Raw genomic sequence first — 69,323 nt, 5'->3', positions numbered from 1 at the left:
ATTTTATTTCTTTACTTCCTTGAGAGCAACAACTTCGGCCCATTTTGAGAAGTAATCTTTTGCGGCCAAGACGTATAATTGTCCACCAGAAGACTTTGGTAGTGGACCAACAACATCTATTCCCCATGCATTGAATGATCAAGACGCTACAGTTGGATGTAGTACCTCCGGAGGTTGATGTATGAAATTTGCATGGAATTGGAAAGCTTTACATCTTCTAGCATAGTCCAAGCAATCTTTCACCATCGTTGGCCAATAATATCCCATCCTTTTAATATGAAAATAGAGCTTCGGTCCAGACTGATGTGATCCATAAACTCCCAAGTGCACTTCTTACAAAGCTTGAATTGCTTCTTTCTCTCCCAAACACCGTAAGAGTACTCCTTCAAATAATCTTCTGTACAGTGTGTCTTTATAGTAAAGGAAGCGAGATGAACGACGACGAATGTCAGTCTTTCTCCTTGGATTTTCTGGAATTATCTCATAACATAAGTAATCAATGATAGGTTGTCGCCAATCTTCTTTTACAGCTTCAGATACGGCAATGAGGTATTCAACTTTGTTTTCTACATCCTCATTTGACGATGGCACTAGCCATTCTTGGTGGACAATAACTTGGGTCTGATTTGGAAGAGTCAGAGTTGAGGCTAGAGCAGCTAGGGCATTAACTTGCTTATTTTCTCTCCTTGGCACATGTTGGAGGGTTACTCCTCCAAGCCACCCCATCAACTTTTGTGTATAATCATGATATGATCGTAGCTCAGGATTTCTGACTTCATAGCTTCCCAAAAACTGGTTGATCACCAATTGAGAGTCACCAAAGACTCGTAATTGTAGTTTTTTCATGTTAAATGCTATCTCAGGTCCAAGTATTAAAGCTTGATATTCAGCAACATTATTAGAGCAACGATTTATTAGTGTAAAAGAGTATGGGATGACCTCTTCTTGTGGATTGACGAACACCACACCGGCACCAGCTTCATCTCGATGTGAGGCACCATCAAAGTACATCTTCCATGGGGGTCTAGATTCAATGACCATTGTATCTTTATCAGGAAGTTCATCGCTCAGTTCCCAATCATCAGGTATCGGGTGGTCTGCCTAAAATTCAGCCAATGCTTGTCCTTTTACAGCCTTTTGGGGAACATACACAATCTCAAACTATTAAAATTGAAGGTACCATCTTGTAAGTCGGTCACTAAGGACTGGTTTCGACATTACAAACTTGATGGGATTTGCCCTCGAGATAAGCCAAACAACATGAGCCTGAAAGTAGTGCTTCATCTTTTGAATCGAGAAGGCTAATGCCAAACATAACTTTTTAATTGGAGAATACTTTAGCTCATTCGGCGTTATCATTCTGCTCAAATAGTAAAGAGACTTTTCCTTGCCATCATTATTTTCTTGAGCCAGTAGTGCTTCAACTGACCTATCTTGTGCCGCGATGTAGAGTATCAATGGTTTTCCAGGTATGGGTGCCACAAGAACTGGTGGCTTCATTAAGTATGATTTGATACTCTCAAAGGCATTACTACAAGCTTGGTCCCATTTGAAGGGAACGTCCTTCTTCATGAGATGACTAAATGGTTGACATTTTCCTGCCAGGTTTGAGATGAAACCTCCTTAAATATGCTAAACTTCCTTGAAGGCTTTTTAACTCATGAATATCTTGAGGCTCGGGCATCTTCAAAATTGCATCAATCTTAGCTTGATCAATTTAAATTCCTCGGTCTCGCACAATGAATCCAAGAAATTTTCCCGAAGTAACTCCAAAGGCACACTTCAAAGGATTCATCCTAAGTTGATATCTTTAAAGTAACTCGAATACCATTCTTAGGTCTTTTAAGTGGTCACATCTCTTTCTTGACTTCACCACTAGATTATCTACATAGCATTCAACATTTTTATGGAGCAGGCCATTAAAGATATTCTGCATAGCACTTTGATAAGTGGCGCCATCGTTCTTCAAACCAAAAGGCATCACCTTATAGCAATAAATACCTTTGGGCGTATGAAATGCAGTGAGTTCTTCATCCCTTGGTGCCATGCGAATTTGATTATAGCCGGATGAACCATCCATAAAGGACATTGCCTTATAACCAGTTGTGGAATCAATCATCAACTCTGTTATGAAAATTGAAAATTCATCCTTAGGGCAGGCATTGTTGAGGTCTCGAAAGTCGACACAAACTCGAATTTGGCCATTCTTCTTTCTTACTGGAACAATACTTGAAATCCACGTGGGACATTTGACTTCACGTATAAAGCTAGCTTCAATGAGTTTGTTAAATTCATTTTTAATTAATGGAACCAACTCTGGCCTAAAGCATCTTTGGGATTGCTTAACAAGACGAACACTATTCTTGACCGCCAAGTGATGGACCACTACTTTTGTATCTAAGCCAGAAATTTCCTTATAGCTTCAGGCGAAGACATCCATATATTCTTTGAGTATATCCATGTAAGCAATTTCCTCATCTACTTCTAGAAACGCACTCAAGTAAGTTGGTCTTGGTTCTTTATTGATTTCAAGAGTAAATTCCTTCAAGGGATCTATTGTGGCCTTTACTTCCTCTTCAAGTTGCGATGGAGCATCTCCAATATCTTTCTCCTCTTGAGGATCATCGTCATTGACATCATATGATAACACCAGAAGGCATCTTTTATCTCTTTATCAATCTTTATTTGAGACGAGATATCTTTCTCGTTCTGGGTCGTAACATGATATGAGGAGCCAACACTCTCTTCATCTTCTTCTCATTACTTAGTATAAACCACAGTATGCGTCTTTGCTTTTAACACCTCGTTGTATGAAACTACCAGTTTCGTCTGTCACTTCATTCTAAAAGGAATCAAACTTTGGAAATCCTTATGAATTTTAAATGAAGAGTGCAACATCATGCTATAACGAATTCTTTGACGTTTGTTTTTTTTCTTATTTATAGGACCAAACCTTTCGAACACAGAAGTTCTTGCAGTTGATTCTCAAAGTCGATCGAATGCGGAGAGTCTTTTGTTAGCGGCAGTGGATTCTTCTTCCACGGTGATGTAATTACTGACTGCCCTTCTTATGGAGATGTGAATTGGAGGTGGCTGCGTGTATCCTAGTCCTTCACGTGCTTTCCTAGTGTTACCCTCCGATGGAAGTTTGCCCAACCTTGATGGCTCATTGGGATTGTATCCAACCTTTACAAATAGCTTGTATGCATTTGGATCAAAGCCCTCTTTTGTACGCTTCATAGGGAGTGCTATATCTGGTGGAAGATTTTGAGCCATAGATCCCCCAAGTGGCCTTGAGGATGGATTTATTGCGTCAATCTTCCTGACAGGTAAAGTTAGCCCCTTTAGCACATTATCTTGGGCATCAGGTGGGTGATCTTGCTCTTTCTTTACCTTTGACACGTAGCGAAGAACATGAGTTGCCTTCTTCTTCATAGGAGCGACGCTTTCTTTATTTAAAGTAAAGAAAGGCTTCCTGTTAATGAATTTTTTTATAGTCACCGCGACCTTCTTAGATGCAAGATCGTCACACTTGGTCTTGGTGACATCTTCAATCCTTTTCTCATCTACAATATGATTCTTAAAGTAGAATTTTGCATCGGCAAAATATGACTCAGCTTCAGTGGATGGCTTGTCATCGGCGACTATCATTTTTTCCACTCTATTTTTGAGATACTTCAAGCATTGATAGTAAGAGGACGAGATAATTTTGTTCCTGTGCACCCAAGGCCTACCAAGCAATACATTGTATGAAGTTTTGGCATCGATCACATGCATCAATGGGTTTGATTGAAAATCATCTATACTAATCCCAACTTGATACATCCCATGGCCCTTTGCCTCCCTTGGTTGAAGCCTTGGATCATTATACGACTTTCATCCAGTTCGTTAGTAGCGATGCCAAGCTCCTTCATCGTACGGATAGGCAGGATATTGACTCCAGATCCTTCATTTATCAAGATTCTATTGATCTTCTTTCCTAAAATTTGACCCACCATGTATAAGGGACGGTTATGTGGGGTCTCACCAAGCAGAAGATCGTTATTTGTGAATGTAATTTTTGTATCACACACATGTGCCTCTTTGCCAAGAGTTTTAGCCAACCTTTTTCGGAAGATGAAGGAACTTTCATGGGTAGATTCTCACCCTTTGCCCCCTCTTTGGCGGTATTAAAACAAGATGCTTCAAGATTGATTTGGACAGTCTTATTGCGAACTAACTAGGTAAGAATTACACTAAAGTTACCGGACGCCAAGGTTTCTGATGGTGAAACTCCGTCACCCTTGTTCTTTTTGGAAGTGGAACCAACTTTTGTTTTCTTAGTTTCTTCACCACTTTCCTTTCGGTTGGCTACTTGTACGTCTCCTTTCGCAGACTCATCTTGTTGTGTTTGTGTCTAGCCACTAGAGTCCAACCTTCATCATTGTTTTCATCTACCGAAGACCTATCAGGCTCTAATATCTCCTCATTATGCTCCTTGACACAAATTTTAACCGGGTCGAGCGAGCCAAAAGTGATAGAAATTTGATGAGAACTGCCTGTCTCATCGTCGAAGAAGATTTTCTTTTTGCATAACTTTATCTTTAAAGACAAAGCATTTCTCCAGAAGTTGACTTATGAGCCTATGATATTTGCAATAATTAGGGTCATTGGTCCTTCCGGCTTCATTGGGACGCTTCATCTCTGGGAGTTCAATGAGCTTATACTGAAGGAGTTCATTGAAAATCTCAGCAACATCAAAATCAAGGAAGGGATATTCCTTTTCTTGCATCTCCTTTAACATTTTCTAATTTGGACGTGCTCTAGAAGTCGTCTTTACACTTTGCATCTTGCTCACTTTGTGGTGACTTTCACAGGAGACACATCAACATTCATGGATTCTTTGTTATTATTTTTGGGGATAAACTTACCCATCTCTTGGGTTCTTGCTTATCATTTCCCCTTCGAGGGTCATGGATAGACGCTCCTTCATTTCCAACAAGAGACATGCTCAACTCCATGTCGTGAGCACGAGTAGCTAACTCTTCAAAGAATTTTGGCTTAATGCGTTGGAAGATGTAGAGAAGCCCCCAGTGCATTCCTTGGATGCACATTTCTATCGCAGAAACTTCCTTGAGCCTATCTTTATATTTTAGGCTAGCATGTCTCCATCGATTGATGAGGTCAATGACCGGTTCGTCCTTTCTTTGTCGAGTATTTGTGAGCTCTACCATGCTCACTATGCGCCTTGTGCTATAAAAGCGATTCAGGAACTCATATTCCAATTGCTCCCAACTATCGATGGAGTTAGGCTCGAGATCCGTATACCAATCAAAGGAGTTTCCCTTTAGGGAACGAACAAACTATTTGACAAGATAGTCACTGTAATTTCCAGCATTATTGTATGTCTCGACAAAGTGTGCGACATGTTGTTTTGGGTTACCTTTTCCCTCAAATTGTTGAAATTTGAGGGGGGGGAGGGGTGATAGTCAGCAGGCATTTTGAGGCTATCTATTCTTGCAGTGTAAGGCTTGGCATATGCAAGGGGAGACTTGGTGACAACATCATACTTTTCTTTGAGGGTCCCTTCAATAAATTCCCTCAATTGCCCAATCGGGATCATTCTCTTAGCAAAAACTTGCACCTCTTTAGTCGATGGTATTTGTTTCATAGGATTTTCTATCTCATGATCCTCTGGAGCTTTTCCCGACGCATGGCTAGATTCTCCGTCTATCAAGCCTTCCACCTTATCTACTATCTTATCAATCCTAACCTCTTGATTCTGAACATAGTTTCTCAGGCCTTCAATTGCCTTTGTCAGATTCGTAAGCTGCTCCTCCACAGACGAGGCATCAGTTACCATTGCTTGCATGATCACCGGAGATGTTGGAGAGTAATACGGATTATCACATAAGTTGATCTTTGAAGTAATTAGCTTATGTGATGTAAGTGGAAATGACATATTTTTTGAACGACCATCGCTCTTTGCACCAGAGTATTTGGAACCAGAATGCTCAAGTAGAGCAAGAGTCTTCTTAAGTGATTCCGCAACACTGCTTCCTCCTTCTGAAGCACTTGTTTGGGACTTCGTTCCTTTTGGGGTTGAAGATCCAAAAACTAGAGTTGGCGCGGACGACACTAGATGTGTTTGTTGTCCCAGCAAGCCTTCCTTGTTCCTTGAGACAACTCCTAAACTTCTAAAAGTAACACCAAGGATGCTTTTCACTTCGGCAGAGAACCTTGAATCAGCAGTCTTGGAAGCAGTTGATTGAGAATTGATCTTCTTGGAAGTTATTTCGTTATTCTTAAACTTTAAAGTATGAAAAGTTGAGATGAGAGGTAGAGATCGTCCCACTAGGCGTGCCAGAATTTGTTGGACAGTAAAATTTTGAGACCGAAAAATAAATAATTTGAGACAAGAAAATATTAAAACAATCGATTTTATTGATTTCAATAAGTGAGTGTTACAATCTCTATGGATCCTCTGATCCGCCTTTTAGAATATAAATTCAAGGGCTTAAAGCTTAGTCTTGAATTTGAATTTGATTTGATGGACTTGATCTTGACTTGTGTTTGAATTCAAGAGCTTTTAAGCTTGTTCTTGAATATTGCGGTCTTGATCTTGAACTTTGATGAACTTGATTTGAATGTTTGAGCTTTTTAGAAAAATTGTGGCGTTTGATCCACGAGCTTTCTCTTGCTACTTGTTAGAGTTCTGGGGTCTCTCTTCTGAATTATGAGACCCCTATTTATAGTTGTAGGAAAGGAAGAGTCATGATGAATATGGACTTCCTTTGACCAATCAGATTTAAGTGATGTGGTGCCTTTTATGGGCTTTTATTTCATGGGTCTGCTGCATCAGTTTGACATGTGGCACGGTCCTATTGGCTGCTTCACTTGACTTGTCATGCCACGTCATTTGACACGTGGTACTTATTTGGGCCTCTAGAATATGACAATATTCTTGGGCTTAGCAAAGTGGGCTCATTATTTATAGCCCAAATTAATGGGCTAGCCCAATAAAAATTGGACTTTAATTAAACTCATATATGTTTGGACTTAAATAATTAATCTAATTATATTAATCCACAATATTTATTTAGGACTAATATATTTTGAATTTAATATAATACAAATTTTGTATGGATTTAAATTTAATAAAATTGCATCGCCCACACTAATATTCATAGGTTTATTTCATATAAAAACAGGAACAAAAGATACTTCAATTAACAACAAAGTCTTGGATCATCTTCTCAAAGATGATTATGGTTGAATGAGCTGCAACAAACATGTCATAAATGCATATTTTTCTTGTTTTAAGTAAATACTATTAATTTTCTAATACATAAATGACTTATAATAATTAATTAGGGGTGATATAATAAAATCACGACGCAGCTCTTGAAGCAGCCATGTCGAAACCAATCTTCTAATTAAATATTATGAATTTTTTAATACATAAATGACTTATAATAATTAATTAGGGGTGATACAGTAAAATCACGATTGAAGGAGGTCAACTTAATTTAATACATCAAGAGTTAATTTATCATTTTATGTCTATTTTTTTAAAATATGATTAAATTTTTAACACTTAGATAACTCATAATAATTAATTATAAGTGATATTTAGCAAAATTATGGTCGAAACAGCTGCAGAGACATGTCATCTATTTTTTTAATTAAATATTATTAATTTTTTAATATATAAATGACTTATAATGATTAATTACGGATGATATAGTAAAATCACGGTTAAAGCAGCCGAAACAAACGTCATAAATATCTATTTTTTAATTAAATATTATTAATTCTAATATATAAATGACTTAAAATGATTAATTAAGGGTAATATAGTAAAAAAAATTATTAATTCTAATATATAAATGACTTATAATAATTAATTTAGGATAATATAGTAAATCACAGAGCAATTAGGGATAATATAGGCAGACATGTCATCTATTTTTTTAATTTAATATTATTAATTTTTTAATTCATAAATAACTTATAATAATTAATTAGAGATGATATAGTAAAATCACGGTTAAAGCAGCTGAAACAAACGTCATAAATATCTATTTTTTAATTAAATATTATTAATTCTAATATATAAATGACTTATAATAATTAATTAGGGGTAATATAATAAATCACTTAGAAATTAGGATAATATAGTAAACGATGAAGCAACTGGTTTTTTTAATTAAATATTATTAATTTTTAATACATAAATGACTAATAATAATTAATTAGGGATGATATAGTAAAATTACGGTTAAAGCACCTAAAACAAACGTCATAAATATCTATGTTTTAATTAAATAATATTAATTCTAATATATGAAAGACTTATAATAATTAATTTGGGGTAATATAGTAAAAAAATATTATTAATTCTAATAAATAAATGAATTATAATAATTAATTAGGGATAATATAGGCAGACATGTCATCCATTTTTTAATTAAATATTATTAAAAAGGGGCAGCCCGGTGCACTAAAGCTACCGCTATGCACGGTGTTCGGAGAACGGCCCCACCACAAGGGTGTATCGTACGCAACCTTACCTTGCATTTGTGCCAGAAGCTCTTTCTTTAATTAAATATTATTAATTTTTTAATAAATAAATGACTTATAATAATTAATCAGGGATAATATAGTAAAATCACGATTAAAGCAGCTGAATCAAACGTCATAAATATCTATTTTTTAATAAAATATTATTAATTATAATATATAATTGACCTATAATAATTAATTAGGGGTAATATAATAAAAAAAATATTATTAATTCTAATATATAAATAACTTATAATATTTAATTAGGGGTAATATAGTAAATTGTGGAGCAATTAGGGGTAATATAGACGAAGCACTGGTCGAAACTATAGACAGATATGTCATCTATTTTTTTAATTAAACATTATTATTTTTTAATAAATAAATGACTTATAATAATTAATTAGGGATGATATAGTAAATTCACATTTAAAGCAGCTGAAATAAACGTCATAAATATCTTTTTTTAAATTAAATAATATTCATTCTAATATATAAATGACTTATAATAATTAATTAGGTGTAATATAATAAAAAATATTATTAATACTAATATATAAGTGACTTATAATAATTAATTAGGGGTAATATAGTAAATCACATAGCAATTAGGGGTAATATAATAAATGATGAAGCAAGTGATATTTTAATTAAATATTACTAATTTTTTAATACATAAATGACTTATAACAATGAATTAGAGATGATATAGTAAAATTACGGTTAAAGCAACTAAAAAAAACGTTATAAATATTTATTTTTTAATTTAAATATTATTAATTCTAATATATAAATGACTTATAATAATTAATTAGGGTAATATAGTAAGAAAATATTATTAATTCTAATATATAAATGACATATAATAATTAATTAAGGGTGATATAATAAATTACAGAGCAATTAGGGGTAATATAGACAGACATCTCATCTATTTTTAATTAAATAGTATTAATTTTTTAATAAATAAATGAATTATAATAATTAATTAGGGATGATATAGTAAAATCACGATTAATGCAATTGAAACAAACGTTATAAATATCTTTTTTAAATTAAATATTATTAATTCTAATATATAAATGACTTATAATAATTAATTAATTCTAATATATAAATGACTTATAATAATTAATTAGGAATAATGTAATAAATCACGGAGCAATTAGGGTAATATAGACAGACATGTCATCTATTTTTTTATTAAATATTAATAATTTTTAATACATAAATGACTTATAATAATTAATTGGGGATGATATAGTAAAATCACGGTTAAAGCAACTGAAACAAACGTCATAAATATCTATTTTTTAATTAAATATTATTAATTTTAATATATAAATGAATTATAATAAATAATTAATTAAGAGTAATATAATAAAAATATTATTAATTCTAATTATAATAATTAATTAAGAATAATATAGTAAATTATGAAATAATTAGAAGTAATATAGTAATTAATGAAACACTGATCAAAATCAGTGCTTCTATTATATAGAAATATATAAGTATCAAATTCCTATCAAATAAAAAATTAATTAATATCACATTTAATACATATATTATTTATTTTTATACAGTGTACCAAACGATCCCTCGGCGTACTATTAGCCTACTACTAGCATGTAGGTTGATTAGAAGAGGGGCGGCATTAATTTTTTGGGGAAAGGGGATAAAGGATATAAAGTTTCCCCCCTCCAAAAAAAAAAAAAAGACGTAAAAGTCAAAAATATGGGATGGTCCATGTTTTTCTTTTAGTAATGTTTTGTTTCCCCTTCAAATCATATATTAGGAAAAAATTTCTTTACTTTACTAGATTTTTACTTCATTAATCCTCTTTTTTATTTCACTTCTACTGAAAATTACAAGAGCTCATCAAATCATGAGATGTATAAACTATTGACAAATTATCTTAATTCTAAGCTTTTATTTGGTCATAGTTTTAATGTTTGAAATTTTGAAATTTTGAAATTTTATTTTTTAAATAATTATGATGTTTAAAATTGCGTTTGAACTGCATTTTACTTTGAAAGAGAAATTAAAGTTCTATGAGTACAAGTCTCAAAAGTCAGTCTTAGCTGACTTTTTGAAATTTGAAAATATTTAAACATTAATTTTTTCTAATTAAGTAAATGTTTAAATAAAATTTTAAAATTTCATCCAAAATTTATGATGAAACGCTTGCTAAATAATACCCCTATTACATCCTCAACCTTCGTCAATTTACTTTTTCTAATTAAATAAATATTTATATATATTTTTTAATTTTAATCAAAATCTACTATCAAATGCTACCTAAATAATCTCAAGATTACACCCTCAACCTTCATCAATTTGCTTTTTTCTAACATTGGTTATCTCCCTTAACGTGTTTTTCACAAGTTATCACTATCATTAGCCCCATTACATTGTCGAATAATGCAAACTTTGGGACAAAAAATTGAAATAATGACACGTGTCATATCACGTGATAGGTTATGTCCTAATCCGACGTTTAAGGGGTGGGGTCACGTGACATACATTTGTTTTTATAATGTACAGCATTTTCATTTATGTAACCAACAAAGAATAAAAATGTCTGCATCAATATTGCTTCACATCCTTATCTGTTTGCCTCTAAATTATAAAAAAGAGTTTGTAATTGATGCTTTCAAGTTTCAACTTTAGACATTGGGATCTTAATGTGTTAAAAAAAAAATCACTGGCTTCATCGTAACAATCAATAACAATATATTTTTATATAATAAAATTTGTAAAAAGTAGAATATACATAATTTATATCATTATTTCAAAAATGAAATAAAAGTATAATATCAATATACACTTTGATCATACACGATTTACCTAGCTGGATAAATTTTTAAAAAATGAAGACAAGAGTTGCCTTTTGTCGGATTGATATGTAGTGTAAAAAGTCGAATTTGGTCTTAAGTTTTTAAGTGAAAATATTGTTGCCCTAAAATGAATTTAAAGCTGAAAATCAAGAATTTAAGTTTCTTTAATTTGTATCAGATCAAAATTTCATTCAAAAATATAATTTTAAGTAATTTATGACTAGATAAACAAATACCTTTATGATTTTAGTCAAAAGAATAACAAGCTTATTTAAAAATAACAATAATAGTCAAGGCCCCCTTTTGGTAAACATGAAAAATGCTATAGTATAACAACTGAAAAAAGATCTCGAAAGGTAAAACTAAGAATTGTATTTTTTTTTTCTTTAGATAGTATGAGTCATATTTCATAAAATAATAATAAAAAAACTATATGTACACGCCATCCTTTCAAATAGTCAAAGGATCTTTTTTTTAAAGAAAAAAAAAAAAGAAAACTTGGATCACTTCTTTGGAGCTATATGATTGTTTGGCTTTCCTTGGTTGTTTTGACTAGCATTTATGTATATCTATCTATATTACATTAATTTTTAACTCCAATCTTGTATAATTATGAAATTGACATTCTATAATTATGATATTGACCTGTAGGTCATAATAAAGGATCAATTTCAATCGTAATGCAACTATTTATATTATATTTTTTATAGATGCAATTTTCATCAAAATCATATGTAAATACGAGATATTTATGGATTATTTTTTATTCTACATCTCCTTGTCAATACATTTGATTACGATAATTAACAAAAGTTTCGTAAAATTACCTTTTGGTTATAGAATATAATCATTTATTTTTAAAGAAACTTTATTTACTCCTCTCTCTCTTTTTTTTTTTTTTTTTTAAAAAAAAGAATTGACATTAATTATTTTTAATGAATGAGATTTTTTTTATTTGGAAAGGAGAGAGGAAAAGAAAAATAACTTTGGAAGCATTATTGGACCTATCTCTTGAAGATATGCTAATGACCAATCCTACAAAAGAATAAGATTACATCTAATGATTTGAATTATGAATTCTCCATTAAGTTTAAGCTTCACAACTGCAAAATAAATCTGACCAAATAAATTACTATGTGTTGGGGTCTTTGTTTTTGTCCAATTTATAGAGAGCTAACTAACCAGAGGAAAGAGTTTGGGAAGCAATAATGGTAGTTTATGATTCTTAAAACTCAAATATACAATAAGTATGAATTATTGAAAGAAGAATTAATATAATTAATTCATCTTATATTATTGTTATTAAGACCTATTTTCTAATAATATTGATAAGAACTTTTACGCAATAGATATGAGTTTGATTCTGAGTGTTTTTCTCTCTCTCGCCTTTATACTTAGGTGCTCAATAAAAATGTCTTGACAAAAACTAATTATTAAAATATTTATTTTTTCAATATTCTCCTTGATCAACTCCTATTTTAGTTCAATGTATGAATTTAATGATAATTTTGTCAACATCAAAAGAAAAGAAAAGTATAATAAAGAGTATTTTAATCAGAAACCGTTCTAATTTGGGAGAGTAAGTGAATTCTTCCATTCATGTATCCAAGTCTATTATTTTGGATCTAAGGGAGTTACTACTTTTCTTCGGTTTCAATTTGATTTTCTTCTTTTGATTGTTAGTTTAAGAATGTAAAAAAAAATAATTCTAAATCTTATTATCTTAAATAAAAAATGGGTACAATGGATTAAATTTTTTTTTAATCTTATATTAAAATATGTTACGTGAAAATTTAAAATTTAAAAATTATCGACAAGAAGAAAAAAAAATTCTTTTAAAACCGATTAAAAATAAAATAAAAAAGGCAAATAAATTGAATCAAAGGTAATAAAAAGCAAAAATAAATTGATTGGGTGGGTGATTGGAAGAAGCATTATAGTGGGGGGTGGAAGTAGAGCATAATATCTTTGATATCAGAGATATGCTTTGAAGTAAAAAATAAAAAAAAAATAAAAAAAAAAGAGAAGAGTGATCCTTTACTAATTTGCACTTGTCAGAGAAGACTGTCACTCTCTATAACTATCACTTAATTCTCTCTCTTCACACTACTCGCATTTTACAAACAACCAAAACACTAACCTCCATTTTTATTCTTCTTCAATAAATTGTGAAAGTAATTCGCCTGCGTTCCGTCTTTGAATTTATACAATTTATTAATATGCATTTGTGGTGTTAAATTGATTGAAAATTTCGTTTTACTGGAATTGTTGAAGAAGAAATGCTCCGATTTTGCTTCGCATTCATCCAGGTCAGTTGTAGTTTTATTAATCTATATTTTGAGCTTGTAATATGTGATTTTCGTTCTTACGCGATCCTTTTGGTAACTGTTTGGACGACGAATTCTAGATTTATTCATAATTTTTTTTATTTTTTGCGTTACTTTCTGTTTTTAAAAGTTGTTGTAGAAAAGTTTGTGTAATTTCACCTTTTTTTATCATCAGTTTGTGTGTGTGAAGGAGTTTGATTTGGTGTAAAAATTATGATACTGCTTTCTGCTCATCGAAGTCCGTTTTAGTTTTGCTATCTACATTATGAGCTTACAAAGTAGGATTTTCGTTCTTAGGTGATAGTTTGATAACTGTTTAGACGCGGATTTAGTCTTAATTTTTTCCGTTTACTTGCTTGTAATTCGTTTGATTATGCATAAAATCTTGTGTAATCTCACGTTTTTATGTCTTAAAAGCTTGTAATTCGTTTGTATGAAGAAGTTGACTTGGTGTAAAAATTAAAGCTTATCGTGAAGATGAAATTTTGAAATCTGTGTTCATGTTCGCATCTGGTGCGCGCAAGCTGTACCGGACACCACGGTTATAAAAACAAAATATCCGTGTTCATATTCTTAAGGAATATCAATAAAATAGATTTATATTTTGAGCAGCTCATTTTGTCAGGGGAGCTGTGGAATAATAGTCAGAGAGGTTCCACATTGATTAGGATGGGTTAAGGATGTTATGAGGGCATTGTTTTTGCTAAACATAATTGGGCAATTGCGGTTACTTCTGCTAATACTTTATTCAATTCTCATTTGATCATTAAAGGACTATTCATATTGGATATGGATCTGTTTATTTTACTTTCAGCCGAGTATATAAAAAAGGGCAGGCCAGTGCACTAAAGCTACCACCGCGGTGTCCAGGGAAGGGCCCCACCACAAGGGTGTATTGTACGCATCCTTACCTTGCATTTCTGTCAGAGGCCGTTTCCAAGGCTTGAACCTGTGACCTCTTGGTCACATGGCAGTAACTTTACCAGTTACTCCAAGGCTCCCCCTCTTTCAGCCAAGTATATCCGTTTAGTTTATGAGTACTTGGACTTGAATTAAATGGAATAAATAATGAGAGGATCCATGTATCCAACATGAGTTGGTTAGGCGTTGAGGCGTAGTGATTGTTTGATATGTGATTTCTTTCAAGAATACAATGAAAAGCAGTTGTGTTTTTGCGGTTGTTTGACTTCCACATTTGCATAGTCTTTCGAATTTCTATGCAAGGCAGGTATTTGTTATTCATCAGAAATATTTTTACTGTATTTTCCCCTTTCTCTTAGATATTAACCTCTTGAATCTTTGCCTGCAACTTAGTATGCTTATTCACATTGGAATTTATAGAACCTGGCATTCGGCCATAAGAACTGTATTGCACTTTATATTTTAGACTAACATAATGAAGTAATTTCCTTGACTCTTTCATTCAGCACCCTGATTGATGGTTCATTCTGAACCTACTCCCCACTCCCCCCCTCCAAATAAAAACTGGAATATAAATTTACTGCTCTAAATGTGGCATTTATTGCTGCTCCGCACATTATCCTTTTACTGGTCTTCTCAACTTGGTTGATGCTCAATGATCAGTATTTTTATTACTTTGTTTCCCTTCCTATTTGCAGAGCTTTTTTAAACTCATACGACAATCTTCATTTTTCTTAATTTTAGCCAGAAGTTCTCTTCAACTATATTGAGTTAAGGACCTTGTCGTCAAACTAGGTAGACAGGAGCATCTATCGGATGGAGGGCTGCACCAGAAGGAATTATGCAGAGAGGTGCAGAGATTAGTGTCAGTGACTTCTGCAAGGTTCATTTATGGCTTCCACTGGTCTTGGCCACGGAGGAGCAGGCAGTTCTAGAAGTGCTAATGGATTCAAGAGTTCATCTAATTCAGTTGACTGGCTGGGAAGAGAGATGTTTGAGATGAGGTTGAGAGACAGGGCGGACCATGATGATGACGGGGTGAGCTTCTAAATTTTCACGGCACCAAGTAGTTAATGTTCCATAGTTGACCTTACCACCAGCGGTCTTAGTCACAGCAATAACTAGGTTCTCTGTTAAGTTGAACATACCATGTTTTTACTGGAGTTCGTCGACATTTGTTTTTCTCAGGAATAGTCTGCCTGACATTGCTACTGCTTCAGCATCCACTTTAGGGTCCTTCGATGGAGGCATTGGTCCTATGTACTTTAAATTCTTAGGCTTAAATACTTTGCACCTCTTTGGGTAGACAGGATTGAAATTCTTACTTAAGTCGGTTCATATCAACCTCTATATTGTATTCATTCAAATGAACTTCATTACAAGTCAATTGAAAGTTTATAACTTTGATTTTAATGTCGAAATATCCTTGTAGACCTAGATATCTTCCACCTGATGGACCTATCAACAAATATATATTATAATATTTTCTGTTTGACGCCCCAAGAAGCATGGTTAGTTATGACATGGTAACTATGCACAAATCTTGATGATAATTATAATTAAGGGCTGAAGTCAATATTCCTAAGGAATTGTCTTATCACTATCACTGTATGACTTATTCATTCAATAACTGAAGTTTTCTCTAACAATCCTGGGTTTCTCTTCTGTCTTTCTCTCCTCCCCCCAAGCTGCATTCTCTCTCTGGGACTTGCTTTCTTTCCTCCATTGTTAGATTTAACAAGTAAATTTGCTTTTTTTGTTTGTTTGCTTATAATGTTGATTTATCTGGAAACATCATTCTTTCTATCTCTCTGCAATAATCATGCAGGACAGTGAGCCAGATATAATTGATGGTGTGGGTGCAGAAACAGGGCATGTTATTAGAACCAGTATTGGTGGTCGAAATGGTCAACCCAAGCAGGTTCTAATTAGTTATGAGAAGTATTACTTATCATGTGGTTGGGATGACAAATGACTACTTTTATTTGGATTCACAGAATGTAAGTTACATAGCGGAACATGTGGTCGGAACTGGTTCTTTTGGCGTGGTTTTCCAAGTAAGACTTGCTATAATTTCTGGGTTATCTTTATATCAATAAGTGTATATATGCATATTATTTCTGGATTTTCTACTTCTGCTTTTTCTGTACGATGTTCTATATTATTGTGTATGGGAATATACTGGGAATGTTGTTGTTGTATTCTATATTATTGTGATATGAATCTGCTATTGTCGCAGGCGAAATGTAGAGAAACTGGAGAAATTGTGGCAATTAAGAAGGTTCTTCAAGATAAGCGTTACAAGAACAGAGAACTGCAGATTATGCAAATGTTGGATCATCCTAATATAGTTGCTCTTAAACACTCTTTCTTCTCAACAACAGACAAGGAGGAAGTATACCTCAACCTTGTCCTTGAATTTGTTCCGGAATCTGTTAATCGTATTGCAAGACAATACAGCAGAATGAACCAGAGGATGCCACTGATATATGTTAAACTCTATACCTATCAGGCATGTTGCATCTTACGGTGGATCTAAACAATTAGTTAGACACTAGCTTGATCATGTCATTTCATTGTTTTCCTTCTATCATTTTGATTGTCCACCTAGCTTTACTAGTTTTCGTAGATGAAGCATATGTATTCTTAAAAACCAAGAGAAGGGCCTCAAAATATTTTGAATTTTTTTATTTGAAAATTACTATTAATTACTTACAGAAAATTCAAACTTAAAATGCTGGACTAGTTATTGATTTGAGGCCATTTAATGTCTTTCTTACTATACCTTTTTCCTTTGCTTGGCTCAGATATGCAGGGCACTAGCTTATATTCATAACTGTATTGGCATCTGTCACCGTGATATCAAGCCTCAGAATTTACTGGTTAGGTGTTTCTTTTATGATATTGGATTTCTGCTCTTTTGAATACACACTTTTTAGTTTCCACACATTTTAGTTTCCACTTTTTCTTGTGCTGGACCTCATTCTTTTGGGTAACAATTTTCTGGATTTTGGGTAATCATCACTTGAGCCGAGGGTCTTTCGGAAACAACCTCTCTATCTCCTTGAGGTAGTGAAAAAGGTCTGTCTACACTTAACCCTCCCCAGACTTCACTTGTGGGATTTTACTGGGTATGTTGTTGTTGTTGTTGTTGTGAAGGCTGTCTAATCATGATTGGATAATTAAGCACCTTTTTTCTTTTCTCAATGAGAATGATGAGCTGAAATGCATTATGTGCGCATGTGATTTTATAACTTGATCTTGTTGAACCAACTGTTCTTTTTTGCTTACATAACAGACTTTAATATGAAGAAGTATTGTATATTTAGATGTCATAAGGTGAAACTGAGTGAATAAAATTTCATACTTTATCTCACAGAAAACCCTATCTTCATCAAAAAAAATCTCACAGAAAACAATAAAATATAATAGAAACTCACAGAATGTCCTATTTAATGAAAAATTAAAACTCTATAGCAAAAAGGAGTTGGGATTGAGAAGAGGAACACCCGACCATTTTGCATAAATAATTGCAAATTGTTTATTTAGGGTCCGATGATGTGCGTATAATGATATGTTGCGCCCAGTAAAGTACTCCAATTTTGGAGGAACTCTTAAAATCATTAGGAGTGAAGTGGTAAAGCGCATTGAATGGTTCTTTTAACTTGCTATTATTTGTTAGACAAGCCACTGAGTAGACTCCAGAGTAACCAAGTAACTTAGTATCTAGTAGATCAAGAATCCAAATCTTTTTAAGTTGAAATATCTAAGAGGCTATAAATTTACACCTTTTAGAAAGAGAAGTGCGATAGCGTAATTTTATTGTAAAATATGTGATGATGTTAGCTTAATTTTGGGTCCTGTGATGTTACTGCTATTGATAGCGTCTTCTCTGATTATCACCGTGATAATTTTTGCTCACTAAGCTGAATTACTGTTTAATACTTAGGTAAATCCACACACACATCAGCTGAAGCTTTGTGATTTTGGAAGTGCAAAAGTTTTGGTAATTTCTCTTTGCAAAGACCACTGCGCATTTAAGAATCACACACTTGCTACAGTTCTCCAACTTAATTCCTTGACCACTGGTTAGGTGAAAGGTGAACCCAATGTGTCATATATCTGTTCGAGATATTATCGTGCCCCTGAACTCATATTTGGTGCCACCGAATACACAACGGCTATTGATATTTGGTCTACAGGTTGTGTGATGGCTGAGTTACTTCTTGGACAGGTAAGTTCCTGTCTTATTGTTTTTGTGCTATTCTTAATCAGTTAATCATATGTTGTATTCTTTGTTGTAGTTCTTCTAACAAATCCTGTTTGACAGCCATTGTTTCCTGGAGAGAGTGGGGTTGATCAATTAGTAGAGATTATAAAGGTGAATTTTAAAACTTCTCTATTGTTTATATTATCTGCTCATAAGACACTTTCCTGATTTTCTTTCCTTTACAATTCAGCTGGACCTTTGTTGCTCTCAGTAAATAAGAGAGCATGTCACCTTTTGGGGACATCCAGCCAAAAAAAATTAATAAATAAAAGAGCATGTTTACACATTATGTCTTAAGTGTTCACACAGCATGATCATTGTGATATTAATAGACATAAATTATCAATGTGATATTAATATTTAATGTGTATACGAAAGGTATTCAGTTTTCTTAGTTCAATGAGCAATAAATCAGAGAAAGCAAAGATATTGTATCTTGCATTGTTGAAGTTTGTGCAACTTGCACTCATTTGCTTTTGTCCAATAGTAGATTTCTTTTGTTGTATTTGTACCAATTTAAAAGAAGAAGATATATTCTGTTCCTTACTAGCTCTCTCTTCTTGAGTCAAGGAAGTTTCTCATCCACTTTTTAACTTTTGAAATGCCCAACTGTTATACACTTTAAAGAGTTGTTTTATGCTTCCTCCGGAAAAGAGTTGGGGTGAGTGGATGGGGTTGGAATGCTCTTTGTATATACCCTTGGGGATTAATTTTTATGAGGACTTTTGTCTCTAATGTAGCTGTCCATGTTGACAGAAAAAGATGGATTGTTATTTGTCAGCCTACTTATGTAGGCAGGATTTAACCATATATCTAGTGCTTTAGGATTCTCAGTATTTGCTTTGGACCATCTGCCTTAATAATAAGTTGACTTTCCTTTTCCACTTCAAATTGTATGCAGGTTTTGGGGACACCTACTAGAGAGGAGATAAAATGCATGAATCCAAACTACACCGAGTTTAAATTTCCACAAATAAAGCCACACCCTTGGCACAAGGTATGTTGTGTTAAGTAAAGCTGAAATTCATTATATGAAGCTTGATTATTGGTATTCATTCAGATCCCATTTGTGGGATTGTGCTGTGGGTATATTATTGTTGATTATTTGTGTTTACTGCATCATGCTTATGCGCTCTTGGTTATTCCATCGTTGATGGATAAATGGGTTATGATCATTGCTTTCGTTTTGTTCTTCTGTCTACTGAAAGTCAGATGTAGGTAACCAGAAATACGTGCTACTTAATTTGCTTCATGTTTTCCTGACATCAGTTATGAAGGATGACATTATAAGTACTGATGTTAATCAATTAAAGTTGGTCAAGGACAGTTTTGGAAGTTGCTTCTTTCTGCTTAACAACTTAAAAGTCCAAAGGTCGATAAAGTACTTGCGCGCAAAAAAGGGTCCAATATAGATTAAAGAAAAAGTATAGGCGAAAGTCATGCCTAAATCTGATAACTTGATTTTCCTTTAGGCTGTATTTGCCTCAATTTATTGCTGTATTGGATCTGGGCTGTCAATCTCTAAGGAAGTGGCTGTGGTATAAAGTTCTTCGAAGAGAGGCACTCTCTCTTCTTGGCTATGATGGTAAATGATATCAGGAAATTTCTAAAAGCAAGTGGAGAATTCTGCTTTGGTGAAAAAGGTAGGACTGTTGGGTAACTTTTTTACTCACCCTTCCATGGTGTGGAAAGATGGACACTGGAAATCAGGAATTAAGAATGAGAGCAGTCTGTATTAAAAATTAGAACTTGTTGGCCAAAGAAAGAAACATATTGCGCTTGGGTCCAGAATCTCTTAGAGGGTGGTGGTTTGTTGGTGCTCCTCCCTAATTTGATACTTGAAAATCATTGTCTGTCAAATGCCATGAAAGGCATGAACATTCTTCCCGTTGGTTCACATGTGTCTGATGGCAAGGCATTGTAAGATCCAAATATTCAGAACAAAATGTGAGTAGAGATTTAAGTGGGGACATACAGAGAAGAATGGGTGATCAAAAGATCGAATTACTATGCCTATATTGGTGATGTTCATTACTTTTGGTGATTAAAATGGAAATATTCTTAGAAGAGTTTTCTTTATCAAAAAAAATATTCTTATAAGAGTTTTACAATGAGCCTTGATTTCGTTGTCCGACATATATAATTACTTCTATTCGAGGATTTTTGAGATGCTTCCAAGCCTGGACGAGCCTTTGTGCATCAGAAGGTACACCATGTCATTGCCAGTTATAGTACTAGCGGAGTGATGAGTTTTACTAGCATTTAATGTAACACACCAATAAACTTATGCTATCAACTAGTCCAGTGAGGTATTGCCAATATTATCTTTCCATTTAGCCCATTGGTACATTCTCATTTGTCATCTTTTATTCCATATATCTTGATGAATTGTTCTTCTTTTTCCTGATTGTTTTCCGTCATATACAGAGAGTTCACATTTCTCGGTGTCCACTTCCCCGTTCGTGAGTTATTTCCTCTATGCAAGTCTAACTGTACGTCACGATGCATCTTGCAGGTTTTCCAGAAGCGATTGCCTCCAGAAGCAGTTGACCTGATTTGTCGTTTTTTCCAGTATTCACCCTATTTGAGATGCACTGCTGTAAGTCTACCATTCATTCTGAATTAATTCAATCTCATTAGCTTGAGGTTTGGCTGTAGTTGCATATTGATTTCTGTCTGATTATGCAGTTAGAGGCTTGTATTCACCCATTCTTTGATGAACTGCGGGATCCTAATACCCGTCTTCCCAATGGTCGTCCTCTTCCCCCACTTTACAACTTCAAGCCCCAAGGTAACGTAACGTACACCAAAAACTGCTAATTTGCCACTTTGTAATCTTAATATGTGGGTGACTTATTAGATTAGGTATGACTGACTTCAGACTGAGGCTGTGGAACTAAATAATCCTGATTTCTACTTCAACCGCATAGGAGAAAGAAAAAAGATAAGAGAAAGAAAAAAGATAAGAGAGAGGGGCTACCTTTAGTGGCTAGTTCATTTCCGACTTTGGTCGCCAAAGCCTTTGCTCGTCTTGACCTGAATACGGCTGAATTGTTACAGTGGATCTATATAGATAGCTTTTAACTAATTTGTATTGAGATGTAGTTGATTGATTATGATGATGTTCTCTAATTATGGAGGAGGTTTAACCACAACTTGTTTATCCCCCCCCCCAAAAAAAAACACAACTCGATACCACATGGGCAGATGTTATGCTGGTTGGCTGAACTGTTTCTGCTCCAGCATGTTTGTTAGTTCTTACTGCTTTGATCCAAGTATTTACCATGTAGGTTGATCCTGGGATGACTTTGCCTACTTATGTTTCACCTAGATTTCTAAGGAATACGTTTAACTACCATACATGTCCAACCATTCAAAAATGAAAATAGCTCAACTTCTATCAATGATAAGCTAGTCCTCCTAACTCCTATAAATAAAGTGTTTTGAGTCTTGATGGAATTACCCTGTGGAATATCTTTAAACTTTAAAATATTTCAGAAAAAAAAACTAAAAGAAGAAAAGGAAGTTCTGAGTTAATATCATAGTCTCAGAGAAAGGCTAAGTTGTTTAGACAGAAAATCTCAAAACAAAGGAAAACTAGAGTAGAAGAAGAAGAAACACTAGATGATTTGTTTGTAGATAGATTAATGTAATGGAACCTCACAATATTTCGACAAGCTCCTAATGGTATGTGATGATATTAGTTCTTTGTATTGTGATATGACACTGTTGATATATTTTGCTATTGATATTTCACATATAGCATTTTCATACTAAATAGACGAAAATTACTAATTGGTATACATTTTCAAGAAAAAATCTGATATGAAATGTGTTTATTTTTATGTCATAGCCGTGTTGTATTTTCATATTTGCTCCATCATGTAACTATTCAGTGTCTATGCTTGATTTGACCACAAGACAAAAATATTTAGAGTTTTAGCAAAAACGTGTGAAGAAACAGATGAAAAATGGAACTCCCTAGTCCCTACTCATATACCTTCAGTCTCCAAAATGGTACCTGGTTGGTTTCAACTCGATAAGTGCATATTCATATTTGCTACTAGTGATTAGGCCATATAGCATTCAACACGTGCTACTTGTATCAATATCTTACAAAATGTCTGAATATTCTATTTTTCAACTTGTTAGCCCTAAATTTTTCTCTAGCTCTTTGATGTATGTATCCTCATTGTTGTGGTATGCACCTTTGTAGAGCTCACTGGAATTCCTACTGAAACTCTCCAGCGCCTTGTTCCAGAACATGCTCGAAGGCAGAATTTGTTCATGGCTTTACGATCCTAGTGACTATTTCTTGTTCTGCCACTGTACCAATGTGATAAAAGTGTTTGCACATCATCCATATGTGCTTGCTAAATGTGGTTCTAGATCATGTTCACAACACTGTTAGACGTACCGTTGCACGTATGTGAGAGCATTTTGTAATTTTTTCCCAATAGCTGTTACAAATACTGTGCATATATGTCAAAGCACGTTTTGGATACGTTAGAAAACACTCTTGAGATTTAGGTTTGGATGAAGAAAAGCTGAGGACTTTCATATAATTATTTCAGTTTTTCTTTTAAGCACCAATTTGCTTCGTGGGCATTACTAGCTTAATTTTCAGACTGATAAAGGGTAAATCTAGCTATGTGTCTTCAGTATTTCTTGAATGTGTTATTCAGTGGAACACGGTCATATATGCATATGTTATTTCTCTGGGACCAGAAGAGCTGTTTTCAGCAAATTCGGTTACTGTTGGTTTTGATAGTCGTCACTCTCTAACTGGCTCTTTATTTACAATTTGCAAGAGCTATTCTCATGAAATGTCTTATACCGTGAGCATTGATGTATATATAACTTGTTGCTCTGAGATGAGAAGTTGTCAGCACTCATGGCATTTTCAGTTCAGTTTATTCTTATCCACATTGAGGTATCTTCAAACTTGTTGCTTGTAGTCATAGCTAGGATATGGTGGTCATAGGAACTAAATCTGTTGGGCTTTGTTAGCTCCGTATATTTAGTATATGAACCCCTGTAATGGAGCTAACAAATTCACTTTTGTACTGCTCATTTTTTTTTCGTACTATTGGCATCTTCTTTTAATCTCATCAATAAAATAACTTATCCAAAGAAAGGAAAAAAAAAAAAAGAACGGACCATGTGGCTCTTCCTAGGTGTATACTGACAAGAGTTAGCCCATAATTTCGTTTTGCCTGGACACTTTTCACCAAAATCAAAGCAGGAAACCATCAAAGGCAATGGGCATATTATTGACAAAAGTACTGAAGTGAACAACCTGTTGATTCGGGGCAGTTTTAAAGTTACAGATAATATATTGTCTCTATTTATTTTGTGGTTCTAAGTTTCTATTTTTCAAGCAAGGGTTTATTAAGTCATACAATGATTTTATTGACCTGCAAATTACACTTCTAAGGCGAAAGAATACGTTAATCTCTACTTTGTGATCCTCAAAAATGTGAGGCTTACTCCCTTCGACCTTCAAGCGAACTGCAACAAAAGAAAAAGAAATAATTTCCATCACTACCTCATAAGGGCGTTGAGACAATTATGAATCTCAATTAACGATGAACAAGAATGGACAATTGATCATGTAAGTAAATATAGAATATACGTAAGAATGCAGAGAAATTATTTTTTAGTGTACTGTTTCATTTTAAATATAAGTCTATTTTACTCATACCAATAAATAAATTATACCAAAATATCAAATAAAGAAATCTAAAATTTTGAATTCTCCTTTTTTTTTTTAAAAAAAAAAAAAAGAAAGATCAAATTTATTAGAGAATTTCACGTAAGATATTACTTAAAAAAATTTCCATCTTGTGAAAGAAATTGCAGTGAAGACTCTTAGAGTCTTATTTGTTCCTGAATATTAGGACTTTGAGTTTAGAAGGAAATAATATTATAGTTGATTTTAATATCTTTACGTTTATGATTTCGCGGTTTCCACATAAACTTTAACAATATAAGCTATATGATGTAGAGCACCTCTCGATCCAGCATAGGTTGTTAGTGATGAACTTGTCTATCAAGAAGAGGAAGAAGAGATGGGTCGGGGAGGGTCGATCTAGAATTAAGTGGGGTAGTTTGACACCAGAAAGTGCACTGGAGATAGGGGAAAAGGTGGCGGGTATGGGGGCGTGGGAGGGCAGGGGAGACGTGGATGCTATGTGGGATAGGGCGGCCAGCTGCATCGCAGAGACTGCTAAAGGTGTGTTGAGTGTTTCGAGGGACCGGACAGGTCGGCATGAGGGGGATTGGTGGTGGAATGAAGAAGTAAAAAAGAAAGTGGAGATCAAGAAGGGGGCGTATGTTGAGTTGATTAAGAGTAAAAATGAAGAAGAGAAGTGGCTGAATAGGGAGGTGTACAAGGTAGCTAGGAAGGAGGCTAAGTTGGCAGTTACGGATGCCAAGTCAGCAGCGTTTGAGCGTTTGTATGTTGGGTTTGAGAAGAAAGGAGGGGATAAGACGTTGTATAGGCTTGCAAAAGTTAGAGAGCGGAAGAATTGTGACCTAGATCAAACGAAGTGCATTAAGGGGGAGGATGGTAGTGTTTTGGTGGAGGATGCTCACATTAAGAAGAGATAGCAGGACTACTTTCATAGACTTTTGAACGAGAAAGGGGACAAAGACATTGAGCTAGGGGAGCTGGAGCATTCGGAAGAGAGCTGTGATTTCAGCTACCGCAGGCATTTTAAGGTATAGGAGGTCAAAGAGGTTATTCGTAAGATACAGAGGGGTAGGGTGACAGGGCCAGACAAGATTTCGGTGGATTTTTTGAACTATGTGGGCGGGGCAGGGCTTAGGTGGTTGACAGATTTGTTTAACTGTATTTTCAAGACTGCGAGAATGCCTGAGGCTTGAAGATGAAGTACGATGATTCCGCTTTAGAAAGATAAGGGTGACATTCAGAGTTGCACCAACTACAAGGGTATTAAGCTGTTGAGTCACACTATGAAGATTTGGGAGAGAGTGTTTGAGCGGAGATTGAGGAGGGTTGTGTCTGTTTTGGAGAACCAGTTTGGATTTATGCCTGGTCGTTCAACGATAGAGGCAATCCATTTGGTGAGGAGATTGGTGGAGCAGTATAGAGAAAGGAAGAGGGACTTACACTTGGTGTTCATTGACCTAGAAAAGACGTATGATAAAGTTTCGAGGGAGGTTCTGTAGAGGTGTTTGGAGGTGAGAGGGATCTCGGTGGCGTACACCGGAGTTATTAAGGACATGTGCGGTGGAGGAAAGACCAGAGTAAGGATGATGGGAGGAGACTCAGACCATTTTTTGGTCAAGATAGGGTTGCATCAAGGATCAACTCTTAGTCTGTTCCTGTTTGCAATGGTGATGGACGTGTTGACATAGAGTATTCAAGGTGAGGTGCCTTGGTGTATGCTATTTGCGGATGATGTGGTGTTGATTGATGAGACGCGGAGGGGCGTGAGTGACAAATTGGAGGTTTGGAGGCAAGAGGTTTGGAGGCAAACCCTTAAGTCGAAGAGGTTCAGGTTGAGTAGGTCCAAGACGGAGTATTTGTAATGCAAGTTTAGTGACTTGAGGCAGGAGGACGATGTGGTGGTATGGTTGGACTCCCAAAATGTTTGTAAGAGGGATAGTTTTAAGTATCTTGAGTTTTTGATTTAGGGGAATGGTGAGATTGATGAGGATGTCACCAATCGTATTGGAGCAGGTTGGATGAAGTGGAGGCTCGCCTCGGGGGTGCTGTGTGATAAGAAAGTGCCCCTTAAGCTTAAAGGCAAATTCCATAAAGTGGCAGTCCGTCCAACCATGTTGTATGACGCGGAGTGTTGGCCAGTCAAACACTCCCACATCTAAAAAGTGAGGGTGGCGGAAATGAGGATGTTGCGTATGATGTGTGGGCTTACTAAAGGGGACAAGATTAGAAATGAGATTATTCGGGAGAAGATGAGAGTGACGTCGGTGGAGGATAAGATGTGAGAAGAAAGGTTGAGATGGAACATGTGATGAGGAGAGATGCGGATGCCCCAGTGCGTAGGTGTGAGAGACTAGCGTTGGATGGCTTCAGGAGGAGAGAGGTACGCCGAATAAATACTGGAGGGAGATAATCAGGCATGACATGGAGCAGTTGCAGCTTATTGAGGACATGACCCTAGATAGGAAGATGTGGAGGTCACGTATAAGGGTAAAAGGCTAGCGGGAGGGTGTGGGTTGTAGCAAGCCACCAGGAGAGATCTTGTGTAGCCGAGTTAGTAACCTTAGGTTTGTGTCTATAGGTGTCTATGGCGGTGAGTATGTGTTACTTATACATGGGTGTCCCTTTCATATTTTCTCAGCTGTTATCTGCTTATTTCGTGTTTCCGTATCTCTCGTATTTTCGTATTGCTCTGATTTACTTTTTATTACTCCTTACGCCTTTTTGTTATCCATCTCCTTGTCGCCTATTCTTTATTTTAAGCCGGGGGTCTTTCGGAAACAACCTCTCAACTTCTTCAAAGGTAGCGTTATGGACTGCATACATCTTACCCTCCCCAAACCCCATTTGGTGGGAATACACTGGGTTTGTTGTTGTTGTTGTGTAACAAACAAACAATGCATAAAAAAAAATTTTCAAAAAGAAAAAAACAGTAACCGATTGAAGAATCATAATGATAGTAGTGCTGCATAATACAACAACAACAACAAACCCAGTGTATTCCCACCAAATGGGGTCTGAGGAGGGTAAAGTGTACGCAGTTCATACCGCTACATCTGAGGAAGTAGTGTTGCATAATGTTGCTTTAAAAAAATTATATTATAGACATAGATAACAAATATAACATAGATAACAAATATAATTATGAACTTTTGAATACATATGAAATGAGTAAAACTTGCGGCCACTGAAAAGAAAATTACTATTCACGTAAAAAAAATCAATTGAAAAAATAAAAAATAAACGTGACTTCAGAAAGAACATGCAATTTGTTATAAACCAAACGGGAGAGCCCAACTCAAAAGACTAGTTTGATAGGTAGGAGAACCCATTTGACCCCATAAATTCATTAGCATTTCTCTATTTTTTCAAAGTGGGATAATTGGTTCATAACAATTGCCTTTGCTTGAGAACCAGTGACCTTGTTGAGCCCATGGAAAACCCATTTGACCCATAAGTCCATTAGCATTTCTCTATTTTTTTTTTTTAATGTGGAACAATTGATTCATGACATAAATTTCTTTAAAATAGAAGGCTACGTGGCTAACAAGAATTGTGGCTGCCGGCCTATATATACGCAGTTCTAGATCCATTGGGCTTCACCTGCGGGCTCAATACAAACCAATCAACCAGAAGCTTTAATCCCTAATTTAAAAGTGCACAACACTAACTCGAACTTACAACATAAGAAGTAGATAATTAAAACAAGTTCAGTTCTTTGCACAGATTGCCTAAACGCCTACCAGTCTCTCTACGTTAAAAGTACTACTAAAACCTAAAAAAAAAAAAATATTATTTGTGCTCCCTCTTTCTCCTGCATAGCTGTTGTTGTTCAAGGAAGAGAAGGAAAATGGCATGTATGTCAGTCGCTGCTTGTGGCGTGAAGTTTGTAAGGATTTCCCAAGATCATTCATCAAAGCTATTCTCCCCAAACAAACAACTTCGTTCCAACTTGGGTTCCACCAATTTCAGTTGGGGTTGTTTCAATCTTCGACTTCGTCCTCCTTCTTCTTGCCCTCGTTTTGATACGTACAAATCTTTAGCCGTTTTCAGCAGCGTTCCAGTGGATAATGCCGCCAACCCCAGTAAGAACTACTACTCCAGTTTTTTCTTCTGAGAATAGTAAAAACTGAGAAAATTGGGTATGTTACTATCCAATAAAGCACCTATCTTCACTTGCTTTCCTTCAATTTTTACAACTGAATGTCTTGGGAGTTTCACAATCTTAATTATGTTAATATCTGCTTCTTTTGATGGATTATTTATTTTCACTTTTTGAGTTGCTATTCAATAACTTAAAATTGCCGTGTAATCCCGGAGGGCCGATTTTTTTTTATATATAAAGTATTGTTATTTTGATCTGTGATGTAGTGTATAATTCATGAAGTTCCTTAGAGTCGGTTATTGATTGATTTCTAATTGCTATTATAGAGGAAAGGGTGGTTGTCTTGGTAATTGGAGGAGGAGGGAGAGAGCATGCGCTCTGTCATGCTCTGAGGCGATCCCCTACTTGTGATGCTATTTTCTGTGCACCTGGTAATGCTGGAATTTCTAGCTCAGGGGATGCGACTTGCATATCAGACCTTGATGTTTTAGATAGTTCTGCTGTGATTGCTTTCTGTCGTAAATGGGGAGTTGGCCTGGTTGTGATTGGACCAGAGGCTCCACTTGTTGCTGGCCTTGCTAATGAGCTTGTCGAGGAAGGAATTCCTACATTTGGCCCGTCTTCAGAAGCCGCTGCTTTAGAAGGTTCGAAGAACTTCATGAAGAGCTTATGTGATAAATATGGAATTCCAACTGCAAAGGTCTGCAAACTCTATCCAGTTTCATCGACATTTACTTGGTTCTTTTAATAAGACGTATTGTGATGATACTTGGCTTGTTAATTACTTGGTTCACTACAGCTCTTGACTTTATCTACTGTGGAACATCTCTGCAGTATCAAGCATTTACGGACCCATCCGCTGCAAAAGAGTACATCAAACAGGAAGGTGCCCCAATTGTTGTTAAAGCGGATGGATTGGCTGCTGGTAAAGGAGTGATTGTTGCCATGACATTGGAGCAAGCATACGAGGCTGTGGATTCTATGCTCGTAGACAATGTCTTTGGTTCTGCTGGTTCTCGAGTTGTTGTAGAGGAATATTTGGAAGGAGAGGAAGCATCATTCTTTGCTCTAGTAGATGGTGAGCATGCCATACCTCTGGAATCTGCTCAAGATCACAAACGAGTTGGGGACGGCGATACAGGACCAAATACTGGTGGGATGGGGGCATATTCTCCGGCTCCTGTCTTGACAAAAGAACTGCAATCAGTGGTCATGGAGTCTATTATTCTCCCTACTGTGAAGGGAATGGCTGAAGAAGGCTGCAAGTTTGTTGGAGTTTTGTATGCGGGGCTCATGATCGAGAAGAAATCTGGTTTGCCAAAGTTAATTGAGTACAATGTGCGCTTCGGAGATCCAGAATGTCAGGTTAGTTAGATTTTCTTGCCAGTTGCCATCTAACATTATTTTCTGTTGCAAGTTGTTTTAGTGCCACCCATCCTAGTTTCAAGTTACGCTTAAGAAAGCATCGGACCTTTTGCTTCTTCACTTTGCTGTATGATGAATATGTTATGTAAAACATACTACTTTCTATTCATTGCATGATTTGATATTTGCTACATGCACAAGGCTTTAGTCCTTCAGAAGCAATATAATGCTAGATGCATTCCAAAGTAACATGCACTCTTTTTTTTTTTGTGGGTGTAAGAGAGTTGTTATCATCGTGTTCTACAAGTGAAGAATATTGTTAAATTGGTTCAAGATCATTTTTGTTTGTAACTGATTGGTTCAGGAGGTGGATAGTTAAAGGTGTTATTGCTAAGTAAGCGGGTGCTTTAGTTTAAGTTATGAACTTAAAAATAGCTGATATATTATACAAACTCACAGTCTTTTGGCATTCTTATCTTGGACGACAAGTTACTATTGTCAAATTAGCGCACCTCTCCTAGAGTGCAGCTTCATGCCTTCATCACATCTTTATCGAAGTGTGGAGGCTGTTATACTCCCTTAAACCATATATTTTTTCTAAGACAATATTAAATTATAGAATTACTTATTATGGACCCTCATTGTTCCTATTTAGTTGCATCGGCAGTGCAATTTGAGTAGTTGAATAGGGGTTCAAGTGAACTTTTGGTTGAGCCTTTTTTTGGTAATTATTATCCCTAAGAGTGAGTGACATTTTTAATGTATGCTAAGATGGGAATCAATTACTCTATAGTGAGAGAGGCGATTCAGATATTACTGTTGTATTTGTGTTTTGTTAGGTTTACATATTTGCTTAGTTAAAGCAACAATACTAAGTTAGTTCATCCTATATGTTTGTACCTATGCATTGTGTTTTCGGGATAACTGGCAAATTTTTCTGGTTACTTTCTTGTAGATTTGGCTTGGTACATGATAAAAAATGTTGGGAATAGGAGTGGGATCTCATTGTGTTAAGTGTAATTACTCTATCCCATAAAGTAGTTTTAAACTCCTTTTCTTATGCTTTTTTTTTGTAGGTGTTGATGGTCCGGTTAGAGTCTGATTTAGTTGAAATTCTTCTGGCAGCTTGTCATGGAAAGCTAGATGGGGTGTCTTTGGACTGGTCCCCTGGGTCAGCCATGGTGGTTGTAATGGCGAGTAAAGGCTATCCTGGCAGCTACCAGAAAGGAACAATCATTCATAAGCTTGAGGAAGCAGAGCAAGTTGCTCCATCGGTCAAAGTATTCCATGCTGGAACTGCTTTTGATGCTGATGGAAATTTCATTGCTATTGGGGGACGTGTACTTGGAGTCACAGCAAAAGGAGAGAATCTTGAAGAGGCTCGAGATAGAGCTTATCAAGCTGTTGAACAAATTAGTTGGCCTGGAGGTTTTTACAGACGAGATATTGGCTGGAGAGCATTACCTCAAAAACAATATTCTTAAGGTTGAGCTCCTACAATCATCCGTTTCCTTGGGGCTGTAATAACATTTTGGAAGCATGATATGGTGATCAGCTTGGATTTGACTATATCAGGGAATTCATTTGACATGATGTTTGTGAGCACTGAAGCATGTCATGGCTCTTTGAAGAACCATGCAATATTAGATGTAGGGAAAGGATCCAGGAATAGAATAGATAGAAAGCCCTGAACTGACAGTAGATCTTTCTAACAAGGTGATTCTATATTGCCCAATGAAAGTTGTTGATAAATCTAAAACAAGAAGCTGTTGTATCCTTAAATCTTTTCTTCTTATTCATGTTGCAGTTTTAAATGAAATACTCTGATTAGGGATACAAACAATGCTATCGTATTTTCTGGCTTAGTCCCCTTAATGACCCTTGTACGTTGTATCTTATCCGTATCTTCAAGTCTTCAACAAATACAATTTGTTGCTCATTATATGAAAATACAGTAGAGTAGTGCCGCAAGTTCTCTTCTCGCCTTTGTTTAATGGGGTGTGCCTTTGAAGTTACATTTTCAAAGTTCTTGTCAATTCTTGCCAAATGATGAGACCAAATTATTGTTTAGCTGATCAACATGTTTTGGGCACGCAAGTCTCTTATTCTCTTGCACGCCAAGGGTGCTATATTGTAGCTTAGTTTTCTTGGACACCCTCTGCATGGACATGGCGATGGCCAATAAACACTCCATGAGATTTAATATTGTGTTTCGATCTGACTCAAGAAGAAAACGCGACAAATTCATGATTTTTTTAGTAATATCTAGTAAGTCCAACTACGTTCAAATGTTGGATCATCCTAATATTGTTGCTCTTAAACCCTCTTTCTTCTCAACAACAGACAAGGAGGAAGTATACCTCAACCTTGTCCTTGAATTTGTTCCAGAATCCGGCAATTGTATTGCGAGACAATACAGCAGAATGAACCAGAGGATGCCATTGATATACGTCAAACTCTATATCTATCAGGCATGTCGCATTTCCCCGTGGATCTAAACTATTAGTTAGACATTAGCTTGATCATGTAGCCTTTGTGTCTCTGAACATTTGTTACATCTCTCATTGTGGACGTTGACCTGATGTTGCTTGTGCTATATTGCTTTGGTAGTTTTGAGCTTTATTTGCCTTGTTTACTGTCCAGTACCTGCTGACAGCTTTACCATATTTAGCTTATTTATTTTTGGTGGGTGCGTGGAGGTTCATGGTGGAGAATCCACCTTTGAATTGTCACATGGTTCAAATACTTAAGTTGGGTACATGACTATACGTTTGGTGCATATCACGAACCTGTAATTTTTCTTTGGACTTTTAGACCATTCCTCCTTGTGATGGTTTATCAAGTTGCTCTTAAGTTTTATCTTTTTTCACCAGTCTATTGTCTAGTTGTTCTTGTTATAATTAACTTTTAAGATGTACAGTTATTGGGAGAACAAAATATTCCCCCAAGAGATAAGCAGAAAAAGGAAAACGAAGATGTTTAAAATGTTGAGGGAAATGAGAAAACCCGTTAAAGGAAGAGTAGAGAAAGTTTTGTGTTTTTGCCTGTGAGTTGTTCACTTGTTTTATAGCCATCTTGACCTGTATGAGTTATTATTTGTACCTCTGAGTAATGTTACCGGTAACATGGGCCAAAAGTCCATCAGATTCATTGGCACACTGTCTGTTGAAAATAAGTCAATGTTTCAAGGTTTGCAGCCCACAGGTCAATGTTAGACTATTGCTTTCCTTCTATGCGTGTGATTGTCCGCCTAGCTTTACCAGTTTTCGTAGATGAAGCATATGTATTCTTGAAACCAAGAGAAGGGCCTCAAAATATTTTGAATTGTTTTGTTGGAAAATTACCATTAACTACTTGCAGAAAATTCAACCTTTAATGCTGGTCTAGTAATTGATTTGAGGCCATTTAATGTCTCTCTCACTATACATTTTCCCTCTGTTTGGCCCGGATATGCAGGTCACTGGCTTATATTCATAACTGTATTGGCATCTGTCACCGTGATATCAAGCCTCAGAATTTACTGGCTAGGTGGATTTCTGCTCTTTTACCACATACTTTGTTGGTTTATACTTTTTCTTGTTCTGGACCTCATTCTTTGGGTAATGATTTTATGGATCAAAGGCCTTATCATGTTTAGATAATTAGGTGCTCTTTTTTTCTTTTCTGAATGAGAATGTTTAGCTGAAATGCATTATGTGCACGTGTGATTTTGTAACTTAATGATCTAGTTGGACCAACTGTACTTTTTGGGTTTACAAAATATCCTTTGATATGATTCTGTATTGTATATTTCGATATCATAAGGTTAAACTGAGTGAACAAAATTCCATACTTTTCTACTATATAGAAGAACCAGTGGAAGACGACCAAAGTTAGAAATGTCATTTCACATAATAATATCTCTGCCACATAATAAACCTAGAAGTCTCTGGACACTCTCTCCGTTGCTTGAACAGAGCATTTGTATCACTTTTTCTCATTCAGAAAATTCTCACTTCTCTCCATCCTTGCAATTGGTTTCAAATTCAGGTATGCTCCTATTTTTACCTTTCGTCTTTTGCTTTTTCTTTTTTCTTTAAATGGTCTTTCCAAGTTCTCTTCAAATTTTCCATTTTTGTGGTTGCATTTCATGTCTGTTAAAGAAAAGCTTAAACTTCTAGTTAAAACAAATTTTAATTATAATTCTTGTTGCTTTATTATTCTTTTCAAATTATTTCATTGGAGAGATTGGAAATACCTTTCCTTTCATCAGCGCAGGAAGCTAAGGTACCTTGATTTAAGCTACAACAACTTGACTCGGGAGTTGTCAGTTGGTTTTAATAAGCTTAAGGAGTTTTCGGTATCTAAAAACAAGTGTACTGGAGGACTTGAATGTGTCTTCACACAACTTTTCAGAGCCAATTCCTGAGGAAATTGGATCAGTTATAAGTCTTCAAGCACTTTACTTGGGAAGCAACAATTTTTCAAGGGACATTCCAGAAGCTCTATTAAGTTTAAGCAACTTGGTGTTTCTTGATCTTAGTAGAAACAACTTTAGAGGAGAAATATAAGAAATTTTCGGGCGATTTACACATGGTAAGTTTCTTATGTTACATGGTAACTCTTATGCTGGAAGCATAATTACCTCTGGAATTCCCAACTTAGGGAAACAACTTTAGAGGAGAAATATAAGAAATTTTCGGGCGATTTACACATGTAAAGTTTCTTATGTTACATGGTAACTCTTATGCTGGAAGCATAATTACCTCTGGAATTCCCAACTTAGGGAACCTTTCTCGATTGGACGCATAGCAACTCTTATGCTGGAGGCATAATTACCCCTGGAATTCCCAACTTAGGGAACCTTTCTCGATTGGACTTGAGCGATAACCAATTCTCCGGTCCATTGCCAGTTGAACTTTCCAAGATGAAAGGCTTGAAGTTTCTGATTCTTGCATACAACCAGTTTAATGGAAGTATACCCTCAAAATACCGGGATATTCCGACACTTCAGGCCCTTCATCTTTCCACCAATAAGTTAACTGCCGCGAAACCAAGTTTAGGGAAGCTAACCTCACTTTTGTGGTTGATGCTTGCTAACAATTCACTGACCGGTGGCATCCCATCTGAGTTGGAAAATTGCAGCAACTTATTGTGGTTGAATCTTGCAAACAATCAACTTCCAGGGCCAATTTCGCCTCAGTTAGCAAGAATTGGCTCAAATCTTATGCCCACTTTCTTGTCGAACAGGGCAAAGGGTAAGGTCACTGCTGGCACGGGGGAATGCTTCGCTATGAAGAGGTGGATACTAGTTGATTATCCTCCATTTAGCTTTGTATGTCCTCTCCTTACCCGGAAGAATTGTTGAAGCCTATGGGATAAATTGCCCAAGGGGTATGATTTATTTCCAGTGTGTGAACTGTGTAGTAATCATTTTTCCCTACCTTTTTTTCGATTGAATATAGAAATCATATTATTTCACTTCGTATAACTTGAAGTTTACTGTCCTGAAGAGATCACCTTCCAAGCTTTGTGAAGGGAGTTTTTAGGCCTTCAATAACTTTTTGTTATCGTTTCCTCCAATTTATTCACCATTTCACAGACCTTATTTATTTCTTAGTCTTTGAGCTGATGCTTTTTCCTAATAACAAGATATTTGAGGATGCGAGATACGAAAGCAGGAAATCTGTAAAGTGTGTTGAGTTACCTCTAACTCGTCATGAGCTGTACAAGCAGATTGTTATAGATCCTCCATGTGGTGTATTGTTCTATGGTCTATCAAACATTGGGAAAACTATGCATGTAAAGGCTGTAGCAAATCATACCACCGCAGCCTTCATAAGGTTCCTCAGAATTTGTTCAAAAGTACTTGGACGAGGTATGCTTGAAGTCTTATTTTCAATTTAAAGTGTTTGTATCTCATAAAAAGAGATAAGTGAAAGAACATGTCTAAATCTGCATGTTTGCTTTTACCATCATAAAGTTAGTATGTCTTTTATAGTAAATGTTCTTACATGACAGTCCAATATGGAGGTATGCTTGGTGATGCATTTCTAAAATTTTACTGCTCTCTCTGACGAATAAGGACTGTAAAAAAGTTAAGCACTCACGGAGTAATGGTGGTATATAATCGATTTATGATGATACAACAATCTTCGAAGTATGTTTCAAAACGTCAAGAATTGCATGTTTCTTAAAACTTTATCCTATAGCTGGGCAGATAGGAAGTTCTTGAAGTTATGGCAAATAGTCTTTATTTAGTAATATAATTATTTGAATCTAAATATGGTCAAAGTCTTGATGACAACTAGCAGGTAAAGAAGCTTTCTAAAAACAACTTAATCTTACTTCCAAATGAAATGCCTAATAGTAACAAGTAATTTTTAAATCTCTTGTAGTATTTGTTATGAGAGAATTTTGTATTGTTTTTTGAATTCTAGCAAAGTTGCTGTAGAAATTCTTGCGAACGAGGCTTTGGTAACTGTTTCTTATTGATGAGTTATGGGTTTAATTTGATTAACAATACAATGATTACATTTTGGCATGTTCTTTGTATAGCGCTTGCCAATTTCTGAAGCAGTGCCAATATATGAACAACTTCTATCCACATTTTCCACATCGGTGAGCCCCCCATCCCAGTTTGATAACGATTGCCGAGACTGATCAGCTGGAAACACTTATAATCTTTGAAGTGAGAGTGATACTTCTAAAATTTTCAGAACATCTTACATGTCTTCAAATGATAATTTCTTTATTCCACATAAGTGTTCCGTTTCTTTTTCTGTAGCATAGAAGGCTGGATTTATCCATCCTTACGTAGTCATAGTCTTTCGAATTACTGGATGTATCCTGTCATCAATGTTTGTTAAACTTCAGTTCCCTGTGTGTTAGGATATCTTTACTGGAATATAATATCATAATGGTGTCTAATTCACTGTTTATCCACATTGTCTGCTTTTCATTTCTGTTTATTATTAAAAAGAATTGGTTTCCAATGTCAACTGTTGGTGAAATTTGGGAAGTTTTAAGTGCCATAAATAGGATTAACTTAGAACCATAAGAAGATATGTAAAATGTTTGATAGTTTCTCTTAATTTCCAGTGTTATTCTTGCAGTCTGCTTGGTCAATGACCATTTGATAAAGAAAACTACAGATTGGGGATACCTTAAGAACCACATGAAGATTAAGAACTATCTCAGTACACATCACATGCATTAGGAATCAGTTTTGGTAAGTTACACAAGAAACTAGGATGATGTTAGGGACGACCAAGGGCAAAATAGTCATTTTGCTCTACAAATTCGACCACATTATATGAAATTTAGAATCGAAATAACATTATGTGAAGGGTTATGTAAGTACACAATTGATCCTTTTAATATTTAATCAAGCAGGGGATTAACTATATAACACTGCGAATTAAAAATGTGAAGATACTCAACAATTATTTTTTGAAAAAAAAACAATCTAGTATCTATTGATAGTTATCCAGCCATATAGTTAAAATAAGGAAAAACTATCAGGCCTAGCAAGTATAAGCACTTAATTAGCATATTTAGTCTAAACTTTAATTAATTACAATCTATAATCTAGTGTAACTATATTACCCCCTCTCCCAATCTCACCGTGTATCACTTTATTTTATATCAATTGTATTTGATTTTTATGAATAACTTCATATGATTGTATTTTGTATATAATGAAATTAGATATATCAAATCATCTGATTTTTGTATTTTATATTCGTTAATACAAATACAATTGATACACGAACTACGAATTATAATTTTTAAAACTATAGCTATGACGACCTATTTTTGACTATAAGTACGTTATTATTATCACGAAGACAAAAATAGCTATTTGTGAATTAAAACAAGGGTGCTTGCACTTTTGCTCAAATCTCTAATTTTTATCTTTCATAGTAGTAAATAATTTTTTCATATCATAATATTTCAGAGAAAAATGTGCAATTTCTTTAAAAAAAGATGTTACAAGAATTGTGGTTGCCGGCCTATATATACGCAGTCCTAGATCCATTGGGCTTCAGGAGCGGGCCCAATACAAAGCAACCAATCAGAAGCTTTAATTTCAATCACAAACGTGCAAAGACAAAAGATTATTCTAGAACCGTCCACGTGTTCTCACCAAACCCTCACCCTCACCCTCCCCTCCTTATCTTCTCTTCTTCTTCTTCTACTCCTCTTCACTCCCCCTTTTTCCTCCCAACAATCCCCGATTCTCCTTCCTTCCTTTCTTCTAGGGTTAGTTAGGGTTCCCTTTAATTGATAAAAGCTTCAATTATGGCGTCTTCAACAGCTCAGATTCACGCTCTCGGAGCTACATATTTCGCAAATTCATCATCTTCTTCTACTAGAAAGCCCTCAAAGTCTGTATTTTTAGGACAAAATCTGAACAGTAGAACCCTAGCATTCGGATTGAGGAACAAACGGTACAGTTCAAGCAGGAGGAATGGTGGTACGCTGCGTGTGGTGGCGGAGAAGGTGGTGGGAATTGATTTGGGGACGACTAATTCAGCTGTGGCTGCTATGGAAGGAGGGAAGCCGACTATAGTAACGAACGCGGAGGGGCAACGGACGACTCCTTCAGTCGTGGCGTATACCAAGAGCGGGGATAGGCTTGTTGGACAAATTGCGAAACGTCAGGCCGTGGTGAATCCGGAGAATACCTTCTTTTCGGTGAAGAGGTTTATTGGGAGGAAGATGAATGAGGTGGATGAGGAGTCGAAGCAGGTGTCGTATAATGTTATCAGAGACGAGAACGGTAACGTTAAGCTTGATTGCCCTGCCATTGGCAAATCATTTGCTGCTGAAGAAATTTCAGCTCAGGTATATGTAATCTTGTATTATGCTTCGTAAACCTGTATTAACGCTTATGGTTTATCTACACTTGTATTTATAGGCTAGTGTCAATTGGATGCTTAGAAAATTGCAATTGCTCCTTGAGTTAGCATGGACATTTAGGGTGCTTTTGTATGGAGCAGGTAGAGAAGTTGATAAAGGATGATATTGCACGGTGTAGGATAAGGTATAAAGATAGTGTTTTTAACATAATTTGTATTAAACTCTGACGATAATATGTGTAGGACAAGGTATAAATATAGCGTTTTTAACATAATTTGGATCAAAGTCTGATGATAATGTGTAGGATAAGGTATGAAGATAGTGTTTTAACCTAATTTTTATTAGGATAAGGTATAAAGATAGTGTTTTAACATTATTTGTTTCAAAGTCTGACGATAATATCTAAGTACTGATTACCTTATCAAAAAGTAGTAATGCCTGAGTATTGATTGGAGTAACAGACATCGAATAGAAGTCTGGGGGTTGTAAAAGAACAGGAAAATATTCCTCCATACGCCAGAAGGAGGTGTACATTTTCCTAGACAATCTTTACCTCCATGCCAAAAAATATGGTACTGTATATGTCTTTGTGATTTGAGATCTTGAAGTTCATTAATTCTCATGGATTTTGCTGAAGTTAGTGTGAACAATATAATTTTACTGTTCAATGAAGCATTAATTATATTATGTCTTGCAAAGTTGATTAGACAAGGGTGTGTATAGAGGCTTGAGCATCTTGCCAGATACGTTTTTATTGGGTTTCTATTTTTTAATTCCATGCAAGTGAGCTGGCCATTGTTTGTGAGTGTTATTGATTCCACAATTGTGTTGACTTACTAATGGTTTTTTTCTCTTTTCTGGCTTAGGTCTTGAGGAAGTTGGTGGATGATGCATCCAAATTCTTGAATGACAAGGTTTCCAAGGCTGTTGTCACGGTTCCTGCATACTTCAATGATTCTCAGAGGACAGCAACTAAAGATGCAGGTCGCATTGCTGGTTTAGAGGTTCTTCGGATTATTAATGAACCCACTGCTGCCTCCTTGGCTTATGGTTTTGAAAAGAAAAATAATGAAACAATTTTGGTTTTTGATCTTGGAGGTGGTACTTTTGATGTATCAGGTAATGGCACTATGGTTCCCTCATGTGGTGTTAGCTCTGTTGTGTGTGAAACTGTTCCCTGCTTTCTGTGCTTGGCTTTGTCGTTGTGACTCGTTAGGTGATTTCCATATTTTGAGTTTCCAATAATCATGTTGTGCATGCAGCCATAATTTAAAAGAGAAGGGCTAGGTTTTAAACAAGTTTATAGCGATATTTATAGAAACTAAAATAAAAGGTTTGGGCGAGTAGTTGATAATTCTTTACTGTTCTATATCAAATAACCTTTTAAGCTTGAGCTGCATGTTGAAAGGTTCCTAAGAATGGGTTTATAGCTGATAACTCTAAACAGTTGTTTCTTTATATAATATGACCTCTGTGCTGGCTTTTGCTACCGTTAGCTTTCCTACCTATTGTAGGGAATGCTACTATAAAATGTCCTTATAACTTTGACTTTATCCATGTCTATGCTTGTGTCAATTGTAACTATTTTTTTACTTGCAGTTCTTGAGGTTGGTGACGGTGTCTTTGAGGTGTTGTCAACTTCTGGTGACACCCATCTTGGTGGTGATGATTTTGACAAGGTTTGTTTCTGCCCCCTCTAATGAAAATGTTTTTGTTGCTTGATTGAGCAATGTAACTCTAAACCACTAGTACCTGCTAGAAGTAATTTTGAAGTACTCTACTCATGCAGAGGATTGTTGATTGGCTTGCTACAAATTTCAAACGGGATGAAGGTATTGATCTTCTGAAGGACAAACAAGCTCTTCAACGTCTGACTGAGACTGCTGAGAAAGCTAAGATGGAACTGTCATCACTGACCCAGACTAACATCAGGTATCTATGATGCTTTTAAGCTTCATTTTGCTTCTTTTCCCTTTGGGGTTCTGTTATCTGTTGATTTTGAAATTATATTTTTTGTTGCAGTTTGCCATTCATTACAGCCACAGCTGATGGTCCTAAACACATTGAGACTACTATCACACGTGGTAAATTTGAAGAACTATGCTCTGATCTGCTTGACAGGTAACAGAAATATAACACATTTTATAGCTTATCAACTTTAATAAGTTGCCTAGAATTTTACAACATAAGAGAGTTTGATGTCAACTTTTTTGCACTTGTTCTGCAATTAGGCTTAAAACTCCTGTTCAGAATTCCTTGAGAGATGCCAAGCTCTCCTTCAGCGATATTGACGAGGTGATTCTTGTTGGTGGTTCTACACGTATTCCAGCTGTTCAGGAACTTGTTAAGAAATTGACTGGAAAGGACCCCAATGTTACAGTTAATCCCGATGAAGTTGTTGCCCTTGGTGCTGCAGTGCAGGTGAGACCTTTGTTTGTTTCTGGTTCTTGTATGCTGGTCTTGATTAGTATTTTGGTGCGCATCTCATTTTTTTTCATTATTCTAGGCTGGAGTGTTGGCCGGAGATGTCAGCGATATTGTGCTTTTAGATGTCACACCGTTGTCCATTGGTTTGGAAACACTTGGTGGTGTGATGACAAAGATCATTCCAAGAAATACAACATTGCCTACCTCCAAATCAGAAGTGTTCTCTACCGCTGCTGATGGTCAGACAAGTGTAGAAATTAATGTTCTCCAAGGGGAGCGAGAATTTGTTAGGGACAACAAATCTTTAGGAAGCTTCCGGCTTGATGGAATTCCTCCTGCCCCGAGAGGGGTTCCTCAAATTGAAGTGAAATTTGACATTGATGCCAATGGCATTCTTTCCGTCACTGCTGTTGACAAGGGTACTGGGAAGAAGCAAGATATCACCATTACGGGTGCCAGCACATTGCCTGGTGATGAGGTATGTTTTGACTTCCAGTTGTACTAGGACCTGGTCTCTAGCTAGAGGTAGCTATGCGAAGAGCTGTCTAGTGTTTGTCAGTTGCTGAAATTTGCCCTTTTTTTATTCTTCTTTTATTACTTTTAGCTGTATATGAAGCAACATGTTGCGTTTCATTTCTTGCTAATTCCCCTTTTTGCTCATAAATGATGGATTTTTGGTTGCATGGTAAACAGGTCGAGAGAATGGTTAAAGAAGCTGAAAGATTTGCTCAGGAAGACAAGGAGAAGAGAGATGCGATTGACACAAAGAACCAGGCCGATTCTGTTGTCTACCAGACGGAGAAGCAGTTGAAGGAGCTTGGAGAGAAAGTACCTGGGCCAGTGAAAGAAAAGGTTGAGGCTAAACTTGGAGAGCTTAAAGAAGCAATCTCAGGGGGCTCAACTCAGGCCATGAAGGATGCTATGGCTGCCCTTAACCAAGAAGTAATGCAGCTTGGTCAGTCACTCTACAACCAGCCTGGCACTGCACCAGGTGCTGGACCAACACCTGGCGGTTCTGATGGACCTTCAGATTCATCATCCGGGAAGAAGGGACCTGATGGAGACGATGTAATTGATGCTGATTTCACCGACAGCAAATGAGCATTGAAGAGCAATTTTGAGGCTATATTTAATTTTCTGCTTTTATACTCTTCCTTAGGTTGTGTATAAGGGATTTAACTATTTTGCACAATTGATTTTGCGGTGCAACTTCCGGTGGAATGGGGTTTGCAAAAAAGAGACTCATACGGGGAACTAGAAGCTAGAAATGTTGAGCTATGTGGGTGCTCTTGATTGAAAATTGAACAGTGTCTACCCATGAATATTTTTAGAAACGTTAAGAGTTTAAAGCCAGAAGTTTAGAGAAACTGTTCTTGCTGGTTCCCTCACCCCTACTGTCCCAGTCGCCATTAATCTATAATTAGGGGGACCTTGTTGTCCTCTTCTATAGCTCCTTGTGATTTTTGATTACTTGCTTTGTTGAACTTGCTGTTATTGGAAATGAGTTTGAATTTAATTCTTAGTTCTGATGTTGAAATAGTGTGATTTCTCTTTTCAAGTTCATATCTGGGCCTGCGCCTAACATTAATGGACAAATCCTAACAGAAGTATTCTTGCCGCATATGGAGAATAGCAACTTTAATGTTCCCATTGCTCTGAGGAAACTGCAGAAGTATATCAAGCTTAAGCCTAAACTATTCTTCTATTTCAAACAAGAAAAATGACAAGCTGTTCAATGAAAGTACGAATTAATTGTCCTGAGGAACCGGTCAGAATTTCAGTAGTAGCAGCATACTTGTATTTATTACACTAATAAGTCCAAGGTAAAATGCAAAAGGCTAATGTACATCCCTCTTATATTATACAATACTTATTTACTGTACAATGTGTATGCCTGGGGGGTGGCGGTTGAAGAATTGCAGAGCACATAAGTCTTTTAAGTATCCCCTGAACCAGCCATATTAGAGAAGCGAGGGCTTAGTGGAATGGGACTGGGAGAAAGACTACTGGTTCTTCTTTCCACAGAATAAGCTCCTGGAGAAGGACAACCGTTTCCAATCTCCATGGAGAAACTGCTCGGCGATGTACTTCCATTTCTCCTTTCCCCACAATGGCCATAGTCATCATAATGCATACATTTTGTACAAAAGTTACTGCCGCGGTTGTGCCTCGAGGATGATTGATAGTAATATTGATTATGATCCACCTGATACCTTAGCCCCTCGCTTCGACCAACAGACCTAACAGAAAACAGCCTGTCTGGTCCTTTGACTGGATCACCAGGACCATGAGGAGGTTTGGTTAACTGGTAACCACTGTAGTTTGGCTGCCTGTAGTTGTAATAGTGATGTTGCTGCTGGTGCATTGATTGATGGTTATGATGTAGCCCATGTTGCTGCTGGTTACTGACATTGTAAAAGCTAGGGGAACTCTGAACTTTGTGCAGTTGACTTCTATTTGTAAAAAGACTTTGTAGCAAAGACTCATGGATAACACCCTCATTGCAACTGTCAGGAGATCTTGGTGAAGAACAAGCAGAGGAAAAGCCAAAAGAGGCATGGCTTACGCTTAGAGGTGGGTGTATCCTAAGCCCTGCTTCCCTCGCGCGGATTATACCATTAATGGCATCGATGTATCGTTCTAGAGGCTCTGCTGGCATCGTCTGGTGGTCCACTACGATAGGCATTGAAGGGAAGAGGAAGGCACGAAGCCTCGGGATCCCTGAACTCTCACAACGATCATATTCATCTAACATGTGGCGCAGATCCTCGTCTGTTTTTACAGAGACCAAGGCGTCAAGGTCCTCGTGTACTAGTTGATATTTCAGAACCATGTCACCCTCTATTTGGGGAGTTAGCTTCTTCATCAGTTCTGTAATATGACATAGAAGTTGTGTTATTTACTCGAAAACTCGGATTCTACTTCAGAAATCTGAAGAACACAGCAATTCAATAATTAAATAGGATGAAATGAAGCACAAGCCTTGGTGATCAAAATGATGTTTTGAGCCTTAACAATTATTAATGACTCCTAGAGCTATAGACATTTATAGCCTGTTTGGCCGACTTTATTTTTTCACCAAAACTGCTTATTTTTAAAAAATTAAAGTATTTGACCAAGCTTTTGAAAGAAAATAAGGGCTTATGAGGAGTAACTATTTTTCACAAGCTAAAAAAAAATAGTTCTTTTGGGAAAAATACACTTGCAAACACTTTTAAAAACTTGGTCAAACACTAATTGCCGTTCAAAAGCGCTTCTTTAAAATTATTGGCCGAACTCAAACTGCTTTCTACTAAAAATACTTTTTTGAAAATCACTTTTTGAGAAAAGCACTTCTCAAAATAAATGAATTTTATAAACTTGGCCAAACAGAAAAAAATCACTTTTTGAAAAAAGCATTTCTCAAAATAAATTAATTTTATACGTTTTGCCAAACAGATTATTATTCTTATTCTGAGCCTATGTAAATATGAATATTGGGACTGTTTCATTCTTGCCAATAATATCCGTCTGTTCCTAGAATGTCATTCTTTAGAACTAACCAAGGCAATATAACACATGAATATGATCAAAAGAATGTTGGCAATTGAATTTGAATATTTTAGAAAAATAGGTGAAAAACTGTCTATAAATCAAAATACAATAAAACACAACATGCCAACCAATTCAGTATTCAATTTCCCACAATGTAACACATTCAAATAAATAGTGCTAAGGGATAGCATAATGCATAAAGCTCTCGCTATACAGAAGTCCTCCAGAATAACAAATAAAATATTTACCCGAAAGTTTAATGTCGCGAGGAACGGAGATAACACGTGTCTCGCCGCCGACATATTTGAGGTGTCCATCTGCAGGCTGAGGAAGAATTTTTCCTCCATGGCTACACAGAAATTTAATCCTACTCTTAGGGGAGGTTGGGCTGGACACTAGTGGTGAACCACCTAAAACAGGTTCCTCCACCATGGCAACACCTTCTATTGACATTTTCAAACCAAATGCCAAAACAACAACAACAAAAAGTGAAACAAAAAAAGGTAATAACAATTTTGTATACACAAAGGGAAGAGTTAGAAATAGAATAATAACAAGAATATTATTATTGCTATTACGTTTCAAGAATTGAGATGACAAAGAGAAGAACATTCACGTATTTGCTTATTTATAATAAACATAGATAATTGTCTGGTTGCAGTAAAAAAAGGGGACTTTTTCTGGTATATAGGGATAAACAAGGCTATTAATTTATTTACTTTTGATGGTATTTCTTATTATACTGAGGATTCATTCATTTTGATTCTATTTTTGAGGGGGATAAAAATGGATTTAAAAGTTTCCTTGTATACAGGAAATTAAAGGTTGATAATATGATTGAGTTGCCTACATTCATTGAGTTTCTTTATAAACATATGTCAAGAGAATTTTATGGCACTTATTATGGGAAAAACAGTTATGGTGATAAGATACTTTATATTACACGGAAGATTTATTGGATAAAATGTACACAAAAATGGTCGATCCAAAATGTGCATGTACATATCCTATTACGTGTTTGCATTAAAATTAGTTGAAAAAAAGAAGAAAATTAATAATGTAATTTAATGAGGCAAGATCACAGGTTAATTATTCATAGACAAATTTCAATTTAGTTCAATGTGTAGCTCCTCGATTATCATTTCTCACTTCATTTTCTCATGCCACCTTTCCTTCTTGTTCTGTAAATCTTTCATGATAGTTAAATTTACTCTAGTTATCATATTTTGGGAACACATTGTCTAAATATATCGTTAGTCGTATTTTGAGATTAAATTTATCCTTGATATCATATTTTAGCGTCAAATTTAACCTCTTAGTTAAGATACTTTTCACACGTACATTTCCTTTAATAGAATGACAATGAGGGTAAATTTTATCAAAAAGTATGACGAATGATATATTTAGTTAATTTTTTAAAATAGAGGGTAAATTTGACCCTTTTATCACACTTATAAAACAGTTGAACACCATATGTAATATTTGGTGACAAAATTTTAAACAATTTAACAAGATAGAGAAAATGAAATTAACAAACTTATCAGTCTAACTGAATTTATAAACGATTAAGCAATTCGGTAAGACTTGTAAACAATTTAACACAATAAGAAAATGCGAAGATTATATTGAATCAAAATTGTGTCTGTGTTATGCGTATAATTTATGAACAAGGCAACAACAATAAACTCAGTGTAATCCCATAAAATGAGATCTGGGAAGGGTAAGATGTACGCAGTCCATACCGCTACCTTCGAAGAAGTAGAGAGACAAAATATGCAAATGTAATAACATTTATAAGCAATTTAATTACATGCTATAAAGAATGAAGATTATATCAAATACTTCGCATTATATAACGTGTAACAACATAATTTTAAGGTAACGCTCACCACAAAATCTTCTTACAATGGGAATAAAATCTTAAACTGTGACATTAAATTGGTAGGGGTAAAATTTAAATACACTGAAGTTTATTATGATTGGCATTGTTCCATACAATTTTCTCCATTTCATTTTATTTAGTCCTTATTAAAAAGAATATATAGATGTTTTATTTTACTTTCTCGCATGTGTTTTATTTAGTCCTTATAAGAAGTTGTATAGGCTTGTCAATGCCAGGGAGCGGAGGGCTCGTGATCTTGATCAAGTGAAACGCATCAAGGGAGAAGATGGTACAGTGTTGGTTGAGGATGCCCTCATTAGGAAGAGGTGGCAATCCTATTTTCATAAACTTTTGAACGACAAGGGGGACAAAGGTTTTGTGTTGGGGGACTTGAAGAATTCTGAGAAGTGTCATGATTATGGTTATTGTAGGCATATCAAGGTGGAGGAGGTCAGGGGGGCTATTCGCAGGATGCATCGGGTAGGGCGAAGGGGCCAGACGAGATTCGAGTGGATTATTGGAAGAACACTGACGGGGCAGATTTGGAGTGGTTGACAAGGTTGTTTAACATAATTTTAAGGGCGGCGAAGATGCCTGAAGTGTGGAGGTAGAGTACGATGATTTCATTGTATAAGAACAAGGGAGACATCCAGGGTTGCAACAATTATAGAGGTATCAAGTTGTTGAGTTATATTATGAAGGTTTGGGAAAGGGTGGTAGAGTTGAGGTTGAGAAGGATCGTGACTATCTATGAGAATCAGTTCGATTTCATGCCAGGTCGCTCGACGACGGAGGCCATTCACCTTGTGAGAAGATTAGTGAAGAAGTTTCGGGAGAGGAAAAAGGACTTGCACATGGTGTTTATTGATCTTGGGAAGGCTTATGATAGAGTTCCCAGGGAGATTTTGTGGAGGTGCTTGGAGGTTAGAGGGGTGCCCGTGGCATATACTAGGACGATTCAGGATATGTATGATGGTGCAAAGACTCGTGTGAGGACGGTAGGAGGTGATTCAAAGCACTTTCTAGTTTTGATAGGTTTGCACCAGGGATCGACTCTTAGCTCTTTTTTATTCGTCTTTATGATGGATGTGTTGACGCGGCATATTCAAGGGGAGATGCCTTGGTGTATTTATTTGATGATGATGTGGTATTGATCAACGAGACTCGAGAAGGAGTTAATGATAAGTTGTAGATTTGGAGACAGGCCCTTGAGTCTAAAGGATTTCGGTTGAGCAGGACCAAGACGGAGTACTTGAAGTATAAGTTTAGTGATATGTCGCAGGAGGCTGACGTGGTTAGGAAACTGGACTCTCAGGCCATTCAGATGAGGGAGAGTTTCAAGTAGCTAGGGTCTATGATTCAGGACAATGGCGAGATTGACGAGGATATCACGCATCATATTGGGGCAGGGTGGTTGAAATGGAGGCTCGCTTCGGGAGTTTTATGTGGTAGAAGGTGCCCCCGAAGCTTAAAGGTAAGTTCTACAGAGTGGCAGTCCGGCCGGCTATGTTATATGAAGTGGAGTGTTGGTCAGTTAAGAATTCCCACATCCAGAAGTTGAAGGTGGCGGAGATGAAGATGTTGCGATGGATGTGTGGGCATACTGGGAAAGATAGGGTGAGGAATGAGATTATTCGGGAGAAGGTGGGGGTGGCTTCGGTGGAGGACAAGATGCGAGAAGTTCAGTTACATTGGTTCGGGCACGTGATGAGAAGGGGCTCTGATGCTCCAGTGCGGAGGTGTGAGACATTGGCTATGGATGGTTTTAGGCGGGGCAGAGGTAGGCCGAAAAAATACTGGAGGGAGGTGATTAGACATGATATGGAGCAGTTACAGCTGACAGAGGACATGACCCTTGATAGAAAGGTGTGGAGAATGCGGATTAAGGTAGAGGGTTAGGGTGTGGGAGCGTTTCTTTATTTGTGTTTGAAGTTTCTTGTTCGTGGGTGTTGAGTGATGTCTATGTTTTCGGTTAGATAGTTTTTTAGTAGTATCTGGTGGTTGTTTTATTACCTTGTGGATACCGGTGTTAGTTTATTTTGCATATTGTACTAGTCTATATGCATTTATGTTTTGTGATTTGCTATACTGTTATCGTCCTAAGCCGAGGATTTATCGGAAACAGTCTCTCTACTTCTTTGGAGGTAGTGGTATGGTCTGCGTACACTCTACCCTCACCACACCTCACTATGTGGGAATACACTGGTATATTATTGTTGTTATTTTATTTTACTTTCTATATTAGCAATTTAAAAGAGCTTTATTTTTTTTCTACTCTATTTTTATTATTAAGTTAGTAACTGGATATATATTAGTAATAATAGTCAAATTAAAATTTCATAAAATAACTCTAACTAAAGCTTTCTTAAATTTATGTCAAATCAGTAAGGACTAAATAATATAAACGAAATGAGTATTTGTACAATTCCTCTTTACAAGAACATAATAATATCTGGCCGTGATGACATATTTTCAATCTTCTTGTAATATAAAGGAATAAAACTTATTAAAAGAAAAGAAATAGAAATAGAAAGATATTCAAATATATATATAAGGAGGAGAATAAAAAAGTAACTTAGAAGTAGTTTATTGATTGTGTTATTTTACATGTGAAGTATGGTATTATATAGACATTAAATGCCTCGGAGAAATAAGCAATCAACAGTAAGCCTTGGAGAAATAGGCAACAGTAAGTTGTCCCACATGGAAAATCACTTATTTTTTCACAACACTTCCCCTTAATTTTATTTTTTCACAACACTTCCCCTTAATTTTCATGTACAAAAAAGAATAGGATGTACATAATTGTTTGTAATATGCATTGTTTGCTGCTTCATTAAAAATCTTATCAGGAAAATCCAGTGGGATAAAACCTTGGTTAAGGGAAAAAGAGTGCAGCGCGTATTTACTCCCCTAATAAAAATATTACTTAATATCTAGGAGACGACGCATCCCAATCTTGTATCTCAACTTCTCAAAGGTTGATGTTGCCAATGCTTTAGTGAATATATCTGCTAGATTATTGCTTGAACGAACTTGTTGAACATATTATTCACCCGTTTTTTGAAGATCATGAGTAAAGAATAGTTTTGGTGAAATGTGTTTTGTTCCGTCTCCTTTGATGTATCCTCCTCTTAATTGAGCTATGCATGCGGCATTGTGTTCATAAAATATCGCTGAAATATTCTTTTTCAAAGGAAGGCCACATGTTTCTTGGATGTGTTGAATTATTGACCTCAATCAGACGCATTCTCGACTTACTTCATGAATGGCTAATATCTCAGCATGATTTGAAGATGTTGCAATCATGATTTGTTTTGTTGAACGCCATGATGTAGCTGTACCTCCACATGTAAACAAATAACCTGTTGAGATCGGCCTTTATGTGGGTCAAACAACTATCCCGCATCTGCATAACCAATTAATTGTGAATCAGACTCATTTGAATAAAATAATCCCATATCAATAGTTCCTCGGAGGTATCTGAATATATGCTTAATACCATTCCAATGTCTTCGTGTTGGGAAAAAACTAAATCTTGCTAGTAAATTTATAGCAAAAGATATATCTGGGTGTGAATTACTAGCAAGATACATTAATGCCCCAATTGTACGAAGATATGTTATTTCAGCACCAACAAGTTCTTCATCATTTTCATGAGGTCAAAATGAATCTTTATTAATATCAAGTGATCGCACAACCATCGGGGTACATAATGAATGTTCTTTATCCATATAAAATCTCTTTAAAAAAATTTCAGTATATGTGGATTGTTGGACAAAAATTTCATTCATAAAATGTTCAATTTGTAGACCAAAAATTTTTTTTGTCTTTCTAAGATCTTTCATTTCAAACTCCCTTTTCAAACATTCTACTATCTTTGGAAGTTCTTCAGGAGTTCCAGTGATATTTAAGTCATCAACATATACAGCTATTACGACAAATTCAGATTCAGACCGTTTAATAAAGACATAAGGACAGATTGGGTCATTTTTATACCCTTCTTTCAATAGGTATTTGCTAAAGCGATTATACAACATGCATCCTGATTGTTTTAATTCGTATAAGAATTTTCTGAAGCTTGATTGAGCAATTTTCTCGAGAATATTTATACGCATCAGGCATTTTGAATCCTTCGGGAATTTTCATAAAAATATCACTGTCTAATGAGCCATATAAATAGGTTGTGACAACGTCCATCAGATGCATATCAAGTCATTCACGAACTGTCAAATTTATAAGATACCTGAAGGTTATTGCATCCATCATCGGAGAATATGTCTCCATATAATCAATGCCAAATCTTTGAGAAAATCTTGTATCACAAGTCGTGCTTTATATCTTATGACTTCATTTTTCTCATTTTGTTTTCTCACAAAAACTCATTTGTACCCCGCTGGCTTTATACCTTCAGGTGTTTGGACTATAGGTCTAAAAACTTTGCGTTTTCAAGCGAAGCCAATTTAATTTTGATTGCATCTTTTCATTTGGCCAATCATTTCTCTGTCTACATTCTTCGATAGATTTTGGTTCAAGATCCTCAGCTTGTTGCATTATTTCATTAGCAATATTATAAGCAAAAATATTATCGATAATTATATCATTTTGACTTCATATTTTTCTTGATGAGACATAACTGACTGAGATCTCTTTATTTTTATTATTTTCAAGTACCTGAACCTCTTCTGAGGTTTTTTCAATTGTTATGTCTTGCTGCTCTTCTTAAGTAGTTTCCTCCATATTACGATTATTTTGATAATTTGCACCTCTTTTTTTCTGAGAATTTTTATCTTTGAAATCGATTGGTTTACCATGTTTTAATTGCGGTTTAGACTAATTTGCATTAGTCAATTGTCCTACTGGGACATCAACTCGAATGGAAGCATTAGCAGCTGGAATGTGAGATTTTGTAACTCTTGATAGGCCAGTGAATGCATCTGGCAGTTGATTTGCAATGTTCTGCAAATGAATTATCTTTTTAACTTCGAGTTCATATTTATTTGCACGAGGATCTAAGTGAGATAATGATAATGCATTCCAATTTATTTTCTTTTTCAGCTACTTATTTTTTCCCTCTAATGTTGGATATATTATTTCATCAAAATGACAATCAACAAATCTTGCCGTAAGTAAATCTCCAGTCATAGGTTCCAAATATTTTATAATAGAAGGAGATTCATATCCAACATATATCCCCAATCTCCTTTGAGGATTCATTTTTGTGCATTGGGGTGGAGCAATTGAAACATATACCACACACCCAAAAATTCTTAAACGGGAAATATTTGGCCCTTGATAAAAATTAATTGTAATTGGGAGACTTTATGATAACTTATGGGCTTTATCCGCACAAGAGTTGTTGCATACAAAATAGCGTGACCCCATAACGAAATGGGTATTCTTGTTCTCATAAGCATTGGTCTAGCGATTAATTAAAGGCGTTTAATCAATGATTCTGCTAGACCATTTTGAGTATGAACATGGGCAATCGGATGTTCAATTATTATTCCAGTTGATATACAATAACCATTAAAAGCTTGGGATGTAAATTCACCAGCATTATCAAGACGAATTATCTTTATGGTATAATCTGAAAATTGTGCCCTTAACTTTATTATATGAGCAATTAATCTCGCAAATACCAAATTACGAGTTGATAATAAACGTACATATGACCATCTTGTAGATGCATCTATTAAAACCATAGAATACTTAAATGATCCACACGGAGGATGAATAGGGCCCACATATATCACCTTGTATACGTTCTAAAAATGCAAGGGACTCAATTCCCACTTTAATTGTTGATGGTCTAGTAATCAATTTGCCTTGAGAACATGCAATACAAGAGAATTCTTTAAATGGAAGAATTTTATGGTTCTTCAATAAGTGTCCATATGAATTTTCAATTATTTTGCGCATCATATTAGAACCGAGATGGCTCAATCAGTCGTGCCAAATAATAAAATTATTTGAATTAGTAAACTTCTGATTTACTATGGCATGTGTTTCAACAGTGCCAATACTTGTGTAGTATAGGCCGGAAGAAAGAGCGGATAATTTTTCAAGTATATATTTGTTACCCGACATTATTGTAGTAATATAAAGATATTCAATCTTTTTCATCATTTGTAGTCTCAATATGATAGCATATTTTGGCGAATGTCTTTGAAACTTAATAAGTTTCTCTGAGACTTACTACAATATAATGTTTCATCAATTATCAAATTTGTTTCTCCGGTACGTAATAAGTTAGCTTTTTCGGACCCTTCAATTAATCTTGTATTATCAGATGTAGTATTAACATTCGCTTCATTCATAATCAAATAAGAGAAATATTTCTTATTTCTTAAAATAGTATGTGTGGTAGTAGGGTTGTGCAGATTTTGGTTCAAACCGTTAACCCAAACCAATAATTTATTTATCGGGTTAACAATTCATTTTTTTAACTTATCGGATAGGGTGGAGGTTTAAAATTTTTCATTAACAGGTTATCGGTTCGGGTGGCGATTTTCCTAAAATTTATATCGGGCCACCCGATAATCCAATAGTCAAATATGAGTCCATTATAATTTACATTTCCCAACTTTCCAAAGGCCCAACCAATTAATGAATTAAATCCCATTTCCCAAGTCCAGTAGGCAGTAGCCCACCGTCATTACTTACCCTAGAGGGAGAAAGGAATTCATATTTTATTTTTGATTTCACAATTCACTCCGCCTCTCACTCTCTCACTTTCTCTGTTTCTCAAAGTCCGATAATATCAGTAGACCCAAAGACGGCCAAAGACGATTTGCTGAATTTTATTTTTGATTTCACAAGTCAGTCACTACGCCTCTCACTCTCTCACTCTCTCTGTCTCTCAAATCGATAATATCAGTAGACCCAAAGATGGTCAAAGACGATTTACTGAAAACTGAAGAGATTCAAGGTTCAACCTCAAAATTTACTGAAAACTTAAGAGATTAGAGACGGCCAAAGACGATCTGTTGCTCGGCTGTTGTTGTTGTGCTCACAGGTAATAATTTATGTTAGTTGTGATTTGGGGTTTTTGGTGTATGTCTATGTTAGTTGTTTGTTTGAAGTATTTGGACTGACAGTGTTGACTTTTTTTTGTGGTGATTAATTTGAAATTTTGTGAATTGTTGTCATATTTGAATTTTTAGGGTTCAGGATTTTTTGCTGATCTGTTTGTGGGTGTGTGAATTATGGGGTTTCTCTCAAGTTTCTGATAGTTTAGTTTAATGGGTATTGATAGTTACTTCATTTTGTTCATTTTTGATAAACAAATTAAGCTGTTTGTGTTTTACTCACGGTGAGATAGGTGTATGGTGCTTATTTTGTTATATTTTAACAAATTTCTAGTGGGGTTTACTTGACTGATTGCATGTTTGGCTAAGGTTCTACTATCAACTCATTTTTAAGAAGTGGGCTTTTCAGAAAGTACTTGTGATGAGAAGAAGTTTGTGTTTGATCGAAAAATAAAAAAGATATTTTCTAATCAAAAAGTTTTTGGTCATGTTATGTTGTAATTTTGTATTTAGCTTATTTTTTGATTGTTTTTTGTTTAAATCACAGTCACGTATACAACTAGATGGCACAAAATAGTAGAGTTGATAAAGTGATTGGTGAGAGTATAGCTTCTGATTCGAATGTAGTTGAGTCTAAATCAAAGAAAGAAAGGAAAAAAAAGATTTGTTGCGTGGGATCATTTTACTTCTAAAGTTGATTCAGAAGAAAATAAAAAGGGTGTGTTTAATTATTGTAAACATGAGTATTTAGCTAATACAAAAGAATATGGTACGACGGCAATGCTTGGTCATATAAGAAAATGCAAAAAAATACCTTATAATGTTGATACTAAGCAATCAAAGATAGCATTTCAATCGATTACAGGGGGTAACAAGGGTGATGTATCAATTGTTTCATGGAAATTTGATCAAGAAGAGTGTAGAAAAGCATTGTCGTATGGTAATTTTTGATGAGCTTCCTTTTAGATTTGTTGATAAGGAAGGCTTCAAATAATTTATGAAAGTGGTACAACCTTTGTTTTAAATTCCTTCTCGTACAACTGTTACTTGTGATTGTTTTGATCTCTTTGATGAAGAGAAAAATAAAATGAGGAGCATTTTTAAAGACACTAAACAAAGAGTGTGTATAACGACTTATACTTGAACTTCTGTGCAAGAAATTAATTATATGTGTATTACTGCTCATTGGATTGATAAAAATTGAACTTTGCATAAAAGAGTTATCATTTTTTATTCAATTTCTAGCCACAGAGGTGAAGATCTAGCAAAGGGAATTGTTAAGTGTTTGAATGAGTGGGGATTGCATCGAATTTTCACGGTTACTGTTGATAATACTAGCTCAAATAGTGTGTGTGTGGCTTAGTTGTCTAAGCAATTGACTAAGTGGGGGACCAATCTTATGGGTGGTAAGCATCTTCATGTTAGGTGTATGGCGCATATCATAAACCTTGTCATTCAAGATGGTATAAAAGAAGCAATTGTTTCAATTGAATGAATTAGGCAAGCAGTGAGATACATTAGGCAATCTCCTACTAGATGGAAGAACTTTCAGGAATGTTGTGTAGATGAAAATCTTGCCAAAAAGTCTTTATGCTTAGATGTTCCCACAAGGTGAAACTCCACCTACTTAATGTTGAACAGAGCTATTGAATATGAGGGTGCAATTTTGAATTATGCTGATCATGATATTGGTTTGGCACATCATCTCGAGTTTGGCTATATCCGTGTGTGTGATGGTGATAGTGATATTATGGATGAAGAACAACCTGCAAGTACACTTTTGAGTAGTGATTGGGATAGCGCTAAAAGAATTGCAAAATTTTTTGAATTATTTTTTAAGCTCACTTTGAAGGTTTCTGGATCATTGTATATTACATCAAATATTTATTTTCTTAAAATTTATCAAGTTAGTTTTTGCTTGACAAAATTGATATCAAGTGATGATATTGTGTTGGCTCAAATGGCAACAAACGTGAAGAAGAAATTTGAAAAATATTGAGACGATCCAACAAAAATGAATAAGATGTTTTTTATACCTTATTTTTGGATCCTCGTCACAATTTTACCACTCTTAATTTTGCACTTAAGAAGAAGTTTTGGGATAATGCACCAACTATAGAAAAAGATGTGCGAGAGTACATGAAATCATTGTTTAATGAGTATTCATCGTCTGCTTCAAAAGACAAAAGTAGTAAACTATCTTCAGAAGTGGAGGTTTCTAGTTCAAGCTTTATGGCTGATATTGGTGACTTTTATGAGGAGTTAAGTAGACACACATCTAGGAGTGGAGCCGAAAAATCTAAGTCGGAGTTGGATAAATATCTTGCAGAAGATATTGAAGTTGGAACATCCGATTTTAGTGTATTGCTTTGGTGGAAATATAACTCGGCTAGATTTTCTTTCTTTCTGAGATGCCTCGAGATATTTTAGCTATTCCTATTTCTAGTGTAGCACCAGAATGTGCTTTCAGTACCGGGGCGCGTGTTCTTGATTTATTTAGGAGTTTATTAGCTTCTAAATTGGTAGAATATGTAGTGTGTCTACAAGATTGACTTCGAAGTGAATCATAACCTATAAGTATCGAGGAGGATTTAGATTCTCTCGAGCAACTTAAACAAAGTAAAAAAATCTTGTATTTGGTGAATTATTCATTTAATATTTTTATAGCTTAAGTCTTGAGTTGTTCTTTTAATTTATTTAGATTTAGCCAAAGTTAGAAAAGAACCTAGCATTGATGACATATAGCAACTTGAACAAGGTAAGGTAAGAAAAGAGCCTTGCATTTGATTTCTAATTTATGAAATTTGCACACTGAATATCTGATTTTTGGCTTCTGAAATTTGCAGTTTTGCATTGTTTTCTGTTTTCTGGAATTTGCATAATTATATTTCTGGTTCTATTGTTGTGTTGCATTAGTTGGTTGTTGTTGTCTGTTGGGAACAAAAGTTGTTAGTCTTTGAAATGGACTGTTGATATGTTGCATTAGTTGGTTGATGTGTTGCATTAGTTGCCTGTTGTTGTGTTACATTAGTTGGTTGTTGTTGCTGTATTGCATTAGTTGAGGGTAGTAGATAGTATTTTGGTTTTTGATTTTTGCTGCTTCTTGGGTGTTGATAACTATCTTGGGTTGTTTGGTGAAAAGTAGTAGTATGTACAGTTTGTTTGCCCAAAATTTCCTTAGAAATTAATATATGAGAATTTTCTAGTTTTATTTGGCTATGCACTTTGAAGTTGACAATATTTCTGATGACTTTGAGCTTTTTAAATCTTGAACTGTTTAGCTTCATTCGCTATGTTTTAGTTGTGGTATCTTATGCTCCTATTTGTTTGACTTGGGACATAAACCAAGAGAAATTACAGACGCTACTACACTTGATCTGAACTAAGAGTAGATTGACAGGATGTGCAAAACTTACTTTTAGAAGTGTTGTATAAGACTATAAGCAAATTGGACTATTGGATAAACAATTGTGTATCCCTGTTGATTTATTTATTTTATTTATCTTATATAGTTAAAGTTGTTTAGGGTATTTTTAATATCTTTGTTTCTCTATTAATTAGGTTTTATCATGTCGCAACGTCGTGGTCCTAAAGTTCGATCACCTGTCTGGAATCACTATCAAAAGCTTGAAGAAGATGATGATGGAGGGTGCAAAGTGAAGTGAATTCATTGTGGTAATGTTTATAATTACCATCCACGACATACTGGGACTATCTGCTTGAGGAATCATGTTGATCGTTGTTTGGAGAGGATGCAGTATCGTGCTCGTAGTATAAGACTTGAGTAGTAATTAGTATTATTACTATGTTTGAAATTTGAACTTAATTTTCAACTTGTGTGAGCCTGTGGTTGTGACTTTTAATTTGAATTTTTCTATTCTGTTTGTGTTAGCAGTTTTAAATTAATTTGTGACTTAAGTTTTAATCAGTAGGGTCGTAGGCAGTAGCTTACTAGCTTTGGACTTCAACTTAGATATGTTTAACGTTAACGGTTAATCCGATAACCATGAAAAATCGATAAACCGATAACCTATTAACCGATATCTTAACGGTTCTTTAACGGTTTAGCATATATACAAACCGATAATAAGTAAAATCGATAATTTTCAAAATCGAACTGAACCGATCAATATGCAGCCCTATGTGGTGGAACTATTTATAAGACATATATTATCGTAATTGATTTTAGATCCAACTGATGATTGGGGAATTTCCATATTCTTCAAAAAATATATATATATTATAAGAAATTTGAAAAACTAACATAAGAAATTGCATTAGAAATGTAGAAATTAGAAATACATAGTACTTTAATAAAACAAAAAAATATAATTGCAAACAAAAGAAAACAATAACTTTCTTTATAATTTATTGGCAAAATGGTTCAGTGGACTCTTGTACTATGTCCGTTTTGTAATGTGGATACTTCTACTTACATGTTTGTCATTTGGACCCTTGAACCCATTAAAAATCAACATTTTAAATTCTTTGACCGTTGACCGAACCTATGTGGCATTAAAATGGCTGACTAGGACAAAATGCGTGATTACACGCGCTTGAGATGCGAGTGAGAATTATTTTTTTGATCAATTTTATATTAAAATAATTTTAAAAAATAAAAATAAAATAAAAAAACCGCAGTTGTGATTAGAGCTTCAGGGATGCTCTAATATAAAGGGAAAATCAAGAAACCAAGCAAGGATAACAAAGGGCCACCACCAACTTTAACTGAATCCTTTACACCAAAAGGTCCCCCAGAAACTTCATAGAAAATCAGAGCAATAAGAGGCAGTAAAGATAATTTTGGATTGTTCTTATCATTTGCAGTGTTCTTGACAACATGAGTCACCATTCCCTCCTCACCCATAAACACAAGGTTGGGTGTGAGAATCTTCAGGGAAACACAAAAAAGACAACCCACCCAACACCAAGACTGTTATTATACAAAGATAAGAGGCTTCACTAATCAAAGATCTTGTCAGAATCACGATCATAAACAATTTTCTCAATTGAACAAAAAGCAGTGATGCTGAAGACGCCATGATAACATCGCAGATTTTGCAAAATGAAATTTCATCATCTCCAACGTAAATTCGTGAACATACAAGAACAGAAACAGATGGAGGAGATCATTCCGCTCATACCATTCAAATCCCAGCAAAAAATGACACCCGTAACACTGTTTTCCATTCCGAAAAAGACCGTAACTCCAGCGATGGAGAAAATTCCGGCTAACCTCAAAACTCTCAATGAAATTCGATTTCTAGGGAGGTAAGGAGTGTTTTCAATGCAAAAGCCCCAATTGATTCAACTCCAAACGATTTCAATTTAAAAATTGAATTTTTGAAACCTAATCAAAACCAGTGAAAAATGAAAAATGAAAAATGAAAAATTAAGGAGTAATTCTCAAAATTTTTACCATGATTCAATTGAACAAGTATCTGAAAGTGATCAAATGACTAAAGCTCCATCAAAGGTATGTTCTAATTCATCGAATTTGATTTTTGATAATCCGACAGTTGTGAATTTGGCTGAGCATGGTGTTCGGAGTAACACCAATGAAATTGATCAAAGTTTAGCCACTCATTTTGATATGTGGAACATGAATTTAAAAATGGAGAGATGGATATGGAGAAGAGAGAGTGGAGAGATGGAGAAGATGCAAATTAAATTTTAATTTTTTTTATTCTCAATTTAAAATTTTTATTTTTTAATATTTAATTTCTTATGTGGCATTTTAAAAATGATGTGAAATTTAATGTAGTATTTAAAATGACGTGAAAGCTGACGTGGGACGAGTGTGCTACACCAACCAAAAGTGTTTAAAATATTATTTTTAGTGTGTTTAAGGGTCTAGTTGACAAACATGTAAATATGGGTATCCACATTACAAAATAGACATATTACAAGGGTCCACTTAACCATTTTGCCTAATTTATTCTCCAATAAGGTGATCAGTTCTTCAATCAATATCCTCAAAGAAATCTCCAACTCTCAAATGAGTAATATCTGAGAGGCCCTTAAAGTCGTCATCTTTGTAAGCAAGATTTGCCTCAATATCATTGTATGTATTTGATGGAGCTGCTTCATCATCATCACCTCGAAAGGTCAAGTGCACTTTCACATTACTATTTTTCTTTTAAGGGAAACTTGATAAAGTTTGGCAAAATGATCAGGCGTACGACAAGAACGTGTCCAATGACCTTTCATACCACATCGGTGACAAATATTAATTTTACCCTTTGAAGGATTATTTTGAGAACCTTTATTATTGTCTTGTTTATTTTCACCATTATGACGATAATTATTTCGTCCTCTTCCACGTCCTCGCCTACGTCCACAACTATGGCCTCAACTACGGCCGCGATAGTAATTTTGCCCTATTTCAGGCTGATCAAGCGTTGCTACAACATTCGCTTCAAGGAATGGAGCAGATCCAGTGGGACGAGCTTCATGAATTTTCATTAACAAAGTATTATTCTGTTCTGCCACAAGTATGCATTTAATCAATTCAGAATATTTCTTAAATCCCTTTTCACGATATTGCTGTTGTAGCAATATAAGAGAAGCATGAAAAGTGGGAAAAAAATTCTCTAGTAAGTCCTCATCAGTGATGGTCTCTCCACATAATCTTAATATTAAACTTACTTTATGAATAGCAGAATTATACTCAACTATGGTTTTAAAATCTTGAAACCGAAGGTGTATTCAGTCATATTTAGCTTTCGGTAATACTGTCAATTTTAGGTGGTGATATCGGTTCTTCAAGTTGGTCCATAATTCAAGTGAATTTTTCACAGTTAAATATTCAGTTTTTAATTCTTCGTGGAGGTGATGACGAAGAAAAATCATAGCTTTTGCCTTATCTTGACTTGATGTGTTATTTTCTTATTTAATAATATTCCCAAGACTCAAGCGTCAAGGTGAATTTCAGCATCAAGGAACCATGATAAATAATTCTATCTAGTAATGTCGAGTGTCATAAACTCAAGTTTTGATAAATTTGACATAGTGAAACTATCATAAAAGATTAATAAGTTAGATATAATGATACTTTAAAATAACTATCTCAAATAGATTTAAATAAAATTATAAATTATTGTAACCTAGAAGTGTTAATTATGCAGTCCAACAAAATTTTAATCATAAAAAAATATGTAATATTGATCACAAGTACTTGCATATAAATCGTTAAAACGACATTATTTAATAATAATGATTATTTTAATTCCAAACTTAACATAAATAGTATAATCAATATATGTCCTTCAAATATCAATATTATGGAGTTAATGAACAAAGGGACAAGAAAATTTAACAAATAGATAAGAGCATTTTTTTTTGAACTTGTGAAAAGTTATGAATAGTTGATTAAGTAGTTTGGTTGTCCTTATAGTATCTAGTAATCAACACAATTCTACGTGAATAACTATCATATTAATTTAAATTGAATTTCTAATTAGAGATAATACATCAAAACACCCCTAAACAGGCCAACGTTCGGAGCGCGCAAATGTCGAAGCATGCCGGAGGCGCGCGCGCTGCCTGCCACAATCGAGGAGACGGCGCTCCACGAGCGTATCGAGAACCCGGGCTTTGGCCGCCCTCCAATCCACGCTGGTCCACGCCCCGAGTCGATCGGCGAACCGACTCGTCGTCGTTCCATATCCGATCGGGGCGCATCGCCGGCCCCCATCCGCTTCCCTCCCGACAACTTCAAGCACTCTTTGACTCTCTTTTCAAAGTTTTTCATCTTTCCCTCGCGGTACTTGTTCGTTATCGATCTCCTGGCAATATTTAACCTTGGACGGAATTCACCGCCCGATTTGGACTGCATTCCCAAACAATTCAACTCGTAGACAACGCCTCGTGGTGCGACAGGGTCCGGGCACAACGGGGCTCTCACCCTCTCTGGCGTCCCCTTCCAGGGGACTTGGGCCACGTAGGATCTAAAGTAAGTTTTAGCTACAAGTTTAGGGATGTTTCGATGTATTATATTCCTCTTTTTTTCATGAATATGCTTAATTTAAAAAAAAAAAAGATGTAATTGATTCTTTAGCAATATTAATTGTCTGAAGGTGATAGTAAAAAAAAATATATGCCTGAAGAAGAGTTTTGTATTAATAATATGTTGTAATATAAAGATCGAATAATAAAACTTATTAAAAGAAAAGAAAGAAATTTAAATATATAGAGAGAAGAGAAGAGAAAAGTAATTTAGAAATAGTTTATTGATTGTGTTATTTTAAATGTAAAGTAAGAAATATTATATAGGCATTAAATATGTTAGAGAAATAAGCAATCAACAGTAACCCCGGGAGAAATGCACAAATCTTTAATTAATTATTTTTGGAATTTTCGGAACTCCAACTTAAACGAACATTTTGATCATTGCATAGCATAATTGGGTCCTCATCAATAGCTTAAATATGCCATTTATCCTCATCAATCATATTTTGGGCTAAATCTACCCAATTTTGATGGATAAATTTGTCCCTCTTCCGTTACCCTACTATTTCGCGATTCTTCTTCCCCATAGTCATGGCATGGGCGTGAAGATAGAAGAATACGAATTGACATGCAACTGTAACTACAGGCTATACAACGTCACCTTCGAAACCAGCGTTACTCGTTCTGCTTCTACTGTATCCGCATGGATCAACAAAATCGAAATCGCTAACGAATCTCGTCTCCACCGTCTGATCGTCGGACTCGACGTCGAATGGCGTCCGAACTTCAACCCGGTCGCTACTATCCAACTCTGCGTCCTGCCTTATTTACCAGATTATCCACTCCTCTAAAATTCCCCGCAAACTCCAAAGCTTCCTTGAGAACGATGACTACAGATTCGTATTGCTAGTGATGAGAAAAAGTTGTGGGAGGATTATGGACTTCAAGTGTCGAACACGGTTGATCTAAGGGAATGGGCGCCGGCGGAGCTGAATGAGAAGAGGCTACTGAAGGCAGGGCTGAGATATTTAGGGAAGGAAGTTGCGGGAATTGAGATTGCGAAGCCGAAGAGCGTGACGGTCAGTGATTGGGATCAACGTTGGCTTACCTCTAAGCAGATATGTTATGCTTGCCTTGATGCTGGGAGACTCTTAAGTGCTTGGTATTAGATAATAATAATAATAATGCTTTATGATTCTCCACTTTTAACTAATTCTGAATCGTAATTCACAAAAGTAGCAAAATTATGTATGTAAAATATCAGTAATGTTATTTTCTTCTAATCAAATTGTAAGTGTGCGCACGTATGGAATAGTGGCGGTGTATAATTACTATTGTGTTAAAATTTTACTGAAATTTCAATAAATAGTTGATATGAACTCGTAAGCTTAAGAGTATACTTGATAAAATCCTTAAAGGTTGAACCGTAAAGCTTAAATCTTGGATCCGTCTACGACTACATTCTAAAAGAAAGTAACCTTTTATTCATCAAACAGTACTGACATGAACTTTTAATGAAGACTAGAAAAGGTTGCCTTATAAGTGTTGTACATTATACATTCTGGTTTTATAGATTGTAGAAAAAACAAGCTTTTACTCTAAAATGTTTACATCACTCTGTTCCTAAATGTATTATCATACTTTGTAATCACTTTTTAACCACAAAATCTTGTAAAAAATCTCATCTGTAATCACTCTAGCAAGACTCTGGCAAGGAGTCTTACATTGAGTTTTCTTTCTCAACTTCTTGATCATTTTTTAACAATTAAATACCTTGTCCAGTGTCTGATTTGATAGCTGTGACGGGCGGAGCCAGTTTTTCAACTAAGGGGGTTCAATATTTGAAGAAAATCTAGTCGAAGGGGGTTCAACGCCTATTATAGATACATAAAAATAATTTTAATCATGTATAAATGATATATTTCTCCGTCAAAGGGGACCCCTACCAAAGGGCTAGCTCCGCCCCTGGCCGCCTGTGATAAGGATTGATTATAATATTGTTTTGTGCTTAATAGTTTATGGCCTCATAATGGATCCTGAGTAAAACCAAATGAAGCCTTGGTACTTCCATTTTTGTCTTCATTGTCTCATGTCCACATGATTGTTGATATTTCACTTATTTTAAACTCATTTTCCTTTGTTCAATATCTAGACTTTTATTTGCTCTTTCTTTTGTTTTTTGGGACCCATGTTCCTTATCACCTCACTTTCCCAAACAATTTTATGTCACTGTTGCAACTATGGCAAAGCTTTGGATTGAAAAGTCATTAGTTTATTCCTAGATTTGGATCTCAATGAGGTTCCTCATAGTCAAACATGTGAACTTAAGGTTTACTTCCATAATTAGATAATCAATAGTTAAGCACCTAGAAATAATAGAACACTCAAAATTATAGAACACTCAAAATTTACACAAGTCATGACTTTTTTTCCATGGATATTAAACTCATACGGCCACCACCAAACCTGAACAAATTAACCTAAACCTTAACGTGCACTTATAGCTTCTAGATTATAAGACCCCACTTTTTATGCTTTTTTGCAAAATTTCTTACCTGGGATCTAAATGCCATTCAATAAGAAAACTCCCACCTTCAAAGCAAGCCAAAAAAGAAATACTAATAAACTATATATAAAGAAGTAGTTCACAAAAGAGAGAGATAAAATGCCATAGATTTAACATTCTCAAGATATAAGTAGGAGTGCCTCTCTTGAGTACATACCAAACTTTTCTTCGTATGGCGGATGAGTTCAGAGGCAGATTTAGAGCTAAGAGGATTGAACTGAACTCACAACTTCCAACTCAAACTATATACTATGCATATGCAAAAGAAAGTGAAGATTATAAATATATAATAGTTTACATCCATTCTGAACTCGTGGACTTGGGCAAAGTGTTGAGCGTGGAGACTGGAGAGTAATGAACAATACATAATACTCCTTATGTTCTTCATAGTGTAGCCCCAGTGATTATAAAATTCTTTCGACTTTGAAAAAGCAGTACTGAATTAAATTTGTTTTTTTTAAAAGAAAAAGAATGAAATGATTCATTTTGTAGAGACTTTCAGATTCCAAAAAGGCGCTTACAGGCTTTTAGGATTCTGCCACTTCTATTTTTCTTCTTCTTGTTGTTCTCCATACCTTCATGAGCTTCAGAAAAATCATTCAATATCGGAGACGAAATGGTGAATCCCTGATTATGAATCCTGCAATACTTCTCAGAAACTGATGAAGATCTTCTCAGTGAGAAAGCTCTCTTCACTGATTCGAATGATGACGTAGTTGTTGCGCTCTTGCTCCCTAGTCTTTCTAGCCTGAACCTGCTTGCTGATACTGCTGATGAAACTGAGCATGCCCTGTTCAACTTCACACCACTAGGAACATCATCATTGTTGTTGTCACCCTTCATTGTTTCTTCATTCTCTTTCTCATCATGGTTTTCTTGATTCTTCTTTTGTTGGCTTCTTTTTATGGAGTCAAGATCTATGATATCATGAAAGATAGTGTGGTTTGGGCTAAGATTCTCATTGGTTTTGTGGGGTTGGGCGAAAGTTTGGAGATCTAAGAAATTGTTGGATCTTGATTTGTTGGTTCCATTGATCTTGGTATATCCATCCATTTTCTCGTGCCGTCTCTTTTGACTCAAGGCTATCCAAGAAAATGTGTGTGTTATATATGTATACAAATATGATGTTGGAAATGAGGTAGATAGGTTTTAAGGGTTGGAAAGTATGGTGAGGACAAAAAAATGAAGTTGATCGGAAGGTAAGCTCACATAAAAGGCCATAACATATTATGTCACCATCTAGGATTATAGTAATCTTTTCATGTAGTATGAATTATTACTCCACTTTGGCTCGGATCGTGTATACTTGTTTAAGGATAAATAATAAAGTTCGATTATATAATTCTGTACTTGAACTTATAACTTTGAAAATCCTCTTTAATATTATCCGTCATTTTTTACACTAGCAAGTAACTCGTGTGTAAAATACTACTTTCACCAGTTCCCAAAGAAGGATTCTATGTATGTTGCTTTGGAAAAATATACCAAATTAAACAATTTAACTATAGTACGACATGAAAATATTACTGCAGCACTCATGAAGACCTTATACAGTATTAATTAGGTCTAATATATTGATAGCATCTTAAACTTGTCAGCAAATTTTATGTAGATTCAAATTACAATTCGTTTCAATTGAACACCTTAATACATGATAAAAGTGTTTATATTAGACACTTTTAGTTCATGCATGTTTCAATTGAGGTTTATGGTTCGTTTCAATTGAACATACACTTTTAGTTCATTCATGTTTCAATTGAGGTTTAGTATATAACTAATGGAGATGGTATATTTATGCGGTTAACCAGTGGTGGATCCAGCTTTTTTAAGGTTGTGGGTGCTAAAAAAAAAATTTACTAAACAATGCAGCTACAGGGATTTGATTCCAGCATAGAAGACATGAAAGTTATGTCTAAAGCCAGAGTGCTCAAGCACCCAAAAATTGCACGTCGGTCCTCCCATGCGGTAAACTTAACTACTTAAAGACGGTTGAGAATATGCACAAAGGTTTTTCCAAAATTTGAACACTTTATTGTGTGATTAGGTACTCAAATCGAACATGCTATAATTCGAGTGTTTATATAAATTTACTGACAAATTTGAAGGATAATTGATATGTTAGGTCTATTATTTCTTTTCTATTATATAGAAGCAATTACCAAAAAAAAAAAAAAAAACCACTCCCACTTAATTACATATCATGCCTCAATATATAATAATTTCATTGTTCCATTATAATGGTTTAAATATCTAATATATTCTATTAATTTATATTAATTAACTATAACTACATATTGAAAGTAAAAAAAAATTATTTATTTAATTAGCTATCATGTTCAAAACTAATTTGTTACCACGAATCACAATAATTAATAACTTAAAATATTTAAAAGACATAGAAATTTTATTGACTCTTATTATTTTAGCAATGCCACATAAATTGCGATAAAAGAAAAAGTATTGCAGATCATAATAATTAACAACTTAAAATATTTAAAAGATATATAAAAATTTTAGTTGATTCTCAAAATTGTACCGAAGCCACATAAATTGGGACACAGGGAGTAAATATATTATTTGATAATTACGTAAAAATTATTATAAATCACAATAATTAACAAGTTAAAATACTTTTTTAAAAATAAATAAAAGTTCTATTCAACTCTCAAAATTTTATCGGTGCACCATAAATCATGACAAAATAAAAAATTAGCTTAATTAATTGCAACTAAATATTTAAAGTAAATCAATTTTATTATTTTAATTGACTTTTATATAGAAAATTAATCTTTTTATTTATTTATTTATTTTATTAAATTTAAATTTTAAAATTATTTTTTTCTTATATAAAAATACTAATATTTAAACTTAACTTTAAATTTTTAAAGTACAAAATTAATAAATTTAATGTAATAAAAAAAATTCTAATGAATATTTTCTTAGAATTTGTGTTGGGTCAATGTGTATCAAGTTAAAAAGAAATAAAGAAAAATATATAGTAAAATTTTATTATTGTGAAAGATAAATATAATGCACTATCCAATAATGTTTAATAATATCATATGTTGCATATGCAAATATAGCATTCCGTATTTAATTAATATACTTATTTCGGTGAATTATCGATGATTACTATTGGATATGATAAAATTATATTAATTTTTATAATAATAACATAATCAATCACTCTTAATTAATTACTATGAGTCATCTAGGTATTAAGAAAATAAATAATATTTAATGAAAAATAAAATAGACATAAATTGCGAAATTAACTCTTAATGTTTTAAATTAAATTTTCGTCTTTCGAACGATGATTTTACTATATCACTCCTTATTATAAGTCATTTATGTATTAGAAAAATAAGAATAACAAAATGGTATGTCAACATAAAATATTTGATTGACTATCAAAATTATATTAGTACCATATAAATTGGGACGGGGATAGAAAAAGATATAAAGTAACATATATTATTTGAAAATGAAATAAAAAGTACTGTAAATAACAATAATTAACAAAGAAAATTTTAAAAATTGACTGATTTCTGCTGCTTCAATCGTGATTTTAATGTATCACCCGCAATTAATTATTATAAGTCACTTATGTATTGAAAAATTAATAATATTGAATCAATGATTTTACTATATATATATATATATATATATATATATATACTATGAATAAAAAATTTCATGATATTTTTTTTAAAAAAAAATTACTACATATACTCAAAGGACAAAAGAGTAAAAAAATACAAGAGATAAATGTAGAAAAATCAAGAAGCACCAAATGGATTATTAACATTTGTAACATTCAACACATTTCTAAATGTTTCCAAATTCTTCTTGAATCAACACATACACATAACAAAAATAATAAATAATAAATAATAATAATTACATTTTACTATATCACCTCTAATTAATTATTATGGCCATTTAAGCATTGTGCTACATAAGTTGAAATAGAAAAAATATTATAAATCACAATAATCAAAAATTTCAATTATTTAAAAAATATAATTAGCTATCGTCGACACAAAACTCTGGACAAGGAGAGTAACATATATTATTCAAAAATTACATAAAAAGTATTATAAATTACAATAGTTAACAACTTAAAATATCTAAAACAATTTAATATGTTATATATTTCAAAATAATTACATGAAAAATACTAGAAATCACAATAATTAATAACTTAAAAAATTTAAAATATATAAAATATCTGATCGACTCTTGAAATTATATTAGTGTCACTGAAATTGGAATAGAAGAAAAGTATTATAAATCACAATAATTAAAAACTTAATTATTTTTAAAATATAATTGTCTATCAATGCCACAAAAATTTGGACAAGAAAAATAACATATATTAATTTAAAAATTATATAAAAAATATTATAAATTACAATAGTTAACAACTTAAATTATCTAAATATATATTAAAATGACATATGTTGAGTTCATGCTAGATTACGGATGAATCTTAAAAAACATATGCAATTCTTTTATTAAAAAAAATTATTTAAATATATTAAGATTAAAAAAATAAATAAATATTTTAATATTAGGTTTGTGCTGACACGGACCATGCCTCTAGTCTATTAATACAAGCCGGTGAGGATCTTATAAAAGCACATCAAAGCGGACCCAGTTAGTGTTTGTTTTGAGAGGAAATTGGATAATTGGGACCAAGTTATTGCCCATAATGGGAAGAGTCAAAATCAGCTATTCACACAAGATGATACAGCTGTCGTTGTACTTTAAAGTTTCTTTTCTATTCTATTTTTAAATAGTTGACTGATGCAATGTATATTATTATGTCAATTCAATAATTTATGCATGTACACATGTGGATTTGTCACACCTCATTGTGCGTGTATCAAATTTAATTAAGACACATGGCCGACACTTAAAAATAAGAATGAAGTTTTTGGGTAGATTAATTTTTCCCTTTATTAAGCTATTATTTTTTAATATATTGTTCCCCTAATTGAAAAGAATCGATCGACATACCCT

At 34.7% G+C, this 69,323-nt stretch overlaps 5 protein-coding genes across 7 annotated transcripts; 4 read left to right on the top strand and 1 right to left on the bottom strand.

Annotated features, from left to right (window-relative positions):
* Positions 1 to 13,353: 13,353 nt before the first annotated feature.
* On the top strand, positions 13,354 to 23,495 carry LOC107839861 (shaggy-related protein kinase kappa). Of its 3 annotated transcripts, none has more exons than XM_016683503.2 (13): positions 13,354 to 13,693; positions 15,381 to 15,670; positions 16,461 to 16,553; positions 16,630 to 16,689; positions 16,872 to 17,144; positions 17,440 to 17,514; positions 18,582 to 18,638; positions 18,726 to 18,866; positions 18,963 to 19,013; positions 19,804 to 19,899; positions 21,418 to 21,501; positions 21,591 to 21,693; positions 23,119 to 23,495. In XM_016683503.2, exons 2-13 carry the CDS (start codon positions 15,524 to 15,526, stop codon positions 23,205 to 23,207), a joined length of 1,269 nt encoding a protein of 422 aa, XP_016538989.2. In that variant the 5' UTR covers positions 13,354 to 13,693; positions 15,381 to 15,523; the 3' UTR covers positions 23,208 to 23,495. The 3 variants fall into 3 exon arrangements, with proteins under 3 accessions (XP_016538989.2, XP_016538988.2, XP_016538986.2); XM_016683502.2 differs by having other exon boundaries at positions 13,408 to 13,693; positions 15,428 to 15,670; XM_016683500.2 differs by having other exon boundaries at positions 13,419 to 13,693; positions 15,377 to 15,670.
* A 4,694-nt stretch (positions 23,496 to 28,189) lies between these two features.
* On the top strand, positions 28,190 to 31,929 carry LOC107839860 (phosphoribosylamine--glycine ligase). Its single transcript, XM_016683499.2, has 4 exons — positions 28,190 to 28,679; positions 29,026 to 29,399; positions 29,534 to 30,064; positions 31,141 to 31,929. Exons 1-4 carry the CDS (start codon positions 28,445 to 28,447, stop codon positions 31,546 to 31,548), a joined length of 1,548 nt encoding a protein of 515 aa, XP_016538985.1. The 5' UTR covers positions 28,190 to 28,444; the 3' UTR covers positions 31,549 to 31,929.
* A 6,168-nt stretch (positions 31,930 to 38,097) lies between these two features.
* LOC107839862 (stromal 70 kDa heat shock-related protein, chloroplastic) lies at positions 38,098 to 42,857 on the top strand. The gene is made up of 8 exons (XM_016683504.2): positions 38,098 to 38,893; positions 39,775 to 40,027; positions 40,508 to 40,587; positions 40,698 to 40,840; positions 40,931 to 41,029; positions 41,140 to 41,329; positions 41,415 to 41,813; positions 42,029 to 42,857. The coding sequence occupies exons 1-8, from the start codon at positions 38,348 to 38,350 to the stop codon at positions 42,434 to 42,436; spliced, it is 2,118 nt and encodes a 705-aa protein (XP_016538990.1). The 5' UTR covers positions 38,098 to 38,347; the 3' UTR covers positions 42,437 to 42,857.
* Positions 42,858 to 43,077: 220 nt separating this feature from the next.
* Positions 43,078 to 45,647, bottom strand: LOC107839863. The gene is made up of 2 exons (XM_016683505.2): positions 45,118 to 45,647; positions 43,078 to 44,206 (listed from the first exon to the last, which is right to left on the bottom strand). Exons 1-2 carry the CDS (start codon positions 45,479 to 45,481, stop codon positions 43,272 to 43,274), a joined length of 1,299 nt encoding a protein of 432 aa, XP_016538991.1. The 5' UTR covers positions 45,482 to 45,647; the 3' UTR covers positions 43,078 to 43,271.
* A 16,615-nt stretch (positions 45,648 to 62,262) lies between these two features.
* LOC107879401 lies at positions 62,263 to 62,901 on the top strand. Its single transcript, XM_016726445.1, has 2 exons — positions 62,263 to 62,526; positions 62,629 to 62,901. Exons 1-2 carry the CDS (start codon positions 62,263 to 62,265, stop codon positions 62,899 to 62,901), a joined length of 537 nt encoding a protein of 178 aa, XP_016581931.1.
* Positions 62,902 to 69,323: the final 6,422 nt, after the last annotated feature.

The sequence above is a fragment of the Capsicum annuum genome, chromosome 8 (assembly GCF_002878395.1).
Source record: "Capsicum annuum cultivar UCD-10X-F1 chromosome 8, UCD10Xv1.1, whole genome shotgun sequence".
NCBI lineage: Eukaryota > Viridiplantae > Streptophyta > Magnoliopsida > Solanales > Solanaceae > Capsicum > Capsicum annuum.
Note: the sequence above shows the minus strand (reverse complement) of the source record. Positions and strands in the feature narration are given on the sequence as shown.

Excerpts from the sequence above, each read along its gene's own strand:
- LOC107839861 (XM_016683503.2), top strand. The coding sequence starts at position 15,524 with ATGGCTTCCACTGGTCTTGGCCACGGAGGAGCAGGCAGTTCTAGAAGT. Across the intron at positions 18,639-18,725 it reads TTGGAAGTGCAAAAGTTTTG|GTGAAAGGTGAACCCAATGT; the intron begins GTAATTTCTCTT and ends ACCACTGGTTAG. Across the intron at positions 19,014-19,803 it reads AATTAGTAGAGATTATAAAG|GTTTTGGGGACACCTACTAG; the intron begins GTGAATTTTAAA and ends AATTGTATGCAG.
- LOC107839862 (XM_016683504.2), top strand. The coding sequence starts at position 38,348 with ATGGCGTCTTCAACAGCTCAGATTCACGCTCTCGGAGCTACATATTTC. Across the intron at positions 41,030-41,139 it reads TGCTCTGATCTGCTTGACAG|GCTTAAAACTCCTGTTCAGA; the intron begins GTAACAGAAATA and ends TTCTGCAATTAG. Across the intron at positions 41,814-42,028 it reads GCACATTGCCTGGTGATGAG|GTCGAGAGAATGGTTAAAGA; the intron begins GTATGTTTTGAC and ends CATGGTAAACAG.
- LOC107839863 (XM_016683505.2), bottom strand. The coding sequence starts at position 45,481 with ATGTTCTTCTCTTTGTCATCTCAATTCTTGAAACGTAATAGCAATAAT. Across the intron at positions 44,207-45,117 it reads TCGCGACATTAAACTTTCGG|AACTGATGAAGAAGCTAACT; the intron begins GTAAATATTTTA and ends GTCATATTACAG.
- LOC107879401 (XM_016726445.1), top strand. The coding sequence starts at position 62,263 with ATGGATAAATTTGTCCCTCTTCCGTTACCCTACTATTTCGCGATTCTT. Across the intron at positions 62,527-62,628 it reads GGCGTCCGAACTTCAACCCG|ATTCGTATTGCTAGTGATGA; the intron begins GTCGCTACTATC and ends CGATGACTACAG.
- LOC107839860 (XM_016683499.2), top strand. The coding sequence starts at position 28,445 with ATGGCATGTATGTCAGTCGCTGCTTGTGGCGTGAAGTTTGTAAGGATT. Across the intron at positions 29,400-29,533 it reads ATGGAATTCCAACTGCAAAG|TATCAAGCATTTACGGACCC; the intron begins GTCTGCAAACTC and ends ACATCTCTGCAG. Across the intron at positions 30,065-31,140 it reads TCGGAGATCCAGAATGTCAG|GTGTTGATGGTCCGGTTAGA; the intron begins GTTAGTTAGATT and ends TTTTTTTTGTAG.